This window comes from Capra hircus, chromosome 29, assembly GCF_001704415.2.
Source record: "Capra hircus breed San Clemente chromosome 29, ASM170441v1, whole genome shotgun sequence".
Classification (NCBI taxonomy): domain Eukaryota; kingdom Metazoa; phylum Chordata; class Mammalia; order Artiodactyla; family Bovidae; genus Capra; species Capra hircus.
In genome coordinates this window covers 50,533,608-50,602,436 of record NC_030836.1, presented here as the reverse complement: position 1 = coordinate 50,602,436, position 68,829 = coordinate 50,533,608, and the positions used below count along the sequence as shown (strand labels likewise).

The following is a 68,829-nucleotide window of genomic DNA, read 5'->3' as shown; positions in this document are numbered from 1 at the left end:
TAAATGGGCTCCGACCCCTGGGGGCCTGGCCGAGGACTCACAGGCCCCCCATTCCATGAGGGTGCGAGGCCTCAGGCCAGCCCCTCCGACGAGGAGGCTGGGTGGGCCCGGGACCTGCATGGACAGACGGCAGACCCCCTTCCTGGGAGGACCCCCTCTCTGGGCAGCTCCTTGGAGGGAGGGGCAGCTGCCTGGGAAGTCAGGGCCCCAGCCCTGGGGACTCCAGTCCAGCCCAAGGAGAGTCCTTGGCTGCCTCCTTAGAGCCACCCAACACCTTCCTCACCCTCCTCAGCCCATCAAGAATGTGCCCGCTGTCGGGGGGGTAAAAATAGAAGCTGACACTTGGCGGGGGAGGAGGGCGCCCCCGACCCCTCGGCCGCGGCCCCCCCTCGGGCTTCCTCCGCTATTCCTATTCTTGGTCAGGGGCCTCGGGGCACGGCCCCTGCCCGCCCGCACGCGCCCAGCCACCGAGCCCGGCCAATGGGCTGCCGGGCAAGATCGAGTGTCACTATAACTCGAGGGCGCGCGGCCGGCGGGCAGTGCCTGAGCCGGTCCTGTCCACAGGAAGCTCCTGCCTGTCTCTCCAGACCCAACCGCAGGTCAGTAGAACCACGGGCAGCCCTGGGCCTGGGCCGGCCTGCTGTGTGCTGGCGGCCTGGGGTCCCGGGACACAGACACCACGCCTTCCAGCCTCTCCACTCTAAGCACAGCATCTCAGAGACACCAGGAAGCCACCCCGGGGTCTCAGGGGTCTGGGATGTGGGCACTGCGGGGTCACGTTCGCTGAACATCGGATGTAGGAGAAGCTGTTTAAGACCCTAGCTCAGGATCTGGGGAGGGCCAAGATGAGGAGGAAGGGGGACCCCTGGAAGGCCCAGGGGTCGGTCCCCAGGCAGACAGCTAGAGAGAGCTGAGGATGTGGGGTGAAGAGGCAAGGAAGGGGCTTCGTCCAAGGCTTCAAGGCCACCCGCTGCAGTGGGACCGCTGCTGCCCACTTGGTCTTGGCCAGCGTTTCCTCGGAGGCTCAGGCTCCCGTCCCAGCAGCCACTGCCCCCAATGCCACCATCCGTAAAGATGAAGACGAGGGTGGGGCTTGTGTGATGCCCTACAGAACAGGTCTGTGCAAGGGGCGGCTGGGACCCCAGCAGCCTGGGAGTTGGTGTCCAGTGGTCAAGGCTTGGAGTGGACAGGACAGGGGCCGGGGCAGAGGGAGGCGCTGGCAGCCGGCATCTGTTCCACCCGCCTGCCTCGGCCTGGGCAGAGAAGCACGTGCTCCCAGGAGGCCCAGCCCGAGCTCCCCAGCCCCAGGCCCCCCCACCACCTTTGCTGTGCCCCCTGGGGCCGGGGCCCAGCCATCCTCCTGACGTCATGGGACGGGGCGCCCTCGCCAGGCAGCAACCTTTCTGGTGCCCTCAACCATTCTGGGAGGAGACGGCTGGGGAGCCACAGCCACACGGGACGGCAGGGGCCCGGGGGTCATGGAAGAGGGTCAGGGTCCCACGGCGAGCTAGCGGCAGGGCCTCCTGGCTCCCCGCCCACCCCCACCCCCCCCTTGTCACTTGGGAAGGAAGGAAGGAGGAGGGGTCCCCGAGGGGCAGTGACCTCAGAGGCTGTTTGCACAATGGCCCCTCTGAGGGCAGGCCGTGAAATGGACAGCTGGTTTCCTTCTCAGCTGTCGAAATGCCACCCTGCCCCCAAGCACACCCCACCCCAGGCGCCTCCCCGACGGTGGGGGGATGGGGGACACGGAGGAGCCACGGTGTCACCCCGAGGGCTTCACTGGGCAGAGGAGCAGGGACCCCGAGGAACCTCAGTTTCCCTGTTTGGAGGGTGGGCACCCTGCCCGGGGGTGCAGGATGGAGTTCTCCAGCCCAGAAGACAAGAGGGCGCAGAGGCCTGCAGGGGAGCTGACGGGGGGGGGGGGTGGTGGGCAGGCCAAGACCTGAGCTGGTAGATGTTCTCAGCCCCCCTCCCAACATCTTGGGTTTCTGGGCAGAGGTGTCTTGGCTAATCTGGGTGCCTATTTCTGGACGTCTCAGCTGCCACTGACTCCTTAAAAATAACCTACCCTGGACTCCAGCCGACCACCCCTCTCAAGGCGGTGACAGGCGTCAGGTGCCGCCAGGGGCAGAGGTGGGCAGAGCCGGGGCATGACGGCAGCCTGGGTGGGGTGGGGGCCCAGCACCCAGGGACAGGGTCCACGGGGGGCCGTGGGAGCTGTGTGCTGGGTGAAGCAAGAGGCTGTGACTCGAGGAGGCAGCAGAGCCCCAGGAAGGGAGAGCAGGCTGGGAAAGTGCTCGGCTTCCTGGAGGGGGTTAGCAGAGACCCATCCACTGGTTAATTTTGCATGGAGCTTAAATTGCTTTGGGAAAATTAACATTCTTGACAGAGGCTTCGGAAAACTGTTCCCACCTTAGCAATGCGATGTAAATGCATTTTTCAGTGATGAACTTGTGTTTTTCTTATACAAAGCTCCCGGGGGGGGGCCAGAACTATTGTCTTCAAGTGGGCTGCAGCGTGTTGCCATGAACTGTTTTTCAAAACCCTGGGCCAACATTCTGATGCAGCTGCCCCGAATGTTCCCAGGCCCCGGCTGCCTCAGGCCTGCACGGGGGCCAGCTCACGGAGAGACCGTCCCTGAGCGTGCTGGCCCCGAGCCGGCCGCACCTGGACGCACGCAGCCAGGCCCGGGCAAGAGCTTCTTTGCAGACGTTGACAAATTCAAGAGCATCTTTGGGGCCTGGGAAAGTAGGCTGAGGAGGAACGGGGCTGTTCGCTCAGTTCTCAGAGGGCGTATGGGCCTGGCAGGGGCGCCAGGCTGGGGAGGGGTGGCCGCGTGGACATTTAGAAACAAACCAGACACATCCCGGTGAGCTCAGGGCCCAGTCTGCTGGGGTGATGGGAGATGGAGGACGTGGATGCCTAGTACTCTTGTGATTTTGGAAAAAGGCTCTGCAGAGGGCCGTGAAGGACCCCAAGGAATCCCCGGGTGCCCCCATCAGAGAACGCAGCATCCTCACGGGAAATCATGAGTGGGAGCAGGGAGCATGGCTCATTCCCGAGGAGTGGGCCTTGTGGGGACGGCAGGCGGGAAGGCCAGGGAAGGTCCACAGTGCCCATTTTGAGGAGCCAAGCTCTGTAATTCAGAGGCTGCCTGGGAGCCCCCTCCCCTCCAGCCCCACCATCTAGACCCAAGAGCAGAGACTGCCAAGAGGGAGGTTTTGAGCAACCTCAGCAGGGCCTCGCAGAGGCCTGGAGCTGCCAGGAAGGGCCCCCCGCCCCAGCCCGCTCAGCCGCGTGCTTTCTGGATGATCCTCCTTGGGGAACGCTGCAGAGAGCATGTCGGCCCAGCCACCACCTCCCAGCTCCCGCCCAGCTCTGGGATTCCAGGCAGCAGGCCGGAGCCAGGCCCGGAAGGGGGGCGGAGGGGGATCGGATCTGGGGCGAAGAGGGCTGGGGGCCTGGGGCCTCTCAGGAAGCAAGGCAGCCTGCCGAGGAGGCCCTGTGCGGGTGCAGCCCGCCCAGGCTAGGGAGCTGGCCCTCAACCCCTGTGCAAGGATAGCCCCCCGCAGTCGGCTCACTGAGCCCACCCCCCACATTCCTGCAGCTCGAGGCCCAGGCAACTCCTCACTCGTGCCCTGTCTCCCCCCACCCCCTGCAGAAAGCACCCAGCCGCCATGTCGGACGAGGAAGTGTGAGTATCCGCCTGCTTCAAGCCCCCTGGACCTCGTGTGCTCAGAGGCCAGAGGAGGCCCCCCTCCCCACCAAGAACTGACCCCTCACCGCTCCCCTTCTCCCCACAGCGAGCACGTGGAGGGTAAGTGTGGACGCCAGACTCTCTCTGCATCAGCTCTAAACAGAAAGGTGGGACGGGGCTCTCCACCTGCGGCCAGCACCTTGCCCGGGGAGGCCCCGGAAACCGCGGGCATGTGGACGCCCCTCTCCAAGCAGGCCCGCACCCCTGCCCCTGCACCTCCTCTCAAAGGACAGACCCCCAGCCCAGCCCATGGACTCCCTGCCCCGTGACGCCCCACTTGCAGAGGGGAGACTGCACTCCCACTGCAGAACCAGGCCTGCGAGGCTCAGAGCCCTGCCCATGAGCCTCTGCGTCTTCGCGGCCCTCCCCCGCCAGCGGCCTCTGTGCAGGCTGGCCCCCGCTGCCCTCTAACCGCCTCCTCTCCTTTGTTCTACCCCCTTGCAGAAGAGTACGCGGAGGAAGGTAACGGAGGAGCCCCCCAGGCCCCCGCCCAGCTCACCCGTTAACCGTCCACCTCTGTGGTCATTAATCCCCACCTCCCGCACCCCTAACAGCCACCTCTGCCCTCCATTGAGAGGCGCTCATTAATCATCCATTAACACTTCTGTATTATTATGTATCACTTATACATAATAATCTCACGGTATCTCTGGTGTGTGAGGCTAGCTGGAATTTGGTCATGAAGACACTAATAGCAAGTCTGGAGTGCTGCCCACCTGCCTCACTCTGCCTGTCTTACCGTCTCTGTGTCTCTGTCTCTGTGTCTCTGTCTCTGTGTCTCTGTCTCTCTCTGTCTCTCTATCTCTGTCTCTCTCTATCTCTGTCTCTCTGTCTCTCTATCTCTCTCTGTCTCTGTCTCTCTGTCTCTGTCCCTGTCTCCCCCAGCTCTCCCCCTCTCCCTCCCTCTGGGAGTGGGGACCCCAGGTGAGTCAGGAGGCCCTTCCCGGGGGGTCGAGCCCCGGCAGGAGGGCAGCCCGGCCCTGGGAACGGTGTGCGGGGCAGTCCGCAGGCCTGACGGGCGCCCCGGGCCCTGCTCCGCCGCGGCCAGGCTCTCCCGAGCTCCGCTGGGCCGGCTCTCCTGTGGGGTGCTCTGGGAGCTAGGTTTTGAAAATATTTTGAAAACACTTGGCTACCCTAGCTACGTGAGCAACACTCTTCCTTTTTCTGCTGAAAAGGTGGAGAGACTTCTTTCTGAGAGGGAACCGCGGTCCTGGGCGGTGCCCTCCCAGGGGAAGTCGATGGGGTGCGTGGGCAGGTGCCCCGAGTAGGCTCCTCCAACGCCTGCCTCTGCTGCCCGCCGCTGGGCCCCCTGAGGACGCCAGCCCACACCTGTCCCCCAACACCTGTCCCCACCGCCGGTACCTTCAGGGTCCGGTTACTTAGTGGAACCCTCCGGAGCACAGACACCTCAGTCCAGCACCCGCTCCCCAAGGAAAGGGGAGGGCGGGACCCCCAGGACCCGAGCAGGCCGCGCTGCAGAGGCCTGCGGGCCCACGATGCCTGCCAGCCTCCCTGGTGCCTGGAGCGCCTGCTGCCCGCGGCCCCCCAGCCTGGGGCGCCTCCCTTCCCGGCCACGCCTCGCTTGGCCCCCTAACGATTGTCTTATTCCCTCTCTCCCTCCTGCTTCCTCTGGTTCCCACTGCAGAAGAGGCCCAGGAGGAAGGTAAGTGGGGTCCAAGACCCCAGCCCCCAGCCACCCTCCAGCCCTCTGTCCAGTGACCCCGACCCTCACGCGACCCCGCGTGCCCCACCCTCTAAGGGCGTGCAGTGCGCTCCTGGCCTAACCTCTCCTCTCTCCTTCTGCCCCTGCGCACCCAGCGTCCCCCCCGCCTGCAGAAGTCCCTGAGGTCCATGAGGAAGGTACGCGGACGCAGGACTTCTGGGCCCCATGTGGTGCCCGGGGCTGGCTGCGGCACAGTGGGCCGGGGAGGGGGCGTCAAGGTGCCAGCCAGCCAAGGGGCCCCCACATGTGGCCCCCACGTAACCCACTAACCACGGCCAATGCTTGACCAGAGCAGGCCGGCCCCCCGAGGGCCAGCACTGCCCTCCCAACATGGGCCCAGGCACCCCCTAGCCCAGGGAGGGCAGGTCAGTAGGGAGGCCGCTGGACCACATGAGACCTAGCTGTCCCTGAGGCCCGCCTCCTGCCCCGAGGTGGGCACCTGAGAGTCCCCGGCACCCGACCCCTCCACGGGGGGTCTCGGGGGAGCCCAGGGCGATGGGGGAACAGCCCCTGCGGTCTGTGCCCCCAACCAGGCCGAAGTGCCCCACACGGGCCCCCTCTAGCCTGCCCCAGGGAGCTCCCTCCCGGGTCAGGGGCAGGACTGGAGAGTGGGAGGGTCTGGAACCCTGGGGTTGGCACAGCAGTCAGGGCAGCTGAGAGCTGGTACCCAACACTCAGGCCCCTCCGTGGGCACAGAGAGAAAAGGCAGTGGGTGCCCCGGCCTCGGGCCGGTAGGAAGCTTCCCTTCCAGGCCCCAGGGGCCACCCTCCAGGCCACGGCCCTGCCCCCAAGGAAGTCCTCGGGGGCCTGAAGGAGGTGGGAAGTGGTGGTGGTGGGGTGCTGCCAAGCGAGGCAGGACCCCAGTGGCCCCTCAAGCAGGAGGGGTCCCCTGAGAGAAGCGAAGCCTGGCCTGCAGGCAGGGACAGGACCGGAGGGGGGGTGCTGCCCCGGCCAACATTGACCTTGTCTTGCTCACTCCCCGCACGCTCCCCATCCCCGGGCCTCGGCCACTGACCCTCCCGTGGCGACCGGCTGTTTCCATTAACTCGGGATCCTTTCTCCTTTGACCTCTGACCCGCGCGTTGCCTCTTGTTCCATGGCCCTCCTTAGTCCATGAAGTTCATGAACCAGGTATGTGCCATGACTTCAGTCCCGTGTGGGTGCGTGTGCACACGGGCCGTGTGTGGGTGTGAGCTGCAGCCTGGCCGACGAGGAACAAGAGGGGCCATGTAACTCACTCACCTGCTTGCCCGCCGCCCGCCCCCAGCCTCTGCCTGAGGTTCACAGTGGCTCTCTCTCCCCCTCCCCACCCCTCGGTGCTGCTTCTCCAGAGGAAGTCCAAGAAGGTACGCTTGCCGCCCCCCCGCGGCCCCTGCTGAGGCCTGAGCACCCTGGCACCTGCCTGACCCTCCCCGCTGCCATCCGGAAGGCTGGGCCCTGGGTGGGACGCTTAGGCCAGGGACGGTGAGGGTGGCTGTGGGTCAGACGGCTGACAGGCAGCGAGCATTCAGGACTGAGGGGGTGAGGCCCCGCCCGGGTCACCGCAGGAAGGTGGGGGTAGCCAGGCCCAAAGGGCCTGACAGGGGTGCTCGGAGGATGGTACTGGGGTCCACTGGGACGCCCTGGACCCACCAGGCTAGGTGGAGAAGGGCAGAGGGGGAGAGGCAGGGCCCCAGACAGCAAGGAAGGCAGAGCGCAGAAGTCGCGGGGGGAAGGGAAGTGTGGGAAGGCAAGCGGGGTGAAGCAGAAAGTCAGGCTGAGGCCGAGGCGGGGGCCCAGGGGCCTGGAAGTACTGGGGCCCCCTGGGTGGAGCTGTCGGGGCCCAAGTCAGAGGCCCCCGCCTTCACACGGCCCTCGTGGGGCTGCAGGGGGCCTCCTCTCGGGGCCTGCACCCAGAGCACGGGCTGCAAACTCTCTCCCCTCCCGGGACCTCAGCAGGACCCCCTGTAAGACAAGGGCCCGGCTGGGCCCAAGGGACACCCTGGAACCAGCCCTGGGGCTGACAGACCAACAGACAGGCAGGCTGGGGCTGCCAGGTCGCATCCCGATTGCCCGCCGCCTGGGAGCTTTGCTGCCTGGCCTTTGCCTCCCCTGTTCCTCGCCCTGCTCCCAGCCCCCTACCAGGTGCTGGGGGGTGGGGGGCAGTGACGTCAGGCCCACCTGGAAGCTGAGCAGCCCCAGTAGGCGCAGGAGGCTGTTTGTGCGAGTAGGGGCCAGTTGCTAAGCAACCTAGGGGTCCACGCGCTTAGGAAGGGGATGCCAGGGAGACCCTGACCACAACCCACCCGCCCCAGCCAGGCCCCCAAGTGGGGACACCGGCAGCTCAACATGGACGGCCCTGTCCTTGCCACCAAAGGCCCAGGAGCAGGGGCAGGCACCTGGCCCTCAGGGCTGAGCTGATGCAGGCTCCCGCACCTCTCGGGGCTCAGCCTCAGCGCGCTCGTCCTCTCGGCTTGGGACCTCAACTAGCCAGGCTTCCACAGGTCTGAGGTCCCAGGAGACATTATCAGCTTCCTTGTTCGAGAATCCCTGGGTTTCAACTCAATGGAATCCAGGAGTCAGGCCCCAGAGCTGCCTGCGCCTAGCCACTGTTGTTCAGTCACTTGGGCGTGCCCAACTCTGCTCACACTCAAGTCCGCGGAGCTGGTGATGCCATCCAACCACCTCATCCTCTGTCTCCCCTTTTCTTGCCCTCAATCTTGACCAGCATCAGGGTCTAGGTGTGTCATAGCTTTTCTTCCAAGGAGGCCACCTCCAGTGGAAAGGCTTAAGGAAGCCCGCAGCCAGCACCCACAGGCCCTTGGTGGCCCCTCCAGCTACCGCTGGCCTTCTGGGGCTGGGGGTCTCCCCGGGCATGCTGGTCCCGCAGTTAGCTCTCACAGACCTTCCCAGACAGAAGCCCTGCGGCCTTCAGCGGGGGTCACCGATGGGGTCCAGGCCAGCGCCTGCCCGGGGAAGCGGGGTTCAGGAGTGCCCCGACTGGCCCGCCCCCAGCCCGCGCCCGCGCCCGCCCCCAGCCCGCGCCCGCCCCAGCCCGCACCCGCCGCTCTCTCTTGCATGTGCGCTTCTGCCTGAAGACGCGGAGCACGAGGACTGGGAGGGCCAGGCAGGTAAGGCCAGGCCTCTGGCTGCACGCGGTGTCCGTGTGGAGTCTGGACAGACCCTGGCAGAGAGGCCCGACCGCCCGGGGTCCATCTCGAGGGCTCTCCGTGCCTCTGCTTGGCCGCCTGCCCACCTGCCCGTCCTGCCTGTCTGACGCCAGGGCCTCCGAGGGCCAGGCCTTGCTGCTTCAAGCTGCGTGGGCTGTGGGGCTTAGCTCTGTCCCGACCTGAGCTTCCGCCCCACACCGACACTAGGGGGTCAGCAGGGGCCCAGCAGGCACGTCAGGAGGTGGGCAGGAAGGTGCTTCCTCCACCTGGCCCACAGCCTCAGTCTTGTCTCTGCCCGAGGGTGTGGCACCCCTGCCTGAGGGTGTGGCACCCCTGCCCGAGGGTGTGGCACCCCCGGGCCCCTTCTCTCCTTCTTTTCTCCACCCGTCCTGCCCTGGGCCCTGCACCCATTCTCCTCCTCAGAGCCCACGGGGGCTCCTGCGTACAGGCCCTGGTGGGGGCAAGTCCCCGGCCTCTGGTGGGCAGGGAGGGTGGGTCCACGGGAGGGGGGGCCCTGGTCAGGCGTGTGGGGACCTGGGGGCTGAGTGAGCTGCCCTCTCACCTGGTCTCCCCATCTCCTCTCCTCCCCCCGCCGACGCCGCCCTGCTGATCAGAGGAGAAGCCGAGACCCAGGTGAGTGTGGGGCTGGGCCGGGCGACGGGGGCCTGTGAGGCCTGGGACTCGGACGGCCCGGTCCCGCGAGAGAGGCCGCGAAGCTCGCTGGGCCCTGGGGACCTGAATCCCCAAGGGGCCGCAGCCACTCGTCTGCTCCTGAATTTGGGGTCCTGGATCCCGGGTGAGGCTCGCCCGGGGAACGGGGTCACAGGGCAGCCGGTGCGCTCCTCCCAGGTGGGGCTTCACCCTGGGGTTGGGCAGGGATGGACTCTGGAGGTCCAGTCCATGCCCCGGACCCTGCAGGCTAGACAAGGATGGCTTCCTGCAGGAGGAGGCGCTGGGCAGAGGAAGAAAGGGGGCAGAAAGTTGGGGGAGTCGGGGCAGAGGGAGGGAGGCCCCATGGAGCCCCCATGGCCCTTTCCGGTGCCCACCCTCCTGGCCGTGCTGCCGCCCGCATCTCCCGGGGCCCTCGATGTGAGTGGTGGGGTGCTGGCAGGGAGGCTCTCGGCCTTGAAACCCGCCTGGGAGCAAAGCCTTGACCGGAGCCCCCATCCTCCCCTTCGTGGGGGCCTTGGGCCCCCGGGGGAAGTGTTGACCTCGTTCAAAGAGGCTTTCTCTTGCTCATTTGGCTCGCGCGCTAGTGGTTCAGAGGTTTCTTGTTTTAATCCAGCGTTCCTGATTTTCTGTTTCTGATAAGTACGTGCGAGCCCACGGCCCTCTGTACGTGATTCACCCCCCGTCCTCGGGGGACACGCGCCTCCTTTGCTCTGCAGGGGAAGGCGTGTCAGCGCCTCTGAGCGCAGGCCAAGAGCTCGCTCCCACTTAGGGGAGCCCTGCGGACTCTCCACAGAGGACTGGAAATATGCGAATGTGTAGCCAGCCCGTTTCCATCCGTTACACTTTATTTTTCAGCAATTTTAAAGAAAGCTGCCGGGTCACAAGATATTTTCTAGTTTTAAAAAAATGTTTGTGTTTTCATTATGAAAATAAAACACCTCATTAAAGAAAATTTGGAAAATACGTAAAAGTCCAATGAAAAAAAAAATCATCTATAACTCTCCCACCCCGCCAGCCAGACTGCGGAAAAGAGGAGAAAGAAATACAAAGGCTTATTTCTCCCTACTCTTTTTCCATGCATAGGACTCGGAAAAAAGGACTGAAACCCTGAGCTGTTTTTCAAACATCGTCTTGTCTATACAGCCTTGAATTCTGCTTTTCTAAAATGCAGCGCTGTCCCTAAGTATTTTTCCATGTTTTTACACAGTCTTCTTAAATATTTTGAATGGCCACATAATATTCCATCAATTGGACAAACCATAATTTTCCTAACCGTCCCTCTCTTGCAGGATATTAAGGCTTTCCCCAATATTTTACTCTCATAAATAACGCCGGGTGGAAAGCATTTTCTGTCTTTGGGCTTATTTGCCTAGGCCGCCTTCCCAGAATGGAATTACTGGGTCAAAGACTAGGAACGTTCTTAAGGCTTTTGATGTCCGCTGCCAAAAGGCTTCCACGAGGACCGCCAGCGCGGCCTCCACACCGCATGCCCGGGCCCGCGACGTGCCTGCACACGGAGCCTCTGACGGGTGGATGAGAAACGGCCTCTCTGGCTTGTTTTCGTTCACATTCCTCTGATGGCTCGGGAGCCTCTCCCTCATGTGTTGACTGGTGGTCTTTCTTCTCGGGGAGCTGCTAGCGTTCACCCTCTGCCCATTTATCTAACGGCGGGGGCGTCTCTATGTTTTCTTAATCATCGGTTTGCATAAGGATATAAGTCTTCTCTGTATTTGCTGAAAATATTTTTCTAGTCTGGTTTCTCCCCCCTTCCACGTTGTGCCTTTTTCCATAAGTTTTTCATTTGCATGGACTCCTCTGGCCATCTTTGCCTGAGTGGGGCCTTCTGAGCTCAGAAAATCGCTTCCCTCGCCAGCATGCCGATCCACGTTCAGTTCCACAATCTTCTTTTTTGAAGAAGCTCTTGCTTCTGCTGTTGATTTAACTCTTTGCTCCGTCCGAGATGTCTGGGGGGAGGGGGAGGGCCACGGCCACCCTGGCCGGAGGGATTCGAGAGGGATCTCGTCTCTTTTCCGCACGGCGTATGTTCTGCCCAGCACCCCCTCCTCTGGGTCCCCAGAAAGAGAGGTCAAAGGGTGACCAGAGCAGCGCAAACGGTCAGCCGAGATGGCCATTCCTGACCGCAGAGGCCGAAGACCCGGGAACGGTCTCTGGTGACCGCCTTGCCTTCTTTTGTTTGAGAAAGAGAGCAAGGTCACCCTTCTTGGGTGAGCAGGGGTGAAGCAGCCCTTGAGAGGCCTAGGAGTGGGCGAGGCAGAAGGACGCTAAGAGGTTATAAACTTCTAGAAGGGTCAAGCCACTCTGGGGACAGAGGGCTATACATTTGATAAGAACAACAGTCTCCTGGTGGGGACCCACTCACCATACTCATGAGCCACTCTCTCTTCTTCAGACTCACTGCTCCTAAGATCCCGGAAGGGGAGAAAGTCGACTTCGATGTAAGTTCACGGGACCCAGGCTTACACAGTCTCCCCAGACCCCCAGCCTCTGGCTTCAGGCTAAGCCTGAGAAGGTCACATCCTCTAGAGCAGCCAGAACTGGGGCTTCCTGGTTCCATGCAATCCTGCTGTGATTCATTCCCGGATCAGAGGGAACTCGTCCGGGAACACCACCTTTCTTCCCTCCTCCCCAGTCATCCATCTCCCCATTCCCCATCTCTCCCCATCCATCCAATCACCCACCCAACTATCTATCATCGATCTGTGCATCCCATCTGTCCATCCACTCCTCCAGCCACCCCCCCATCTACTCACCCACCCATCCATCTGTGTGTCCAACAGACTACCTCGTTCCCCAATTTCCCCTCCGTCCAACCCACTCAGGCATCTCTGGGCTTAACAATGAGGCCAAGTCAGAGGCAGTCCATCCCAGGGGTGCTCACTGACCTCAGGGCTCTGCACGGCCTGGACTCAGCCACAAGAAGGGTACCACTCTGACCCCGTGGCTGAGGGAGCAGGCAGCCCAAAGTTCGAGAGGAGGGCAGGTATGATGGGCCTGTCCCCGCAGGACATCCAGAAGAAGCGCCAGAACAAAGACCTCATGGAGCTCCAGGCTCTCATCGACAGCCACTTCGAGGCTCGGAAGAAGGAGGAGGAGGAGCTGGTCGCCCTCAAGGAGAGAATCGTGAGTGCAGTCCTGCAGCTCTGGGCGGAGGCCGGGCTGGTGGTTGTGGCCGGGGGTCCGGGGGAGGGCCAGGCCGGGCTGACCCGCTCCCCTCGGGCCACAGGAGAAACGCCGAGCAGAGAGAGCCGAGCAGCAGAGGATCCGGGCGGAGAAGGAGCGGGAACGCCAGAACAGACTGGCGGTGAGGTGGCCCCCCGCCCGGCCCGGCTCCCCGCCGGCCCCCACCCCAGCCCAGCCCGGCCCCCGCCCAGCCCCCCCGCCAGCCCCCAGGCTCCCGGGCCTCCCCATTTCTGACATTCCCCTTGACACTGGCCTAGGAACCCAGGCCATCAGCCAAGCTCCCCCCACCCTGCAGAAACCCTGCAAGAGGGCAGACTCGATGGGGACTGGGACCTTCCAGAAGGTTCCCAGCCCAAGCAGGTCCTCAACAGCCGCGCTGAGGTCTTGGTTGGGGAGGTCCTCGACAGCCGCGCTGAGGTCTTGGTTGGGGGTGGGGGTGTCCCTGCAGGAGGAGAAGGCACGGCGGGAGGAGGAAGACGCCAAGAGGAGGGCTGAGGACGATCTGAAGAAGAAGAAGGCGCTGTCCTCCATGGGGGCCAACTACAGCAGCTACCTGGCCAAGGTGAGTGCGGGCGCGGGGCCAAGCTGCCCACCGTGGCCTGGGCTGGCTCGACGCGCCCCTCCCATGTCCCCTCAGGCAGACCAGAAAAGAGGCAAGAAGCAGACGGCCCGGGAAACGAAGAAGAAGGTCCTGGCCGAGCGGAGGAAGCCCCTCAACATCGACCACCTCAGCGAGGACAAACTCAGGTGAGGCCCTGCCGGGATTGGGGGCAGCGCCCGGACCCTCCTGCCAGGGCTGACCCGCCAGCCGCTCACCCACGGCTGCCCCCCAGGGACAAGGCCAAGGAGCTCTGGGACACCCTGTACAAGCTGGAGACCGACAAGTTCGAGTATGGGGAGAAGCTGAAGCGCCAGAAATACGACGTGAGTGTTGTGTCCTTGGCCTCACCTGCTGGCGGGCACCCCGAGTCCCCGGACCCCGAGCAAGGCCCCTGCCCTGCGGGAGGCCCTGCCCAGGTTGGCCTCATGTCAGCCCGGTGCTCAGGGCTGGCAGGGGGTGCAGTGGGGCAGAGTGCCCTTGTTCCGGGGCGGGGGTCTAGAGACCCGGTGTCCTGAGCCCACCAGAGGGACACTGAGTTCCTCTGGGGTCGGGGTTCTGCCTCACCCAGCCTCCTCTGCAAACCCAAGTTCCAGCCAGGCCAACCCTGGGGACTCAGAGCTGGGGAGGGGGCCTGGCCGGTGCCTCCCCCACCCTGGGCTCACAGCTCAGGTCGGCAGCCCCGGGTAGACACCCTCCTTGGAGTCAGCACGGGCCTGGATACGGAGCCTGATGATAGGCCCACGACAGAGCCTTCCCTCCAGCCTCCGGTGTCCCCTGGGGAGGACCGCCCACTCTCAGGCCCCTCTCCCGCTGGCCCCTGAGACAGAGGGTGCGGGTGACCAGTGCTGGCAGCTGGGGGAGTCCTGCCTCCTTCCCGGAGCCCAGGGCCCTGGGGTGGGTCGCCTGGTCCTCATGCGCTTCAATTTCCCACCTCCCTCTGGGGAAGAACCCTCCCCCGGGGACCCGATGAGGGGGCACCGCGCTCTGTGCCAGTGCTCCCAGCTGGCTTGGAAACGGGCTTCAGAGGGCCCAGACTGGCCCCACTCACGCTGGGCCAGGAGAGCAGGCCCTGACACTCGCGTGCACAGTGGCCACCCGGGAGCTTGGAGAGCCCAGGGCCTTGGACCAGGCTGGTCCTGAGCACGCAGGGCACCGAAGCCTTGGCCGCCCACCCAGCCCCTAACCGTCTCGGTCTTTCTAGATCATGAACGTCCGGGCCAGAGTGGAGATGCTGGCCAAGTTGTAAGTCGCTGGGGCCCACCCTGGGCCAGGCTCTGGTGTTCATGCGGTGGGCCTTGCGCTTGGCGAAAACCTGGGTCGTTGCGGGTGTCGGTGGCAGCGGGCACGGAGATCCCGGAGGACGTCCCTGGGTCCTCCCGCCCGCCTCCTCCCCCTTGCCTGCCACCTGGGGGCTTCCGAGGCTGACCTGCTGCCCTTCGTCGGCAGCAGAGGCTGGCCCTTGCCTCCCTAGCCTCCCCCAGGCGGTCAGCAGGAGGGAGCAGCAGGGCCGGGGAGCGAGATGGCCGCGGGGCTCTGAGCAGCTCCGGCCACCAGGCGGGGGCCGTGCTTGTGAGCCCACCTCCGGCCCGTGCCCCTGCCCCGCATCCTGCAGAGGCGGGCAGGTAAGTGGCCAGCTCTGGGGCTGCGGTGTGTCATGGCGCAGGTGTTCAGCTCAGGCCACCACGAGTAAGTCAGAGGCACGAGTCTAAGCCCCTCCAGACCGGAGGAGCCGGGACAGTAAAAGCGCCGAGGCCCGCCAGGGCCGCCGAGGGGCCCGCGGGCAGGGGGCCACCATGCAGCCTGGCCCCGTGCGAACGCACAGGTGAGTCCCCTGTGTTGTTTGCAGATCACCAACCTCAGGAGCCGCATCGACCAGGCCCAGAAGCAGTGAGTAGCCCTGCCCGCCCCATGCTCTGCGCCAGGCACGCAGCCCCACGGGGTCGGCTGCCACTGCCCCCAGGGGCCCGGAGATGTCAGCCTCTGCCAGTGGCAGGCGGCCCCCAGCAGAGCAGTAACAAGATTAACTGGCTGGGCCTTTGGGCTGGCATGCTGGGCCCTGAACCCCGGACCTGCAGCCTCCTGTCTCCCCCATCCCCAGAGCCCAGGAGGATGGGTGGGGAGAGCCAGCAGGAGGCCCCCAGGGTGGCCTTCAGGGTGACCTTCGCAGGGACTCAGCAGACCCTGCACAGCCTGGCATGAGACCCCTGGTCTGGGGTCAATGAGGCCGCTGGGTCCACGGGACCCTTTGTAGCAGCTGCCAGGAAGGGCTGGAGGGCGTGGGCCCAGGTGCCTCCTGCTGAGGTTCAGTGCCCGAGACTGGAGGCTGAGCTGGGGCCGCCCTGATGGCTGCAGAGGGGTCTGGCAAAGGCTCACACCCTCTGCCCCGGGCTCTGTGGCGTGAGGCAGGGGTTCTTGCAGGTCACTTGGCTAGGTGTGTGTGTGAGCATGTGGCTTCTGCTGAGGGCCGTGGGCCGTGAGCAGTGCCAGGCCTTCCCCTGAAGCCTTGGGAGCCGCAGGGCCCATTCCAGCCTGAAGCTGCCCACGAAGAGTGCCGATGACTGACACCCCCCCACCCCGCCGCGGCCTGGCCCCCTGCCAGCTCCTGGCTGCCTGCTGCACACAGGGCTCAGACAGATGGGGTGGGCTCCTGAGGACCCCCATCGCCCGAGGTCCCATTCTCACCGGTGACTGAGGGGCTGAGATTCTAGAACAAGACGGAGGCCTCCCAGGTCCCGAGTCTGTCAGGCTGGACTGCTGGCCTGGAGTGAGGAACCAGAGCCGCCTGCTGCCCCTGCCCATCCTGGCCGGGGAGCGGGGGGCCCGGCTCTTTTCAGGCCAGAATTACTGGGAGGATGGTGGCTACCAGCAGGGACAGCTGCCTGGGCAGGCTCGGGTCTGCCTGACATAAGGCCCCGTGCCCCGAGTCCATCGGGTGGGGAAGGGAGGGAGAGGGGTCCAGCTCTTGCCAGCACCCCCTTAACCTCACTAACACCCCCACCACAAAGTCGCCCAGGCCCGGGTGGGCAGGCACAGGTGAGTCACTGCGGCTGGACCAGGGCTGGGGATGCCCCTGGGCTGCTAGGGCTGGGCCAGGCCAGGCCGAGCTTCCAGGGTCTGGGGTCTGCTGGGGGCTGGGGAAGGGGTCAGCTAGGGTCCCAGACGCCCTCATGCTCAAGACCAACTTGCTTCCCATTTACAGCAGCAAGAAGGCCGGGACCACACCCAAGGGCAAAGTTGGCGGGCGCTGGAAGTAGAGCGGCCGAGGAGGTTCCCAGAGGCAGAGACCCTCAGCCCGGGGGGTTCACACAGTGGCGTCCGGCCCCCAGGGGCCCCCTGCGTCTCTGTCCTCACTGTGTCCATGCTCTGGGGCCTGTGAATAAAGCGAGCAGGCTCCCCTCCACCACGTGTGTGCTGGCTCATCAGTGGGGCCCACGGGTGGGCAGGGTAATGCGGGGGCTGCTCTGCAGCTTGAGGACCCAAGGGACCCAGGTGCTGACCTCAGGTTCGGCTCAGGAGACCCCCGGCTGTGGTCGTCTATGCCCCAGAGAGCCCCAGGTGCCCACCGGCTCTGCCGGTGGCTACCGCTTGTGTCCGCGGACCATCACCCCGTCCCCACCCCGCGTGCGAGCCCACTCTGCTGGCCCCCGGCCCCCCCCCCCGGATCTGCTCTGAAGCCAGTTTGGGGCAGCAGAGCTTGGCTTTTGCAGAGTGTCCGGAAGGCAGGCCTGGGGCACAAACGTCCCCCAGAAACAGGGCAGAAGGGAGCCTGCAGCAGAGGACGTGCACGCGGCCCCAGGGAGGGGGGAGAGCACATCTCAGGGAACAGTCGTGGCAACACAGACCGTTCTTTCTATATTATATGGGAACAGAGTGCTCCCTGTGTAAGTCTGAAAGGCCTGACCAAGTAGAATTACGGAAAATATAAATCACAAAAATTGGATCAAGACATAGAGCCTTGCTCAGCCAAGTATTCACGGAGGAAGCAGCCGAGCCTGGATGGCCCCCCGGGAGGGCTCTGCAGAGCAGAGGGAAGTGGGGAGTATCCTGGCTCAGGCTGCTGTGGGGCGCCAGGCCCCTGACAACGAGCTCGCCCACCCGGATTGTACGTGACCATACACAGTGTGCACCCCAGCACACACACACACACACACACACACACACACACACGTCCACAGGCCCTCGGTCACCCCACCCCCGCACGCCAGGGCTACTTGCAGTCGATGTGAATACCCTGCGCCCGGCCGCTGCGCCCTCCTGCAGCGGGGGACTCGAGGGCGAGCACCTCCATGTGAGAAACAGTGGGGTCCCCCGAGCCCAGCACCGTCCCTTCACGTCGCACAGGAACGCCCTGGGGAAGGCAGGCAGCTCACGGGGGCGGGAAGTTCAGCTCACAGAATCGTGCAGGTTCAGAACAACATGAACTGAGCTGCAGATGGTGGGGCCGCTGGGGAGGAATAAGTCGGGGACGGGAGCGGGAGAGTTTCAAGCACGTCTCGGGGTCAGGAAGTCAGGAAGATGGAAGGCTTGGAGGTGGGTGTGAGAGCTCCGAACAGAAGAATTAGGCCTGACTGATGGACGCTGATGGGCCACCATCCCTCTGAAGGAGAGTGTGTGTGGGAAATATGGCAGGCGTAGGCTATAGATGAGGCTTTGCAGCAGCTTCAGGCTCCAAGGGATGTCTCAACGAGCAGCCAGCCCTCTGCAGCCCAGTCGGAACCGATGGCTGGCAGCTTATGAGCGTAGGTTTAGAAATGCAAAAATGCACTCTGAATAGTTGATGGATCCCAGAGGAGATGGGGAAGACACTTAGGAAGCACCTTAGAGCTCCATCACAGAACAGATCCCTGCTGATTTGGGACCTACACAGAGATGTCAGGCCCACCCACTTCCGTTAGAAAAAGGAGGGGAAGAGCCGTGTTTGCAGTAAGTTAAAGGGCTTCCCAGGTGGCTCAAATGGTACGGAACATGTTCACAATGCAGGGGACCTGGGTTTGATCCCTGGGTTGGGAAGATGCCCTGGAGAAGGGACCGGCAACCCACTCCAGTGTTCTTGCCTGGAGAATTCCATGAACAGAGGAACCTGGCGGGCCACAGTCCATGGGTCCGCAGAGGCAGACACGACTGAGCGACCAACACTGAGATGTCACCGTCAGGAAGTTAGCAAGGGAACGAGACACAAAACCCGGGGAGAAGAGAAGCCTGGGCGTGAGCACGGAAGACAGGAGACAGTCTAACAGAGGAGACTAGCGGGGAAAGCCAGCAAAGCAAGACGGGTTCTTCTGAAGGAGACTGATAGAATGTCCGCAATGGAAACCAAGAAGATCAGGCGGGAAGGGGAGAAGGCCCAGACCACACGGACATGGAGAGAGAGCACATGGCAGAGGCGGCAGAGACGAGTCTATGATGCCTTCTCTATGACACAATATTTGAGAATGAGATAAAATGGTCAGTTTCTAGGGGAAACTTATTTCACTGAAGCTTGAAACTTGAATAGGCTGATTTCACATTAAAAATGTTGAACCAGTGATGAAATCCCTCTCCACCAAAAGCTTTCGAAAGCTACACCACGACCAAGGGAGAATCCCCTCCAATGCAAACGTAATTTCACACTAGAAACCTGAGCAGTGTAATAATTTATGGCACACAAACATAAGCAGTCCAAAGGCTGGGAAAACATGGATGATACAGCGCCCGGTTCACGGTTTCTTAGTCAACCTAGAAGGCAATTTCCTTACCTTGAGGAAGGCGTCTTCCAAAATCCTACAGCAAATCATCCTAATAGTGAACGCCTGGAAGATCACCTTGAAGATCAAGAGTAAGGCAGGAATGCCAGCTCCTTATTTTCTTGCCTACTAATCCCTGGAAAGAAATGGTTGTTCATCACAATCAGATAACTGTCTATAAAGAAAACCAAGGAAAACTGCTATTTTAAGTTGTGGATGTGACTGGTGATGGAAGTAAAGTCCGATGCTATAAAGCGCAATATTGCATAGGAACCTGGAATGTTGTTAGCTCCATGAATCAAGGTAAATTGGAAGTGGTCAAACAGGAGATGACAAGAGTAAACATTGACATTTTAGGAATCAGTGAACTAAAATGGTCTGGGATGGGTGAATTTAATTTAGATGACCATTATATCTACTACTGTGGGCAAGAACCCCTTAGAAGAAACGGGGTAGCCCTCGTGGTCAACAAAAGAGTCCGAAATGCAGTACTTGGGTGCAGCCCCCCAAATGACAGCACGATCTCTGTTCATTTCCAAAGCAAACCATTCAATATCAGAGTAATCCAAGTCTATGCCCCAGCCACCAATGCTGAAGAAGCTGAACTTGAACCGTTCTATGAAGACATAGAAGACCTTCTAGGACTAACACCAAGAAAAGATGTCCCTTTCATCATAGGAAATCAAGAGATACCTGGAATAACAGGCAAGTTTGACCTTGGAGTACAGAGTGAAGCAGGGCAAAGGCCAACAGAGTTTTGCCAACAGAATGTACTGGTCATGTCAAACACCCCTTTCCAACAACACAACAGGAAACTACACATGGACATCACCAGATGGTCAACACCAAAATCACATTGATTTTATTCTTTGCAACCGAAGATGGAGAAGCTCTACACAATCAGCAGAAATGAGACTGGAAGCTGACTGTGGCTCATTTCAGATCATGAACTCCTTATGCAAAATCCAGACTTAAATTGAAGAAAGTAGGGAAAACCACTAGGCCATTCAGGTGTGACCTAAATCGAATCCCTTATGATTATAGAATGGAAGAGACAAACAGATTCAATTATCAGATTAGATCTAATAGAGTGCCTGAAGAACTATGGACAGAGGTTTGTGATATTACACAGCAGGCGGTGATCAAAGCCATCCCCAAGAAGAAGAAATGCAAAAAGGCAAAACGGTTGTCTGAGGAGGCCTTACAAATAGTTGAAAAAAGAAGAGAAGTGAAAGGCAAAGGAATTCTGAATGCACAGTTCCAAAGTATAGCAAGGAGAGATAAGAAAGCCTTCCTAAGCAATCATTGCGAAGAAATAGAGGAAAACAGTACCGTGAGAAAGACTAGAGAGCTCTTCAAGAAAATGCCAAGAGATGCCAAGGAAACGCTGCATACAGAGATGGGCTCCATAAAGGACAGAAACGGTGTGGACCTGACGGAAGCAGACTAAGAAGAGGTGGCGAGAATGCAGAGAAGTCCTATACGGGAAAGATCCTCACGACCCAGATAACCACGGTGGTGTGATCACTCACCTAGAGCCAGACATCCTGCAGTGTGAAGTCCAGTGAGCCTTAGGAAGCATCACTATGAACAAAGCTAGGGGAGGTGATGGAATTCCAGCTGAGCAATTTCACATCCTAAAAGATGATGCTGTGAAAGTGCTGCACTCAATATGCCAGCAAATTTGGAAAACTCAGCAGTGGCCACAAGACTGGAAAAGGTCAGTTTCCGTTCCAATCCCAAAGAAAGGCAATGCCAAAGAATGCCCAGACTACCACATAACTGCACTCATCTCGCACACTAGCAAAGTAATGCTTAAAATTCTCCAAGCCAGGCTTTAACAGTATGTGAATCATGAATTTCCAGATGTTCAAGCTGGATTTAAGGGGAAAAAAAGTCAGAGGAACAGGAAATCAAATTGCCAACATCCGTTGGATCATAGAAAAAGCAAGAGAGTGCCAGAAAGACATCTACTTCTGCTTCATTGACTACACTAAAGCCTTTGACTGTGTGGATCACAATAAACTGTGGAAAATACTTCAAGAGATGGGAATACTAGACCACCTCACCTGCCTCCTGAGGTCAAGAAGCAACAGCTAGAACTGGACATGGAACAACAGACTGGTTCCAAATAGGAAAAGGAGTACGTCAAGGCTGTATATTGTCACCCTGCTGATTTGACTTATATGCAGAGTACATCATGAGAAACGCCTGGCTGGAAGAAGCACAAGCTGGAATCAGGATTGCAGGAAGAAATACCAATAACCTCAGATATGCAGATGACACCACCCTTATGGCAGAAAGCGAAGAGGAACCAAAGAGCCTCTTGATGAAGGTGAAAGAGGAGAGTAAAAAAGCTGGCTCAAAATTCAACATTCAGGTAGCGAAGATCCCGGCCTCTGGTCCCATCACTTCATGGCAAATAGATGGGGAAACAAAGGAAACGGTAACAGGCTTTAATTTTTTGGGCTCCAAAATCACTGAATATGGTGACTGTAGCCATGAAATATAAAGACACTTGCTCCTTGGAAGAAAAGTTATGACAAACCTAGACAGCGTGATAAAAAGTAGAGTCATTACTTTGCCGACAAAGGTCCATATAGTCAAAGCTACGGTTTTTTCAGTAGTTGTGTATGGATGTGCTAACTGGGCCATAAAGAAGACTGAGCACTGAAGAATCGATGCTTTTGAACTGTGGCATGGGAGGAGACTCTTGACAGTCGCTTGGACTGAAAGACCAAACTAGTCAATCCTGAAGGGAATCAATCCTTAATATTCATTAGAAGGACTGATGCTGAAGCTGAAGCTCCAATACTTTGGCCACCTGATGTGAAGAACTGACTCATTGGAAAAGACCCCGATGCTGGGAAAGATTGAAGGCAGGAGGAGAGGGGGACGACAGAAGATAGATGCTTGGATGGCATCACTGATTCAACGGACATGAGTCTGAGCAAGCTCTGGGAGTTGGTGAAGGGCAGGGGAGCCTGGTGTGCTACAGTCCATGGGGTCGCAAAGAGTTGGACACAAATGCGTGACTGAGCAACAGCAAGTTTTAGAATTTAGGGTTAGGATGTGTGTCAGTGAGCACAGGAGAGAAAAATTGAAAGTTATTAACAGGAGGCAAGGTTCCCAGATGTCATTTAGAACAGAAATGTAAGAAACACAATAAGAATAAATCTAACAAAAGGCACACGAGATAGAGGGGTAATAAAACCCTTGGTTGGAAAGTATTGCAGATGGTCAGCATCCCTGGAAAGGTCACCCCTGCTCAACGAGAGGAAGATGCAGTATCTTTAAAATGTTCATTATCCCTAAATTAATCTGTGAATTCAGGGCAACTCACCCACATTCCAATATGGATTCCCAGATAAACTGACATTAATTCTAAAATTCCTGTGGAAGGAAATAGGGCCTGGCTATCAGAAGACTGAGGTGGGGGGAATCTTTCCTACCAGCCACCTTCCATGTAGAGCTGGGTCCTCTAAGCCGGTGGACTGGGTGTTCCTCAATGGACGCAGAAGTGTGGAGCCCCCGACGTGGGGAAACCTGACTCGGGGGCAGGTGTGGTAGCAGAAGGAACAGGGATGGGGTGGGCTGTGTGAGCTGAAGCGGGAAGACGCAACAGGCGATCTGTGAGTTTCAGTTTATGTGGGGTTTACTAAGGACTGGGAGATCCAACCAGTCCATTCTGAAGGAGATCAGCCCTGGGGTTTCTTTGGAGGGAATGATGCTGAAGCTAAAGCTCCAGTACTTTGGCCACCTCATGCGAAGAGTTGACTCACTGGAAAAGACTCTGATGCTGGGAGGGATTGGGGGCAGGAGGAGAAGGGGATGAAAGAGGATGAGATGGCTGGATGGCATCACGGACTCAATGGAAGCGAGTCTGAGTGAACTCCGGGAGATGGTGATGGACAGGGAGGCCTGGCGTGCTGCGATTCATGGGGTCGCAAAGAGTCGGACACGACTGAGCGACTGCACTGAACTGAACTGAAGGACTGGGCGCCCACGTGGCTCAGCAGTAACGAATCAGGCTGACATTGCAGGAGACGTGTGTTGGATCCCTGGGTCGGGAAGATCCCCTGGAGCAGAAATGGCTACCCCCTCCAGTATTCTTGCCTGGGAAATCCCAGGGGTGGAGGAGCCTTGCGGGCTACAGTCCGTGGGGCTGAGAGTCGGACACGACTGAACATGCACACACCTCGCACCGAAGGACGAGAGCCTGAGAAGCAGCCTTGCGGCGCTCTGAGGAGCTGGTCCCAGGAGCTGGGGGCTGGCGGTCAGCATAGCCGTGATTTTGTCGAAGAGTCCCTGCAGCTTCTGTCTTGGCAGAATGTTGCTGAAGGTCATGGGGAGCAGGTATCTGAGTTAATGACTTTAGTGCTTCTCCAAGTATGAGGAGACAAAAGAATCCAGGTTCATAAATTTTCTCCTGAAAACATCTAACTAACTGAGGGCCTGTTCTGCCCGTTTCCCCAGAGCACAGAGTGTCTCGTTCCCGGCCTCTGCGTTGAATTCCTTCCAGGGTGTGTTGTAGGTGGGACTGGGTGGTGGGCAACATTCTTCTCAGCTGAAACAGCTGCACACCCACTGGAAGCAAAACAAAATGCCAGCGCTGCCCTCCCTCCTGGTGGTTTGCGTTCAGTCACTACATCGCGTCCGACTCTCTGCGACCCCATGGACCTCAGCACGCCAGGCTCCCCGGTCCCTCACCGTCTCCCAGAGTTTGCTCAAAGTCGTGTCCACTGGGTCAGTGATGCCCAACCAACCATCTCATCCTCTGTCGCCCCCTTCTCCTTCTGCCCTCAGTCTTTCCCAGCGTCAGGGACTTTTCCGGTGAGTTGGCTCTTCTCATCAGGTGGCCAGAGTCCTGGAGCCTCAACATCAGTCCTTCCAATGAATACTTAGGACTGGTTTCCTTCAGGATTGACGGGCTTCAATCCTGGTCACTGAAAGCGCTACGTCTAATAAATAAGACATTTGAACTTTTAAGAAAAAAGTATAGGAGAATCATCAGGAAGCCCAACTGTCAAGGAAAATGTCTCAAACAGGCACAAACTCCACAAACCGTAAGACAAAAGAGCAATACATTCAACAAGAATAAGGTTTAAAAAGGTAAAACTTCTCTTCATTTAAAGATACCACAAGTGAAAACCCAAGGCGTCTCTTGGGAGGAGGTACTTGTAACACACACATCAGTGGTGAAGAATTAGTGTTCAGTGTATGCCGTAGGCCCTCTGCCTCTGGATTTAACCTGCCTCAGACTGAAAACACTCAGGAAAGAACATTCCAGGAAGTTCCCGAAAGCAAGGTCTGCACCTGCCGCGTGTCAGCAACTATCCATGCGCCATTTACTTCGCGCTGCTCACAGCCAGTCACACACGTGTACATTGTGTTGCTGTTGTTGCTGTGGTTCGGTCACTAAGCCATGTCTGACACTCTGCAACACCATGGACTGTAGCCTGCCAGGCTCCTGTGTCCCTGGGATTTCCCAGGCAAGAATGCTGGAGCGGGCTGCCATTTCCTTCTCCAGGGGATCTTCTCTCCCTTGGGTTCGATCCTGTGTCTTGCACATCTCCAGCCCTGGCAGGGGGGTCCTTTCCCACTGAGCCACCAGGAAGCCCTGCTCATTGTATTCGGTATTATAAATAATGCAGAGATGACCTGAAGAACATGGGGGCATGTAGGTAGGGTATGTGTAGACGTATCACTGTTTTATATAAGGGACTTAACCATCCCCAGATTTTGAGAGCTGTGGGGTCTCAGATCCAATCCCCCTCAGACACCGAGGACCGCTCTGCAAGAACTTGAGGACACCGTCAGGAAGGCAAGCAACTGCACAGAAAAGTGGGCCAAACGGAGTAGTCAGCCACAGAAAAGAGACCCTGAGTGATCACAGCAAGTGGGAAATCAAATACAGATGAACACAGATGTCAGCTCAGACCCACGAGATGAGCAGATGCCAGGGAGGGGAAGGAACGGATGAGGCCCATCGGGGCAGAGGGAGTGGTGGACGGACAGAGGCTCCTCTAACGTGATACCTGACGGAGGCAAAGGTCAGCACCGGCTGCAGACGAGCCGAGATGAAAAATCAGCGCACACAGAACACTCTGTCTCCGCGTCACACCTGCTGATGAGTTAGGGTGACAGAAATATGCGCGCAATCTGCCACGGGCGTGGAAAGGAATCCTGAGCCGAACGGAGGACTATAGCCCGGAAGGCAGCCTCTCGGACGACGCTGACGGACCGCTGCCTGGAAGCGTGTTTTTCAGCCCCGTTTTATGTCTTCTCAGAACAGAGAACATCAAACAAGTCAGGGGTACATTCCTTCAAGGTTTCGAGAAAAAACAGACCAGCACGCACGCAGTGAGTCAGGATGGCCTCGGCGCCTGGGAAGGCGGTCTTATCATCAAAGGAGCGCCCGCGTTGGCATCCCAGGAAAGGAAGTGTCTGTCTTTATCTGCAACATGGACATTCCTTACCTCTGGTCAATACGCCCTTTTCTTGAATGATTAAAGCAGATGCAGAAGGCCTGGGGGGTAGGCCACAAACAGGCCATTTTGACTGAGCATCAAGTTTAAACTGAATCGCGTATAAGCCGGAATAATTTCCCCCAACCCTGAATATGCCAAAACTACTTTCGTTATTGCTCTCCTTAGAAAGCATCAGTAACCAAAATATTTGTCCCTTGATGGCAGGAGGCTCACTGTCCACCCTGGGTCCATCCTGCCCCTTGCATTAGGCCTCCTTTGTTCGTTTGCATGAGTGTAGAGATTTGCTTAGCTATCCATGTAGGGTGGACACTAATCAGACTCAGTAAACAAGCGAAGAGTCCTGCTAATGGGGAAACATCTCACAGGCGATGCATTTTATCAGCCACGCTGAACGGTCGTATAAACATTAAGCAGTGGACTTGTGTTATGATCGGATTGACAGGAAAAGACTGATAAACACATGTTATGAAAATAATAATTATCTGTAAAGCAGACTGGGAAAACATTGCTCATGCCTGCAGAGAGCCAGCTAAGCAGCTCATTTGAGGGGTCAGTGTTTGTTCCATCTTGGGAAATTCCTTCTAGGCGAGTCTCAGCCGCTCCGGAGGCAAATGTAACAAGAAGCTTTCGCCGTAGCAGAGCATCCAAGGCAGCCCTGTTATCTACTGTGACCCGGGCGCGGGAGTGGAAGGATGTCTGCTTTGCCTCAGTGCTTTCTGCAGCCTCCTCAGCTATTTGGCCAGTGGTGCCTGATGGGTTTCCGACCCTCTGTTGACACGCATCCCTGTGCTCGGAATTCGTTTTTCTCAGGGGCTTTGCCACCAGAGTCTTGGTGCCCTGCTGACACAGATCTCTCGGCTCTCGGATGGGGAGAGAAAGGAGGATTGACTATTTCCCTGTGTATTGACAATGGGGAAACTTAATAAGCCAGCAACCATAAATCTGTTTGCCAGCTGTTGAGATATTTATGTGCCCATCCTTGGCAAGGTGGATCATTTCCAACACCACACGTGAAACAGAAACCTGGGGAATGAGCGCGATTCCTCCCCGAGAGCCCTCATTGACAGCCTCATTAATTGGGAGTTTTGTTAACACGGTGTTAAACCATGGGTCATTTCCTCGGCAATCTTTCCAGAAGCCATCTGTAATGGCGTTTGACAGGAGGAGTTGCTGGCTCCATTTACTTGTGTTTTCCTCTTGACAACATTTGTTAATTAAGAAAGGGTCAGAGTGGGGCTGGTGGTGTCCTAGGGAAGTTGTGCTTGGTCTCTTCAGAACAGAGGGAAATATCAGACGAGAGGAGGACACGTTCATATGCTGAAGAATTTGAACCTGCAAGGTCAGGCCAGAGGGAGGTTTGTCTAGCTGAGTGGTTATCTTAGGAACATCTGACATGTCAGTGATGGCTGCTATGAGGGGCCTACATCAATCTTGCGCTGACCGAGGAATTCGATGACAGGTCCGATGGTCAGTTACTCTGCTCACCCTAGGGGCACTTTGTGACAACTTTACCAAAGAATTTTCTTTCTGTCCTGAACACTGGGGCAAAAGTATCGCCAGAACACTAACTTTCTCCTTGGCTAGGGAGACAGACATTTGCGTGGCAGTTGAGCAGAACTAGCAGGGTGGGTCAGTCTTACGCTCCTGTCCTGGTGGCTGTTTCCAGGTGAGTTCGAGGCCGACAGTCCTCTCTGTGGACCAGCCTGATGCAGGAAATGCGAGCTCAGGAGTCAGTTCCCTTGAGTCTCGCTGTGTGTGAGCGAGTGAAGAGTGCAGACGAGGGTCCCCCCATCCAGGCTGGAGAGAAAGTCCTTCACGACCTCCTGGGGGCAGGGCATGCGGTGTCTGACCTTCATCCAACGTTAATTGGCTGCGATTAGCCTCAGAAAGCAGCTTAGAACATCCTTTTAAAAATTTACTCAAACTCTACAGTAATGTGACACCGTAACAAGGGGTCATTTAGGAAGTGAGTTTTCAGCAGAAAATACCAAACCTCAAAGACAACAGCACCAGAACCTAATATCCACAAAGGTATACTGTTGAAACACATTTTGTCTCTCTAAAATCACCCTTATTTCCATCAAGCATAGGCAGATTAAGGCTGTTTGCAAAAATAAGTCTGGTTTCAAGAAGCTTGGCCTGATTATTTGCCTAAGGTTCAGCGGGCACACAGGCTCTTTCTTTTTCATTGAGGTGCAGTTGATTTTCAATTTTACATTAGTTTCGGGTGTGTAACAGTGATTCACCATCTTCATTGATTACACTCCATTCGCAGTGACCACAAAATAGCGGCTGTATTTCCCTGCGCTGTGCAGTATAACCGTGTTGGTTATCTGCTTCGCACTTTTTTTTTCCCACTGCACTGTACAGCAAGTGGGCTCTCAGCTCCCTGACCAGGGCCAGGCCTGGGTGCCCTGCACGAGCAGCATGGAGCCTCAGCTCCTGGACTACCGGGGAACCCCGCCGATTCAGTGCGTGCTCAGCAGCCTGTGCCTCTGAACCCCACGCTTCCGTCTTGCTCCTTCTCCTTCCTTCTTCCCACTGAAAACCACTAATTTGTTCTTTCTATCTGTGAACCTGTTTCTGTTTTGCGATGTGCAGTCATTTGCTTTATTTTTAGGTCCCGCATAAAAATGATAGCATAGACCATTTGTCTTTGCCTGACTTATTTCATTAACCATGATATTCTCTCGGTTACTCCACATTGCTGAAAAATGGCAGGAGTTCATTTTTATGGCTGAGTAACATTCCACGGGGGCTGCCCTGGTGCCTCAGTGGTAAATAATCCACCTGCTGACGTAGGAGAGGTGGGTTCAATCCTTGGGTCAGGAAGAGCCCGCTGGAGAAGGAAATGGTAGCCCGCTGCAGGGTTCTTGCTTGGGAAACCCCTTGGAACGAGAAGCCTGGCAGGCTTCAGTCTATGGGGTCACAGAAGAGTTGGACATGACTTAGCAACTGAGCAACAACAGTAAAGTTTTCCACTGTGTATGTTATAGGGAGAGCATACGTGCACACCTCGTCTTCTTCAGACACTCACCCCTTGGTGAGCACTGGGGTAGCTCTCATATCGTAATCAAGGCTGTTACGAACGCTGGGGTGCACGTGTCTCTTCGATTTCGCGCCTTCACATTCTTTGGACATATACCCAGAAGCGGAACTGCCAAATTACATGGAAGTTCTATTTTCAGTTTTTAGGTGCCTCCATACTGTTCTCCATAGAGGCTGTACCCACTGACACTTCCACCAGCCAGGCCTCTCTTTTTGCCATGTCCTTGCCAACCATTGTCGCTGGGGGTCTTTTTGACGATGGCCACGGCGACGGGAGTGAGGCGACGTCTCACCACGGGTCTGACTTATGCTTCTCTGGTGACTGGTGACGTTAGCACCGTTTCATGTGCTGTTTGCCGACAGTGCGTCTTCTTTGGGCTTAAAGTGAAAGGCGCTCAGTCACGTCCGACTCTGCGACCCCATGGACTATACAGTCCATAGGATTCTCCAGGCCAGGATACTGGAGTGGGGAGCTGTTCCCTTCTCCAGGGGATCTTCCCAACCCAGGGATCGAACCCCAGCTCTCTCAAATTGCAGGAGGATTCTTTAGCAGCTGAGCCACCAGGGAAGCCCTCTTTGGGGTTATGGGCACTTTCAAATTTGGCTGTGTTGAAACTAACTCACAAAGAACCTCAAATTGGACTTTTCAAAGGCCTCCCGTGGCCAGGAAAGCTAGGCTGTCAGACTGCCAGAAGCACCTCGAGGTCTGGGTGGATTCCTGTCTTCTCACGGTCCAGAGTGTTTTGAGGTTGCTGTGCCTGCCAGGAAGTGGCCGTCGTTATTCACCTGGAAAGGCTGCTGGACACTCGAGAGTTTCCTGATGCTGAAGGGATCAGGTAGAGAGAAGAGATAAATGCTTCAGTTCTGTTTACAAAGGTGGTAATTTACAAAATTGCTTCCAGTCACAATAAGCTTAAGGGGAGAGGCTCTTTTACATCTGGAAAACAAAGATTAAAAGCCAGCAACATGTCAAACAAAAAGTCATAAAAATTGCAATCATGCTTATCAGGTCACTCAGTGCCATGTAATTAGTTTTCGTCCAGGTTCTCCGTTAGCTTTGTTGACCTTGCCTGATGACTGAGGGTGATAGGAACACAGGTAATTTCAAGAAGTTTGTGAGGTTTTTTTTGTTGTTTTTAAGACTCGTATGATTTGCCCAGTGAAGTGGGTGCCTTGATTACTGGAGACTGTGGAAGGGAAAGGCCAAGTGGAGCCCACATTCTTAAACGGTTTTTTGTCATCGTGAGGCCATAAGCCTTGCATCAAGGGAAGGCTTTACTCCATCAAATAAAAAATAGGGTTTGTCAGGGAGACGGGAGGAAGCAGGCGGCAGTCTTGGGTTTCCCACAGCCCCGACTGCTCAGCTAATTTACAGCCGTTGTTTACCCATCTTAATTTCTCTGATTTAGGAGCAGGCTATTGCCGTTTTACAAGGTCATCAGGATGGGAACCGTCTGACGGTGAGGGATGAATTTTGTGGATGCAGAGCGGACTTTGTCTGCGTGCGCCATAAACTTTACAGACCCTGTTTTTTTACCCTAATTCTTGGGTTCAGCCCCTTCAGTGGGAGCCTCAGTTTTTATGTCAGATAACATTTTATGTCAGGACACACAAGGCTTCCAGGAATTTCATGTAATTTCTGGAACACATAATGTATAATATATTTATATAGACATAACATAAAGAAGGCTTAATGTTGTTTTTTGTTTGATAATATTTCCCATGTAATTTAACATCCTAAATAAGCCTAATTAGTTTAATAGCTTTATTTTTTAAATTTATTTGTCTTTAATTAAAGGATATTTGCTTTACAACATTGTACTGCTTCCTGCCACACAAAAATCTCTCTTTAAAATTCTTCAGGACAACATCACACTCTTTGCCCTCAATTTATTTCCATTTTTCATACCTTATTTTACTGAAAACATGCATCTTATTATTTTCCTTCCCAGTTTCCTCCCTGTATGCTGAAATGTTTCCCTTTTTAAAGTAGCTTTTCAAAATTTTATTTATTTTTAACTGGGGGGTGATTGCTTTACAACGCTGTGCTGGTCTCTGCCACACATCGACATGAACCGGCCACGGGTACATGTGCGTCCCCTCCCTCCCCCCTCCCCCCATCCCACCCCTCCAGGCTGTCCCGGAGCACCGGGCCTGAGCTCCTCCGTCTCTCACACAGGGTGGTGCTCACGTCTCCAGGCTGCTCCGTCCGTGCGTCCCGCCCTCGCGTCCTCTGGGCCCACAAGTCTGCCCTCTACGTCTGCGTCTCCGCTGCTGCCTGAGAAGGGGTTCATCAGCACCGTCTTGCTGGACTCCGCGTACACGCGTTAATATACGATAGTTGCTTTTCTCCTGGCTTACTTCACTCTGTATAATAGGCTCTCGGTTCACCCACCTCATTAGAACCGACTCCCGTGTGTCCATCTGAACAGCCGAGTAGCGTCCCATCGTGTACACGAAGCACAGCCGCTTCGTCCATTCAGCTGCCGACGGGCATCCAGGTCTCAGCAGCTTTAATTGCATATATACTATAATTTGTAGCCCTTAAAAACACCTGAATCTTTAGCAAAAACCAAGAAGCAAGCAACTGTGAACTGTTTGTCATCTCAGCATCTCCTGGTGGGGAAACCTGTAAACCTATTCCATAACCTCTAGAAACGTCCATTCCCACTCAGCACGATTTATTTTCTCAATGTGGTATAAGACATGTGTCCAGGAAACCCAAACAGCTTTAGTTTCTCTGTTAAGAAGATACAGTAGGTAAACTTGGACTTGCTTAGCAAGTTTGTTTTAGTATTTTATCTCCATTGGAAGTGATCTGGCTATGTAATGAATTCCCGTCATTTAATTTAATTTAGCAAAACTAAAGTTTCAAATTACTACCAAAATCTGGAGAAACTGTTTTTAAGTAGACATACCACAAAACACAATGATCCTTTTTTCTCGATTTTTTTAATTTCTAAATTTTTGGTTGCACCCCACAGCACGTGGGATCTTACTTCCCTGAGCAGGGATCAAACCCACACCGCCTCCAATGGAGGCGCAGAGTCCTAAGCACTGGACCGCCAGGGAAGCCCCTCGGGCTTTGGAAATGAAGTGTGGCTGATCTACAACGTTACACCAATCTCTGCTGCACAGCAGACTGACTCAGTTATTCACACACAGAAATTCTTCTTCACCATGCTTTTCCATAACGGTTTATCACAGGATATTGAATACAGCCCCCTGTGCTAGACAGCAGGGCCTTGCTGTTCATCTGCTCTCTATATAACAGTCTTCATCCTCCACCTCCCTCCCCCTCGGCAACCAGCAGTCTGTTCTCTTAATTATACTTAACGTCGATGGCCCTAAGGACATGCCTGTGGTAATCAAACCCACAACTTACATTTATCTTAATTTATTGACGATCAATCCTATATCACATGATTCCTTCTAAAACCTTAGTTTTTTGTTATATTTAGAAATATTTACACGCTATATTTAAAGTATAAGCACTTGTGCGTGTGTGTGTGTTCAGTTCAGGCGCTCTTTGTGACCCCAAGGACTGTAGCCCGCCAGGCTCCTCAGTTCTTGGGGTTCTCCAGGCAAGAACACTGGAGCGGGTAGCCTTTCCCTTCTCCAGGGGATCTTCCCAACCTGGGGATCAAGCCCAGGTCGCCTGCATTGCAGGCAGATTCTTCACTGTCTGAACCACCAGTGGAGTCTACACTGCCAGTCAACTAAACAGAGCTCTTTCACAAATTAATTTCGGTGATATTAACCACAAGTAACAAAGAACCCTATTTATAAGTATACAAAGATGTACATATACCCAGATAGACACAGACAAAGATCTCATAGTTTTCCTGATTCAATTTTAAAAGTTTCCCCTTATTTTTTTTCAGTTTTAGGTTCTTCTAGTACAGAGTCGGACACGACTGAAGTGACTTAGCAGCAGCAGCTGAGCCAAGGCTATAGTCACAAGCAAGGGGGGTTGTGCATTTCAAGGGCGTGATAAGAGCTCTAACACCAAGCTTCCTCCCGGGAGCACTTCTGTTCTCTCAGGGTCAGAATCTTGAGAAAGGGATGTTTTACAGAGCTAGCCTTCTTTAACTATAAGTGCAAAAAAAAAAAAAAAATCCATTTTGAAATGTCCAAAGAGTCCCCATCCAGGCCATTTTCGGGCCGGACAAGGCCTTGCAAGGACGGGATTGATTCTAGGTGTAGAAGCCAGCCAGGGCCCCTGCGGGCACTGCCCATCTGATGGGAGCTGCGTAGGCTCTAAAAACACAATTCCCCACTTCTGTTTAAAGTTCCATTTTACTATAAAATGGGCCTCCCTGGTGGCTCAGATGGTAAGGCATCTGCCTGCAATGAGGGAGACGAGGGTCGGATCCGTGGGTCAGGAAGACCCCCTGGAGAAGGGCATGGCTACCCACTCCAGTGTTCTTGCCTGGAGAATGCTAGGGACAGAGGATCCTGGTGGGCCGCAGTCCATGGGGCCGCAAAGAGCCGGACACGACCTTGGGGACGAAGTGCACACCCAGCGAGCCCGCACGGCCTCTGCACCCGGGAAGGGCGTCCTGTTGAAGGAGGAACGGCACCGGTGTCCGGGAAGGGAGGTGCTTCATCTTTATTTTAACACAGACACGTTTTCCTTCTGGTCAGGACACCCTGTCCTTGACAGATCAAAACAGACGTCGAGCGGACGTCTGATAGGCAACCGACAGGCTGCTTTCCTCAGCATAAAATTCAAGCTAAATCAGAATGAGCGCCTTGCACCCTAGACGTGAACATTTCTCCCACTATTTTTCAAGTTAAAATGGTACCTGGAAACAGAAACCTGGTGGGCCTCATCTGAAGCTGGTGAGCAGTCTCAGCAGCATCACGAGTGAGCGCCCCGGGCCTCGGGCACCTGGCCGTGAAGAGCCCAGAGGCCCCAGCGCCACTGAAGCCGTATTCTGGACCCAAAGTTCAGCCTGGGTCTGACTGTGAAGAAACTGTCCAACCAATTTGATTGTGAGATCCTCTTCAAGAAAACTGGCCCAGACTCTTCACAGCCGTCACCGGCCCTACTGTGTAGCACAGGGCACTGTGTTCAATATCCTGTGATAAACGTAATGGAAGAGCACATTAAAAAAAAGAAAGAATGTGTATGTATGTGCAACCGAGTCACTTTGCTATACAGCAGCAACGGACTCAATTTTATAAATCAACTACACTCCCATGAAAATAAGCAATGCATGCTGGATGCTACAGAAAATAGAGAATCCACACAACGCCGTATACAATCTGTTGTTTCTAATCTCTCCACACTTGGGTTTACCATGAGCGTGGGTGGGGAAGTAATGAAGTATCATGTGAAGACAGCGGCTCCGTCGTGGCTACTTAAGGAGAGAATGGCTGTCTGGCAATGTCGTGTCCAACTGTAAACAAGCAGGAATGTTATGGCACTGGCGTCTGAAAAGTTAATAAAGTGACTGAGAAGAGCAACAACAAGAAAGTGATGACCTCCGCCAGACCGAGAGAGATGAAAGGGCCGGACAAGCGGGGTGCGTGGCCTTGATCGCGTCCGGAACGCTGGAGGCCCCGTGTCGGTGGTGTGATCCGGGGGCGTGATCCAGGAGGGGGGCCCTGGTCTCACAAGCCTCCTGTCTGCACCTCCCTTTCAAGGCCTGGGGAGAGAGGTGTTCGCTGAAGCGTGCTCGCTCATCCTGGGAGGGGGCGTTGGAGGATGAGGCCTGGGAGACTCATTTGTCCGCCCCTGGGCAGCCTGCAAAGGCCCAGTGGTTTCTGCTGAGTGCACACTCTTGTTGGTAATTACGGAAAATGAGAGCAGCTCCAACCCTCCACCAAGAGGAGGCACGCTGGGGAGTATCTGCGAGTGGAGCTGACACGGTTAAAACAACGACCCAGAGCTGCATGCGTGTCCTGGCAAAGGTTCCCAAACAGCGCTGGGAGCGCTGAGAAAGGCGCCAAAGGAAAAACACAGGGCAATGGGACTCCCCAAATGTGGTTCAATGCATGGAAATAAGTTCCATAGGCCTGCCTGTGAGGAATGCACCTCTCAGATGAACGGTCCCCTCTGCGGGGGAGGGCTTCTCTGGTGAGGGGTCACTCAGAGCCCCGGGACCCTTCCTCATGCCCTTTGTCTTTCTTAAGCCAAGTGGTGGGCGGCAGATGCGGGCTCTTCCTCCTTTTATTTATGTTTCTGGCAGGTCTTAAATAGTTCAGGATCGTTAAACATCGGGGGAAGGATCTTTGCTGAAAGTCAATCCTTATTTCTGAGAACAAAACACCACGCTCAATAAACTATAGAAAATTATAAATAAGCACTTCCTTTATCTGCCCTGGATGGTGGAGTCCAAGACAGGAACCGAGCAAGGATGCCTGCTTTTACCATTACTGCTCAGCCCCGCTCTATAAACTGAAGACAATGCAAAAGATGTTAGACGGAAATAAGATGTGCAACTTCTGGAAAGGAGGAGACCAAAATACCGCATTCCTAGGAGCCCCGAGAGGGCCAGCGGAAGAGCACTCAGAACGGATGAGAGTTCAGGAAAGGCGCCAGACGCAAAAGACACATTCTGCACCAACATTTTTATGATTTTCTAGCAACCACCAGTTAGAAGGTGAAGCAGAATTTTAAAAAATGCTCTTCTCAAACAAAAAGGAGAGGGGGTGCAAAGAACATAAAAAATACTTCGCAAAAACCTTCAAATGTTCAGGATCTGTAGGAAGAAAACAACAGGCTGTAATGAGAAATAAAAACATGGAGTCTGAAAAAGAAAGAGAGAGAAAACACACCACATGCTTGGGCAGGACGTGTGCAAACATCACATCTTCCCAAATTCATGTATAGGTTCGCCAGATTTCCAACCAAAATTCTGATAGGATTTATTTGGGGGTGAGGGGTGAGCCAGGGGTGGGGAGGGAGTTGGCAAGACAAACCTAAAATTCACATACAAGGGAAAATAGGCAGGAAGAGCCAAGAAAATTTTGAAAATTAAGAGCAGATTTCAGGAGCGAGGGCAGCCTATCCAGTGTGTGCGGAGGGCTCCCTGCAGACCAGCAGCCGGGCAGGGCCGCCTCGCCTTTGTCTCTGGAAATCCTCACAGGAGCCCCGGGAGGCAAACACTCCCATCACTTGCATTTTCCAGAAGAGCACACTGGAGCTCAGAGTGGGCTGAGCTGAGTGCCAAGGTCACACGACAGCAAGAAGTGCCGCCAGGCACAGGCAGTGGCATGGAGCCCCTCGTCTCCCGCAGGTCATGCAAGTTACTTCAATTTACAACATCTATCATCCTGATAACCACGAAACCCTAAGAATCTGGCAGCACCTCTATCAGAGGTTGCAGGATATTTAATCAGGAGGCTGAGAAAAATCAGAAATGTATTCAGGAAGTGAGAAAGGGTAATGAGATTTTTTTTTTTTTTTACTCCAGGACCAAATATACCAAATATCAAAAATACAAGCCAGGAGAGTTACAGAAGGTCAGTATGTGGAAGAAAATTAAAAAGTTTAAAATAAAACTATAGAGAAATATAGGTAGGTATTTATCTGCTTGCATCCTGGCAACAGTTTTCTAAGCTCACAAACAATGACAGTATCGTAGAAGAGACTTAGTAAAGTTCATTACTTAAAAGGTTTGTTTCTGTCTATCAAAAAATGCTCATCCAAATTAAAAGGCAGACATTTGCTTCTGGGCAAGATGGAGACACAGGGACCACATTTATCCTCCTGCCTGGAGCAACCCTCCAAACAAAGGAACAGCAAGAACTCATATACGTGCAGGAAACAACTCATTTTTCAGGACAGTAAACATCAGACAGCTATGAGCATCGGTCCCTAGGAGATGAGAAACAAAAGCCTCAGGCTTAGAATTGCTCAACTTGCTTCCTTGAGAGAGGAAGGGGAAACGGGGGAGCCCAGTGGGATCCTTGAACTGATGAGAAAGAGCTGAGGGTCCAGGGGGACCCAGGCAACGAAAGTTCATGGCATGGAGTGTTGGAGAGGAGTGCGTGCGCAGGGAGCCTTGGAGGCCTGCAGAGGGGCCCACTCACATATCCAGTCGGGTAAAGAGCAATACGTGCCTGGGAGGAAATTATTCAAGGCTTGGAAGAGAAACACCAGGAGGGGTGGAGGGGCCAACGTCCACTGCTCAGGCAGGGCTGGGAACAGGGTCCGTTCCCACCAACCAGACTCAGAAAATGGACACTTCACGGGGCCTTGGGCACTTGGAAAATTCCTGCATCACACGGGGAGCAGTTAACCCCGAATGGGGCGCTTCCCCAGGCCCACCTTACAAACCCCGAAAAGATCCAGACCAGAGAGGATCGTATCATGGCCAGGTGATTTAACCACTCCCCAGAGCAAAGCTCCAGAACATTCGTAGGAGTAGAAAGAGGTCCTGCACGAACGAGGGGGGAAACACGCAATGTCTGGCATCTGACCAAAAATTAGCGAACAGGCAAAGAAGCAGGAAAACAGAGAGCCATAAGGAGGAAAGCCGATCAGTCAAGAGCAACTGCGGGGAGCCAACACTGCAGAGCCCTTAAAGCACCCGGCAAACAGCAACAGAGATAGAAAGGGCAGAGAAGGGGAGGAGACGGGACACAGAAAACTCCTGGCTGATGCAGTAGAGGTGAGAGGCGAAGAAAGAGACAGGACCCGGGTGAGAAACGACGCACGTGTTTCCCTCCACGGTCACGCACATTATGCGTAACTGGTCTAAACGCCCCAGTTAAGAGGCAGAGATGGTCACACTGGGGTTAAAAAAGGAAGAATCCTCCTATGTACTGCCTACAAGAAGCACGGTTTAAATATAAAGCATGGTTTTAATATAAAGACACACGAAGGTTACAAGGAATTACAGACCTTTGAAATAAGCATAAAGCTAAACAGGCTATAACTGGCGGGATAAATATGCAGAGTTACACTCCGCGATTTCAGGACCCCTCTATCAATAATTAAGTGGAAATTAATGATTAATTGTTAAGTGCAGAAAAATCAGCAAGAAGTTAGGAGGCTAGGGCAGTACTTGACTTGATTGACATTTATAGAGCATGCATTCAAACAGACATTCTTTCCAAGTGCGCACGGAACACTTACCAGTATAGATCATGTTCCGGGCCATTAAACAAGGCTTAATAAGTTGAGGAGGACTCAAGTTACATAAATTATATTCTTTGACCATAATGGAATTAAGTTTTAAATCAATAACAGGAAAAAGTCTTTGGGAAATTCTCAAACATTTGGAATTTAAATAACACACTTCTAAATAGTCCTTGAGTCAAGGAAAAATCAAAAAGGAAATTAGGAAGGATTCTCAACAGAATAAAAATGAAAACAGAGCGCATGGGAACTTATGCAAAACGGCGAGAGCAGGAGTCGGGGTGAAGTTTCAACGTTCAAATCAGTGACCCCAGCTTCTACCTTAAGAAAAATAGGAAAAGAAATGCAAATCAGCCCAAAGTAAGCCTGAGAAAGGAAATGATACAGACCAGGAAGAAGCTGATGAAATAGAAACCAGAAGAACAATAGAAAAAGCAGGAAAACCAACCCCAAACTTTGTTTTTTGAGAAGACCAATAAAAACTGATAAACCAGATCAGGAAATGAAAAAAAGTGAAAGATGGAGTGCCGGGTATCAGGAACGAGGAGGCAGCATCAATACCGAGTGTGAACGCCGCTCAGCTGCGTCTGACTCTCTGCGACCCCATGGACTATACAGTCCATGGAATTCTCCAGACCAGAATACTGGAGGGGGTAGCCCTTCCGTTCTCCAGGGGATCTTCCCAACCCAGGGACTGAACCCAGGTCTCCCAAATTGCAGGCAGACTCTTTCCCAGCTGAGCCAGCAGGGAAGCCCAAGAAGACTGGAGTGGGTGGCCTGTCCCTTCTCCAGCGGATCTTCCCGCCCCAGGAGTCGAACCGGGGTCTCCTGCATTGCAGGTGGGTTCTTTACCAACTGAGTTACCAGGGGAGCCCAACAGAGATTGTACAGCTATTAAAAGGATAACCAAGGAATATTATGCACAACTTTATGACAATGAACTTCACAAGTGAGATGAAAATGTCTTTCAAAACAAAATAGCAAAGACCAATCAGACAAAGATAATCTGAACAGCCGTGTCTATTAAAGGATTGAAAGTGTAACTTAAAACCTTCCTGCAAATAAAACTCCAGACCCAGATGGTTTCGCTGGTGGGCTATACCAAATGGCTAAAGAAAAAATAACAGCAACTACATCAATCCTGAAGGAAATCAACTCTGAATATTCACTGGAAGGACTGATGCTGAAGCTGAAGCTCCAATACTTTGGCCACCTGATGCGAAGAGCTGACTCCTTGGAAAAGACCCTGATGCTGGGGAAGATTGAGGGCAGGAGGAGAAGGGGACGACAGAGGATGAGATGGTTGGATGGCATCACCGACTCGATGGACATGGGTTTGAGCGTGGAAGGGAAGCCTGGCGTGCTGCAGTCCATGGGGGCACAAAGAGTCGGGCACGACTGAGCGACTGAACAACAACAAAGTACGAATTCTACAAAAAAATGTTGACTCATCTATGGGGCCAGCGTTACCTTGGTAACCAAAACCAAAGATGGTGCAAGAAGAGAAAATCACAGACCACCATTCCTCATAAACATAGACACAAAAGCCCTAAGCAAAATGAACAAATAGAACCCAATATGTATAATGTTGATCATACGTCAAGGCCAAGTGTGTTTTATCCCAGCAACGCAGGGCTGGGACAACCTGTAAAAATCAGTCAGTAATTCACCATTTTAACAAACTGAAAAACAAAAGCCATCTAATCATTTCAGTAGGTGCAGAAAAAGCATTTGACAAAATTCAACACTCAATCCTGATTTCTTTAAAGAAAAAATAAAGCTCTCAGCAAACTTAGGAACAGAGGAAAACTTCCTTTGCCCAACGAGGGCGTCTAAATGTTTTCTCACTTAAGCCAGGAGCAAGACAAGGCTGTCTGCTCTACTTGAGGTTCTTGCTGGTGCAATCAAGCAAGAAGAAAAAGCGACGTAGCTTGAAGAGCAGGAAGGAGAAACTGCTTTATTCAGGGACAACTTGATTATCCACAGGTGCAGAGGCAATTCAGTGCAGAAGTAACAGCCTTTCCAACACACCGGATATCCACAAGCAAATGAAGGAGAAAAAGGAGGAGGAGGACTTGGATTTATACCTCACACTACATCCGAAAATTAGCTCAAAGTGGACAAATCACAGACCTGAATGTGAAACTAGAACCATAAAACCTCAGGGGAGAATCGCTGTGCATTCAGACAATGCCAAGGTCTCTTACATGCGGTATGGAAAGCATGATCCCTAAAAAAAAAAAAAAAAAAAAAAATGGGTAAGTTGAAATGCATCAAGACATTTTAAACTTTGCCCTTCAAAAGACAATGAAAAGATAAGCCGCCGACGGGGAAAATCCTTTGCACAGCACACATGTCATAAAGGGCTGATCCAGAATATATAAAGAACTGTCAAAACAGAACAACGAACCAACTTTTGAAAATGGGGAAAACGCAGCCTTAGAAGTGACGCTCCACCAAACATGATAATTGGACGGCAAATCAGGATACAGAAAGGTGCCCGACACCATCAGTTACTGGGAAAATTCAAAATGGAGTCACAGGACACCACTCTAGCAGAGAAGCTAAAATCAAAAAGACTGACCATCCAAATGGCCAGCAAGGAGGGGCCCACGTCTCTGTTGGAAGCATAAACCAATATGGTTTGGCAGCGCCTCTTTTTCTGTAAAAGTTAAGCGTACATGTGATCTTGTAATCCTACTTGTAGGCATTTCCCCACGAGAAAAGGAAATGTTTGTCCTCACAAAGACTTTCACATGAATGTAAATAGCAGCTTTATTTTTAATTGACAAAAACTGGAAACAAGCCAAATGTCCATCAGCAGATGAACGGATAAACAAAATTCTTTTTGTGTCCATACGATGGCAATCAGAAGGAATGTCCCACTGATGCATGAAAAGGCACGGATGAACCTCAAAATAGTCATGTTGAGAGACAGAGGTCAGGCAAGAAAGAGTACATGCTACGTACTTCCATTTATAGAAAACCCTAGAAGATGGATACACACACAGCCACTGGTTATTTGAGAACTGGGGGTGGGGTACGGCATGGAGGGGTTGGGGGGAGAGGTGGCAGGGGCCAGAGGACACTCTTAGAGGCGATGGACGTGCCTGCCATCCTGACGGGGGTGATGGTCTCACGGGGTCTGCACAGGTCAGAACCTGTCTCGGGATGTGTTTTAGAATGGGCAGTGCACTGTACTAATATGCCAACTACACCTCAAAGAGCTGTCTTTGAAAAACTAAACGGCAAATGACAAAAGGGGGAAAATGTCTGGGGTAAAATGTGACAGACGGGGGGTACTGTTGTTGCTCGGTCACTAAGTCGTGTCTGACCCTTTGCGACCCCATGGGCTGTAGCCCGCCAGGTGCCTCTATCTGCGGGATTTCTCAGGCAAGAATACGCGGGTGGGTGGCCATTTCCTTCTCCAGGGGATCTTTCCAATCCAGGGGTCATACCTGTGTCTCTACACTGGCAGGCAGGTTCTTTGCCACTGAGCCACCAGGAAGCCCAGAGGGGGTAATACAATTAATACCTTAAATGCACTTGGAAATCCATAAGGAAAACATTAACACCCTAATTAGTTTGCTAGGTGGCCATGACCAGGCCCACAGCCTGGGCAGCTTAGCCAGCGGACATTCGTCGCCGTTCTCCTGGAGGCTGAAACCCGAGACCCAGGTGTGGGCAGGGCTGGGTCCCCGAGGACCCCCTGCTCTGCCTGCAGACGGCCGCGCTCCCCCGAGTCTTCACGGGGCCGTCCCATTGCGTCTGTCTGTGTCCTGACCTCTTCTCACAAGGACCCAGGTCCCCCTGGAGCAGGCCCACCCTAGTGACTGCCTCGTCACCTGATTGCTTCTGCAAAGGCCCCGCTCCTAGCACAGCTGCGTCCTGAGGTGCTGGGGGTCAGGACCTCCAGAGACGAGCCCATCACAGAGCCTCAGAGGGGACCGTGAGCAAATGACAGGCCGGTGACAGGGTCAGAAACACAGGTGACCCAGCAACACGCCAGAAAGGTGTGCAAACCAAGTGTGAGTGCAGACAACTGGGGCGTCGAGTGTCCCTCGGCCCCCACCCCTGCGCCCTCCCTGCTGAGGGCCCCGGTGCTTGTGTGCAGACCCCAGCAAGAGGCAACCCCTCTACCCTCCAGGAAGCCAGACACGTGGTCCCACAACAGTGCCAGGAACTCCTGGGGACAGACCTGCGGGGCTCAGTGGACCTCCTCCAGCCAGGCCACACCAGTACCTCTAAACATGGATGGCAGACACCTGAGGAAAAAAAATTCAAGTTTTAAGGCAAGGCAAGGAAAATTTTAACACGACATTCTTTTTCCCCCTGCCCTTTGGCCTCCCCGCTCCCCTCTGGCGGGCATTCTGCGTCTGCATTATGCATTAACCAGACCTCCCCAAGGAAAGGAATACCTGCTCAACCATAAAAATCTATTTTTCTTGTCTTGACGTCAACCATGTAACTCTTTAGAAGATAACATTCCTTTCTCGGTCCTGTAAGGGGTCACGATGACCCACCGCTGGCCTTGGACGTGCAGACATCTTTGGTGGACTTTATGAGCAGCATATCATTTCCCTTAAAGATAGCAACTGGTACATAACAGGATGGCCAGATGATCGGGGGAGATACGGGGCCACACCAATAGACATTCTGAGCTTAAAGCCACGCTCATGACCTCACTAACGCCCCTCGTTATATTACGCGTATTCCGCCTATTTTACAAGACGATTGTTTCTTTGATCAAAAACAATGTGACTGAGCCTCGGATAAAACCAATGATGATTACAGACGACTTGAAAGGGTTGACCAGCAGACAGTTCCGTCAGATCAATCGCTGTAATCGTGTAAAATTCCAGGGGCAGGAAGAAGCAGCCCGTGGCAGAGTCAGACTGGGGGTCCCGAGGCCTGGGGCGACTGTTGCCAGGGTCTGGTCCAGTCACGTAGCCCGAGCCACCCGTCACGGAAATCCTCGCCACGGAACAGGCTGGTCACGCGGCGCCCTTGGAGTCTGGACTGAAGTGAAGACGGAAGGGGAAGGGACCGTAAAATAAGGAATGTTGCCCACCATCCAGTTCTACAGGAATGAAGTCATCACCCACCCCCGGCGCTGGCCAGCGACACGCCCTGCAGGAGCTGAGGACAAAGGGCAGGATGAGGCGCGCTGGGAAAACTGGCAGGACTGGCCCACAGACCGCGCTCCAGGAGAACACGCCGTAAGCCCAGCTTCCTGCGCCTCCTCACGCCTAGAAAGGCGCGAGAACCATTACAGACATCTCCCACGAGACGTGTGCTCGACTGCACGTACCCTCTGTCAGAGGGCACCGTCCTCCCCCTCCCTCTTCAGAACGGCTCTCCGAACTTTCTGGAACATTCGGAGTCTCCCAGGTTACAAGAGCAGGCGGTGATGCTGAGGTTCCTAAGACCCACATGTCTGGCGCTGCCCCCAGCCCCAGCCCACGCCTCCCTCCCCTGGCGTCCCAGCAGTGGGGTCCAGACAGCGTCACCGGTGAGAGCGCCTGCTGCCTTGCTCCCCAGTCCTGAAACCCCCGAGAGCCGTGAAGCGGACGTGGGGGCCTTGCCATTTATGTTCACAGAGAGTCCCTCTTCTGTGCTGCTGGAGTGATGTTCCCGGGGAAGCTTTGGGAAAAGACCCAAGGAAGGGGGCTGATGGCAGGAGAGCCTGCCCTGAGTCGGGAGGGACTCCAGGACCCCCACCGCCTTGAGGAGGGGAGACAGGCCGGAGGGTGAGTGCACAGTCAGTGGCCAATGACTTACTCAGTTGTATTCTGTGATGAAGCCCCCCCGACCCCAGGAGGGGGAGACCTGCTCAGCTTCTGGGCCTGTGAACCTGGGGAGACCTGAGGGCCCGGGGCTCGCCCCCCACCCAGCCCTCTGCCTCTGTCACGTGGCTGGGGGCCTTCGCACGCGGCCTCTGCGTGCCCTGGGAATGCGGCTCCTCCAGAGGCTCTCTGACGGCCTCCTGTAAAGCCACAGCCCCTCCCACCTCTGCCCCTGCTGCCCGCACCTTCCCTGGCAGGTCCAGTGTGCCTCACTCTTTCATCTGTTCAGGCACTGTGGGCCTCAGCAGCAGCCCCAAGGCACTTCCAGGCTTGTCTTACCTTCCTCCCCACAACTCCCCACTTGGAGCCCTCCGGGGACGCCCACTACTCTCAGGAAGAAGCCCCCACTCCCCAGTCTGGCTTGCAACACACAGCAGGGAGGCTACCCCCCGGGAGGGCTTCTGCCCACCCCCATCCTTACCCACCCGTGGGGGGCGCCTCCTCCCCAGGGCCACTGCTGGGTCTCCTTGGCACCAAGTTCGGGGTGGGGGGGAACCCATGTCAGGATGTCAGATCTAACACATGAAAATGTTTGCCTAAAATAAAAGAACTTTGTCCCTACACGTCTGCAAGGCCCGAACCGAAACACTGGCACCAGCAGAGGCTGCCTCATGGCTGGTGGGAGCGCGAGGCGGCCTCAGCACACACACCACACGGTTCAGCCACGATGACCCTTGGTTCCTAACCCCAAAGAGCTGAAAACTTCAGTCCCTGCAAAAACCTGCTCCTGGATGAGTCCGCAGCTTATTCACCATGGCCAACATGGGGAAGCCATCAGGATGCCCCTCAGTGGGGGAGTGGGTACCTTTCCGCACTACATCAGATCATGGCCTATCAGGTCAGTTCTGTTCAGCCGCTCAGTCGTGTCTGACTCTTTGCGACCCCATGGACTGCAGCACGCCAGGCCTCCCTGTCCATCACCAACTCACGGAGTTTACTCAGACTCACGTCCATCGAGTCGGCGATGCCATCCAGCCATCGCATCCTCGGTCGTCTGATGTAGTATCATTCAGTTCTAAAGGAAAGGCATGAAGAAGCCGTGAAGAGACGCAGAGGAGATGTAGATGCCGAGAGAGAGAAGCCAGTCTGCCAAGGCTACCAAGCGTGTGGCCCTAACTAGGGGACAGTCTGGCAAAGCAGACCCACGGCTGCGGAGACAGCAGGATGGCCCACGGCTGCGGGGGTCAGGAGCGGGGCGGACAGGAGCCGCTCCGCGGGTTTTCTGGGCAACAACTCTCCCCGAAGGTGCTGTCATGTGGACACAGGTCACTGAGCATCTGGCAAAACCTGCAGAATGCCCACCAAGAGCGGATCTCCAAGCCCACGATGGCCTTCAGCTAGCAACAATACATCAGCGTTGCTCCATCGGCTGCCACGTGCGTGTGATGCTAGTGTAAGTGTTGATGCTATGGGAGGCTAAGGGGCAGGAGAAGCTGAGTGTATGGGAATCCTCTGTACTTTCTCAGCAATTTCCCTATAAACTTAAAATCATTCTTTAAAGAGTCTATTAAAAAACAATAAAGACAGTTGTTTATCTGAGCTTTGAATTTAATTGGCATCCTCTCCTCTGTTTGGCAGACTCAGCCCCCGAAGCTGTGTGCTGCTTGGGAAGGGGGGGAGGTGACGACCCAGGCCGGGGGGAGTGTAGGGGGGAGTGGGGTGGGAGGCCACCCGCGGGCTTCCTGGGCTGTGGGGGTTGAGACCCACTCACCTCACACTCACAGATCCTAGGCCGGAAGGGGAAGGATCCAGCTGGCAGACAATCAGAGAAGGGGTCTAGTGTTGTGGGGTCCGCACCGTTGAGACCCCATTGAGGACCTCCACGCTCTCAGCCTCACTGATCAGAGCATCGCCTACCAAGGACCAGCAGGACACCGACCCACGCTGTCTCCCATCCGTGTGTTGCAGCCACGTTAGGAGCAACATGGAGACCTCTGGGTTGGCATGTGGCCGCTGAGTCAAAGCTTTACAAATGAAACAGAAAGTTCCCCGGCTCCTGCCCTCTCCTCACCTCCAGGGCCCTGCCACGGTCACCGTCAGCCTCGCTGGGCCCTGGCTGCGGCCAGACATTGCCTGGCCTTCCCCTGCCCTCCCCAGCAGGCACACCACCCCCCACTCACAGCTGACCCCCCCAACAGCCACGCCCCACCATCGGTTTCTTCATCCTAGACAAGCCCACTTAGGGCCTCCCCCACCAAGCATGACAGTGAGGGGTGCCCTCCAGCCCCTTCCCGCCCTGGGGCCCCCAGGAGCAGCCCCTGCGCCCTCCCAGGCTGCCCTGCTCTTGCCTCCTTGCCGTCCCGCCCCCAGCCTGGGGCCCTGCTCCCCCGGGTCTACTGTTGTGTGTACATGGGGGTGGGGGGAGCAACGGAGGGTCTCTGATCCCGCTCTGTGATGGGACCCCAGTGAGGGCTGTGCCAAGGCTGAAAGCAGGGCGGGCCAGCTGCGGCCTGGAGAAGCCAATGGCCTCAGGGAGGCTAGGGGGACAGGCATGGCTGCGGGGTCCCTGGGTGGTGTCTCAGGGCATGAGGAGTTGGCCAGAAGGACTGGGGTAGGGCAGTAGAGGGAGGTAGCTCCCGGGGCCAGGTGGAGAGAGGTGGTGGTTTAGCCGCTCAGTTGTGTCCAGCTGTTACCACCCCGTGGACTGTAGCCCACCAGGCTCCTCTGTCCATGGGATTCTCCCGGCAAGAACACTGGAGTGGTTGCCATTTTCTTCTCCAAGGGATCTTCCCAGCTGCGGGGTTGAACCAAGGCCTCCTGCGTCGGCAGGCAGATCCTTTACTGACTGGGGCCTCCCACGAATTCACACCTTCCCCGCTTCCCCAGTCTCCCACCTGGGCCACCAGCTGGAAGGGTGGTGGGTGGCCCGCAGTGTCCCTGGGCACTAGGCTGGAGTCACGGGGCATCCGCAGGGGTGTCCGTGGTGGTCCACTGGTGCGCTGGGCTCCGGAGCGGAGGGAGGGCGTGTGGGGCTGGTGGCACTAGGATGTGCTGCCGGGCACAGGTAGGGCGCTGAGTGTGCAGGGTTCGGGGCCCAGGTGGGGCCCAGGTGGGGCCCAGGTGTGCGGGCGGCGCGCGTCCTCCCGGGCGCCAGGGGGCGCTGCGCCGGGGGGCGGGCCCAGGTAGGGCCCGCCCCTCCTTCCGGCCGCGGCCCCGGAAGCGGGCGATGGCGCGGAACGTGCTGTGAGTGGGGGGTCCTGGCGCGCGGGGTCGGGGGCGTGGCCGCCCCCAGGGTGGGCTCGCGGCGCCGGGCCGCGGGGTCGGGACTCGGGGCCCCGGCGGGACGCGCGGCGTCTGGGCTCCCGTGGGGGCGGGGCGGGGGTCGTTGCGGGGCCCGCGGGGCCCGGGCCTCCCCCGAGGTCGAGCCTGGCCTTCGGCGAAGCTGGGCGGGAGGCCGGTGCCGCGCCGGCCTCGGGCCCCGCGGGCTGCGCGCGCCCCCCGCCCCGGCAGCTCCCCGGGGGCCCGGACCGTGGCCCCTGCAGTGCCCGCGGCCGGTCACCAGGGGGAAGAGGCGAGCCCGGTGGCCACTCGCCGGCCCGGCCCCCACGAGGACAGGGCGAGGCTCGGCCGTGGGCGGGCACGCCGGCCCGCCCGCCCTGCGCCCGACGCTCTGCCGTCGGGAGGTGCTGCTGCTGGTGTCCCGGCAGCTGCCACGTGCGTCGGGGTCACCAGGAGACCCCAGTAGACGTCAGCTGGCACTCAGCTCATCACTGGCCTGCCCGCGGGCGTCCCAGCCTGTGTCAGGGCCCTCAGGCCCTGCCACCCTCAGGATGCCCCACCCAGGACCTCGGCCCCTGGCCCCGTCCTCCTCCCCAGAGTTGTAAGGCCCAGAGGCATCGTGGGACTTGGCTTCACGAGCTTCCCTTCTCTCCTGCTTGCTGCTCCCCCAGATCAGAGGTCATGTGCCCTGCTGCAAATTGGTCACCAGGACCCAGGGGCATCGTCAGCCCCTGTCCCCACCCTCACTGAAACACCTCCCCTGGGCTCCCAGTGGACCCCTGACGCCTCACAGGCCCTGCCGACCTTGGGCCCCCCACCTCCTTGGACCAATGAGCCCCGAGGCCTGGTTGGGTCCGGTTGGCAGTGTGGCCCTCCTCGCCCACCAGACCCATGGGGGCGTAGGTCCAGCTGGAGTGGGTGGGTTGGAGCCGCAGGTGGTGGCTGCCCATACATTCTGGATGTCTCTGCCCCCCTTTGGGGGTTTGAGGGGTGAAGGAGGTGGGCAGTGAGCGTGTAACTGGTGACCTGCACGCTGCCTTTCTGAGCCCCTGATCTTGGTTTCCCTGTTTGCTCACCCTTTATCGTTTGATCTTCACTCTTGCCAAGGATGAGCTGGCGCTTCCAGCACAGGGGGGGCGGGGGGTGGGGGGCGGGAGTGGAGGTGGCCCCGTCCTTGTCCTCTCAGCGGCACTGAGCCAGTGCAGATTAAGCTGGTTCTGACTGATCCCACCTCACCTAAGCGGAAGGGAGCTGGAGGCCCGTTCCGGGGGGACAGCCACGCAGGGGCCGAGTGCCTGTGCAGCCGGCACTTTGAACAAACACATGACTCTGAGCCTGTTGACAGGGCAGGGTGGGCACGTCGTCCGCTCGTGAATCATTCACTGATTCTTTCCAAAGGCCGACCTTGAGGGTCAGCAGGCCACACTGCCCTGGGGACGGGACTGGCTGCCCCATACCGCGTGAGGGAAGAGCTGACCTGAGGGTGACTGCCCCCTTGGCTCCTCAGCCCTGTGGGCGTGATGACCTGTGGACCCTGTCGGGGCATCCCGGGAGCCTCGTGTTCTGGGCGTTTGACATGACCCCTCTCCCCACCCCCCGCCCTTGCAGGTACCCTCTGTACCAGCTGGGCAACCCCCAGCTCCGGGTCTTCCGCACCAACTTCTTCATCCAGCTGGTGCGGCCCGGCACGGCCCAGCCCGAGGATACTGTGCAGTTCCGGATCCCGATGGAGTAAGCCTCCCCCGCCCCAGAGGGATTCAGGCCGAGAGGCCCACGGCCCTGGAGGTGCCACTGGGCCCCACTCACAGCAGGGTTCTTCCCACCACAAAGAAACTACTGGCAGCCCTGCACCAAGGCCTGGTGTGTGCAGAGCCTCGGCTGAGGGCGCCTTGGGCTCCTCGCCACCCCGGGGAAGTCCAGCCTGAGAGACCCAGCTCCTTTCCTTGCTTCGGCCTGGCTACCCTTCCCAGGAGGCTGGGCTCTGACCCTGGCTCCCAAAGCCTCCGCCCTTGGGTGGGTCCTTCACAGAGGCCCCCGTTGCTGAGGAGACACAGATTCTCCGCACCCCATACTCGAGCCTCCATGGGAGCTGAGGGTCATGCCGTCTGCCTCAGAGGCCAGGGCAGGAGAGGCTGGGCCCTGTCAGGGACAGAGGGGACAGCATCACCACCACCCTGGCCATCCTTTCTGGGAGATGCCTGCAGGGGGGTGGGGGGGCTCGCTGTGGACAGGGTGGCAGCTGTGGAGTGGGCAGCTCCCAGCAGCCAGAGGGCACGCGCAGACCACCCCTCCCCTCTGCTCGCCAGCTCGGCCCCCAGGCAGGGCAACAGGACAGAGCCCTGGGGGCCGGTCCCCGTCGCCCCCATGTCGCTGCGCCCAGATGCCACTGCAGGGTCAGCGGGGCCCGGCCCCGGCCTCCCCAGCGGCTCCCACCCGGTGTCTGCACTCAGCTGCTCGTGCCGCCCGGCAGGCTCCTTCCTTCTCCACCCTGTTCAGAGCCCCCCTTTTTCCCTCCTGCCCCAGGATGAGCAGAGTGGACCTCAGGAACTACCTCGAGCGCATCTACAACGTGCCAGTGGCCGCCGTGCGGACGAGGGTGCAGCATGGTGGGTCGTGGGGCCGGGCTTCCTCCCCGAGCTCAGCAGGCCAGGCCGCCAGCCTCACTGGCCTGGCCCCTGTCAGCCCCTCTAGCACGTGGTCCTTTGCATGTGAGGAAACAGGCCCGCCTCGGGGGAGAGGGGCCCTCCTTCCCAGGGCTGGGACTTGGAGGCCTGGTTCCCGCCGACTCCTCAGAGCAGGGCCCCCGCCTGACGCCCCCACACTGGCGTCGGTCAGCAAAGTGCTCATGTTACTCTGCTGGGCTTTTCTCATTCCTTCCTGTTGACTCCTGCTCCCCAGCCCCTGCTTGCCTAGTTGTAAATATGACGACCCTCTGTCAAAGGGAGGTCAGGCTGCAAGAGCCTCCAGGACACCAGGGGAAAGCTGGCTCTCTGGTTGTCTTAGGCCCATTTGGGTTTGCACTGAGCAGAGGCTGGTGCCCGCCAGGTGTGCGCCTGCCGCCCTTAGACGTGGGTGCCCACGTGTGTCCCTCTTTCTAGAAAGCGGGTTCCTGGGTTATGGGGCTGAGAGCTGCATGCTGGGAGTGAAGGCTTCTGTCTCTCCTGCTTCCGGCAGGTTCCAACAGGAGGAGGGATCACAGGAATGTCAGGATAAAGCAGCCAGACTATAAGGTGGCCTACGTGCAGCTGGTGAGCGCTCGCCCTGCCTGCCCTGGCGTGGGCGGAACCCGGGGCCCAGGCCAGCCCTTGGTTCTGACCCGCACGGAGCCCCTGGAGGAGCTGGGGTGCAGTTGAGCTGGGGTGGAAGGGGCCGGGCAGGCTCTGGGGAACTTCTTGAGGGCCTGCTGAGGGCAGAAGCAGGCTCCCTGGCCTGGGCGTCGGTTCAGACAGTAACCAGCGTCCAGGCCGGGGAGCAGTTGGTGCCTGGGGACTGCAGGGGCCTCCGTCTCTGGGGCAGACCACCGGGGGAGTCCTGGGTCCTGACTGGCCCCCTCTCCCCTGGACTGGACTGTGGGCTCCTGCTCCCCCTTCGACCCCGGCCAGGTTCTCTTCACACGGCCTCCTGCCTGGCAGGGGCTATGGGAACGGGGTCCAGCACCCTGCTGAGCCTTTGCTGACTGAAACCCCCAGCTGGTGAGACTGAGACCCACATTTCCAAAACCCCTGTCCGCCCTTCCTGCCGTCCTGAGCTTCCCGGACAGAGAGCCCCTGGAGTCAGGGTCTGCAGCCTGGCTGCCGGCACCGAGGCACATGGGCTCCAGGTGGGGCCCCTCTGATGGGGCAGGTGACCTTGGACCCGCGCACGGAGGGTTTGAAACCCTGGCGGGGGTAGGGTGGGGGCAGGGGTCTGCCAGCTCCTTCAGTTTCCCTGTAAACAGCCTGACCGGGCGGGTGCCAGCGGGCTGGCCGCTAGGTGGCAGTGGTGTTATTATGGAAACACCTCCACCCAGGGCCCTGTTTCGGGCCTTAGGAGGCAGTTTGGTGGAAGACCCAGTTAGCATGGCAGCTTTTCTGGAAAACAGTCACAGTTGTTCTAAACGGGGGCCCCCGTAATTATTTGGCCTAATATTTGCTGTGCATAAAATCAGCCGGTCCAGGCCAGGAGAGCAGCCGTTGGCCTCATAAAGACGCCTGTGTCCTCTGCGCTCAGCCGGGCCATCTGTCTTTGTCACGGCAGCCGGTTGACACCCCGTATGTCGGCATTCGCCACGAGGCCCTTGAGCGGGGGCTATAGTTACAAGTGGCTTTTGAGTCATCCAAGCCCCGGCGTTTCCCGGCCCCACCTCGCTCTGGAAGCCGCGTACCTGCAGCTGCCACCCGGCCGCCTTTCTTCCCTGTGAAATCCCAACGCGTCCCCACCGGGCACGCTTCCCTCTGCTCCAAAATTAAATTCGTAACGGACTCCCTCCCTGCTGACTCCAGCAGATCTCTGCCTGGAAACCGGCCGGGAGGTTGGGCCCTCACCCCCTGAAGGGCTCCCTTCTCTGTCCCCCACGGGTCCTTGGAGGCCTCCCTCCCAGCCCCTCATCAGAGCTGACGGTGGAGCACACCGAGCGTTGGCCAGAAGGACAAGTGAAGTCCCCAGATTCGTGTAGGGTTGGCTGCTTTGAGAAAGCTGGTTTCAGATTGAGGGTCCCAGAGTTCCCCCCACAACCCAATAAACGTCTTTCTGGTGGAGAGTTGGGGAGCTGGCGAGCCTGGGTCACCCCACAGCAAGGAGCCTCGGCCCCCAGCTGCAGCCTGCCAGGGACAGAGGCTGCGTGTTCTTGGAGACCCCTGTTTCGTAAAGAAATCTGGATTCGGCCCCCACCCCCTCCTGTACTTTCTGCTCATCAGCTTCACAAGGGTGGAGAGAGTTATTTCTGAAAGCACACGGTGACCTTCTCTAGGCAGGGAGCCCCGTCGCGGGGAGAGACGGTGGGGGACTCTCTCCATGGCGCCCTGCGTCCCTCCCAGGCTGTTGCGGATTGCCGTCTTTGTATTTATAGTTAAAAATGTCACGTTGGGTTCCCCACCTCAGAAAACTAGCAGAATCACCTCGGTATATTAAACATGAATCCCCCATTCTGGGCAAGCAGCCCTGCCTGTAAGCTATTGCCCTTTGGTGTTTTAAAGAAGAAGAAAGAGAGTCTTGAAGTGTGTGAGCGACCCTCCTGCAGGCGGGCTACCGCGCGTACAGGCATGGCCTTTCATGGCTCGGGGCCTGCGCTCGCCGCGTGAGCGGGCTTTGTGAACACCCCACTCTCGGGCCCGGCGCTGTGGGCTGCTACAGATCACGCTTGGCCGCCTGCCCGAGTCCAAACTTCCTCACGAAACAAGGGTCTCCAAAAACCAAGCTCACTTCACTGATTTTCCTTATTAAAATTTTCCAGATCCGGGTACCGGCCCCCATCCCTCTCTGCCCGTCCAGAGGTGGGCGGCATGGCCCTGGGAACATCACCGGGGTCCCCTCCAGTCTTTGGAGCAGCTTTGCCACGTGCCGTGTGCGGAGGTGGCCCCTCACCTCCCACCATTAGGGTCCCCTCCTCTCCCTGGCTCCCTGACGGGCTGGGCTGGTGTACCCTGGCCGTGTGTTGGGGGTCCAGGCTGGGACTTAGCTGGCCCTCCTGCATTCTGAACTTTCAGTGAAAGACGTAAAACCAGTTAATTTGCAAAGCCGGTCTTGATTTATAGACTGCTCACATGTACATTTCATTGTATGTCACATGCCTTTTGTTTGCCAAGCTGAGCGGGAGGGGTCTTTAATGGGGGTGAAGGCCTGTAGGTGCTTCAGATGGGAAGTGTTCCGGGGAGGCAGCAGACACGAGTTGTGCCCGTTTCCCTTGCCCTTCTGCCTGCAGTCTGGCCTGGCAGCTCCTGCCAGGAGTAGGGGCTTCGCTGGGCTCGCCCAGTGCAGACACTCCTCCAAGAGCTGGCCTCAGTGAGAAGGGCCCTGTCACGGCAGTGGCCTCCGCTGCCGAAGGCCGAGGCCCAGCCTGCGTACCTGTCCTCTGGCTGTGCGTCTGTCCTGCAGGTGTGGGGCGGGCAGTTCAGTCTCCCCGCGGACGGGACCTCCCCGCGGGGGTCCTGGGCTCAGCCTGTCTGTTTTCTCCCCAGGCACACGGGCAGACCTTCACGTTCCCAGATCTGTTTCCCAAGGGAAAGCAGCCCGGAGGCAGCTCTGTGGACGAGGACCTCCAGGACCAGGTGCTGGAGGAGCAGCGGCGGCGCCAGAGCCCTGACCCACGGCGAGGGGGCGTCCCCGGCTGGTTCGGCCTGTGACGGGAGCCAGCCATCATGCTCGAATAAAGTGCTGCTCGTGGCGACGGTCCGGGCCTGCGTGCTCCGTGCTCTGCCCCCGCCCCGCGCAGGGGCCCGCCGTGTGTGCCGGCCTGTGGGCCTGAGACGAGCCAGGCCAGCCCTGAACCGCGCCCCCCCCAACCCCCAGCAGCAGGGAGGCCGCCTGCCCTGGGCCCTGAAGTCACCCTGAGCCACTCCATTTAAAAGCCTGTGTTCGTGCAGTTTGTGGGGGGATTAGAAAGTGAGTGTTGAGGGCAGGGTCTGGGTGACGGGAGGGAGCCCGCCTGGCTGGGGGTCCCGTGGGGCACAGTCAGGGGGCTTGGTGTGGAGGGTAGGGGGGTCCAGAGGAAGCAGAGCTGAGTCCAGAGTGAGGCGGGTCCCCGGCAGGAAGCAGACCCCGCTGGGAAGGTGGCTGCGGCCTCCCAGATGGGAAGTGGCCAGCAGTTGGGTGGCCAGCACCCGGGGGCGGGTGGGAAAGGAGGGGGTCTGGGGACCGCGGGGCAGGGGGCGGAGGTGGCGTGGGACTCCAGGAGCCTGGTGCCCAGGAGCTGCCCATGGCCTGGTGTCTCCTGGAACCAGGCTCCCGCTGGAAGCCTCCTCGAGCGCCCCGGCGGGGTCAGCTGGGCCCACCTCTGAGTATCCACGGGCCTGGGGGTCTGGGAGACGAGTGGGAAGGCGTCGTGGGTGCTCTGGGAATCAGGTGGTGTTCTCGGGTGAGGGGCTGGGCACAAGCCACAAGGGCTCGGGGACCACCCCCTGTGTGGCCTCCCGGGTCCCCAAAGCCCGTCCTGGAGTTGGGCCGTTTCCTCTGTGGGGGAGACAGTGGGGAGCCAGCCCGTCGGCCTCCCCCTCCCCGAGGGACCCCAGAGGCGTCACGTGGGCCTTTGAAGCTCCCCTCGCCTGAGGGTGAAGGTCCGGGCAAACTGCAGCCTTCAGCGTTGATTTAAAGTGATGGGGAAGGTCGGGAGGGAGGCCGAGCGCGGAGGCAATGGTATTTTCCTGAGAGAAATAATTCATGGGGCCCCGCGGCCCCGAGGACCCCGACTCAAGGCCAGGGGAGGGAGCCCATCCTTCATCCGCTGCACGTCCAGAGCCGGCCGCCCCCGGATGCGGGCCCCCAGAGCCCCCCCCCCCACCCAGCTGCCGCGCTCGCGGGGGGCCCCCACGTCCCCCAGGGCCCTGCATTGGCGGGTCACGGCCATGGAGGAGGGGGCCGCCCCCCACCCCCAGTCTCCTCGGCACCCCCAGGATGCGAGGGGTGGCGTGGCCACGGGCCGGCGGGGACAGAGGCAGGCGGGAGGGAGGCAGGCAGGCAGGGCGCTGGTGGCCAGGCAGGGGTGGGGGTTGCCTTGCAGGCCGCGCGGGAACAGGAAGCCGGTGGGCCTTCAGCTGGGGGGCTGCCCGCCCCACCCCCACCCCACCCCCCCACCCCCGTCATGGAGCCTGGAGAAGGGACTGTGTGACCCCCCCGCCCCTCGCCGGCTGCAGGCTGGAGGCTGACCGAGACAGCCGGCGCCTCGGGAGGCCCTGCCCCGGGATGTGGGCCCCGCGCTGCCTTCTCTGAGACCCCGGCTCCCACTTCCTCCCACAGCTGGGAGATGCCGATGCTGCAGACTGCTGGGCCCCGCAGCTTGTTCCCTTCTGCTCCCCACACACGGGGCCTGCAGGGGGGGTCTCAGGAGCCCTGGGCTGGGCCTGCTGAGGCCTCTGCTGGTCAGCCTTCTCGGGGGCTGGGCACAGGAGGGCCTGGTGTAGTGGGCTTGGACTCCCTTCCCTGTGTGGGGACAGCCCTGCTGGGAGCACCCTGGGCCGACACTCGGGGAGAGCCCATCACGCTGCCCCACAAGACCCCACCTACTGTGTGCGGGGCTGTGAGACCCAGGGTCCAGCAGGGAGAGCCCATGAAGGGAGGGGCTGGGGGCAGGGGGCCGGGGCAGCCACTTCCTTGGCGCCTCGGGCAGTGCCGGGCCCTGCCTGGAGCTGGCGGGCCTCTGCGGCTGAGTTATGGCTGCAGCAAGCCCGGCCCATGGCCCCCAGGATGCATCCCAGACCCCCACCCCCACCCCCAGCAGCTCCAGGTGAGGCCTGCCCGCCAGGCAGGGCCGCCAGGATGGAGCGGAAACCCATCCGGCGGCAGCCCCTCCGCCAGTGTCTGGTTTTCCTCTCCCAGGGCCGGGGTCCCCCAGGGGCCGCCCCACGCTGTCCTCACCCCACACACGTGGTGGGAGTCACCTGCTGCAGGTGCCCGCCGCCTGGCCGGCCCCTCACCACTCCTGCCGCCGGGACCCCCGCCTGAGTCTGAGGAAGCCTGCCTGTCGGAGGCTCCATCCACTGTGCTCTGGGTGGGCTCCCCGGCCGCCCCGATGGGGGGCCCAGGACAGGGGCACAGCCGTTGCCCTTGCCTGCCCCCCACTCCGCGCCGCACCCCCCCCCCCCGCCCCCTGCCAAGCTTTAAAACACAGAGGGGACTGAAGACATCAGATCAGGGGCCTTGGTGGGGCTCTGGCGGGGTCCCCCCTCCCGACTTCCGTGTAATTCTGAGCTCCATGCACAAAGGCCTGAGTGTGTGTGTGCTCCCCGGCCGGTCAGCCGCCCAGTCCTGCACGTCGGCTCGGCCACCCAGGAGAGCCCGGCTTAGGGTCCGGGTGGGCCCCGCCTCCTCGGCCCCCAGCCACCGTTTTCACTGTGGGTGGCAGCTGCGGCTCCTGCCCCCTGGCTGCGAAGACCAGGCCTCCCCCTCCTCACGTCGCGCAAGAAGGAAGAGCCCGCCAGGGTGGTTCTTTTGTGCTCCCAAGCAGCTTTATGGAGGTGCAGTTCAGTCCTACAATCCTCCCCCCCAACGGAGTGTTCAGGCGGGGCTGTCTCCATAGCTGACATCGCTTTGAACAGTTTGGGGTCTCCCACAGAGCGACCCGGCACCCCGCCCCGGCCCCCTGCCAACACGAGTCTGTTTCCCGTCTCTGGACCGGCCTGTCTGGACGTGGCATGGCCGTGGAGTCACGGGGGGTGTGATCTCCTGTGTCTGGTTTCTGTCACTCACCGTCACGCCCTGCAGGTCCACCCAGGCCGGGTGGTATCAGGGCTTCCTTCCTCTTTGAGCTTGAGTGACACTCCGCTGGGCGCGGGAGTGGACTTCACATGTCCTGTTTGCCCATGGGCGCTCAGCGTGCGTGTTCTCGCTGCTCGAGGGGTGGGAGCTTAGCCTGGAATGTTTCACAGCAGGCCAGGCCTGTCTCACCACCACCCAGGTTATTTATCAGCCTCTGAAAGTCCCTGAAGGCTATGGGGAGAGGGGCTGGGTCCGTGGCCGGCTGCAGAGGCCTGGGTGGGGATGTCACCCCAGCCTGCCCCTCGGGGGCCTGGGAGCTCCATTGGGGCCAGAAGCAGGGTCGGGGGACTGGCCTGGGGAGGGGGTTTCCCGCCAGCCCTGGGACGGCATTCTGGGCCCCGCTCCTTGCGTGCGATGCCGCACCCCGGGTGCAGGCCACACTTGGCTCCGGCCCTCAGAAGGCCTGTCAGCCCCGCGTGTGTTCCAGTCCTTTCTCCTGCCTCAGCCTCATGACCCACGCTGAGTCCTGTCCTGACAAAGGGCCCACCTTCCCCCGGAGCCACGCTGGCTCTCCCTGCGTGTCCTGCCATCCTCGCGGTGCCCCCACCCAGGGCAGTCCCCTCCACTTCCCCCCGCGCCCCCACCCCGCCTGCCCGGCTTGTCTGGGGGCGCTCAGCTCCCTGGGAGAAACAGCACGGTGTCCCAGAGCCTGGGTCTCCTTCCCAGCGTCCCACCCGCCCTGGCCAGGGGGAGCCTTGCCCCACGTGTGTGGCCAGACAGCCTGAGGCAGACGCAAGGGCCCCAGGGCCGCCGGCTCCCTGCTTGGCGCGCACGGCGCTCCTCGGTGCCTGTGGCCGCCCCGGCGCCCGCTGCCCCGGCCACTTCGTCTCTTCTCCGGCTTTTCCTGCTCAGAATGATCAACGCTTTTTGCACTGCGCCCACATCTGGCTTTGATTGGCCCCCACCTCCTCGGGCGGGGCTGGACCCCTGAGTCTGCGGAGGAGGGGAGGCAAGCCGGCCCACTCTCCTCTCTGGGGCACCGGGGAGACCCCATTCTTCCCCCCCCCATATCTGCACCCTGCCTGGGCCCAGCTCTGCGGGCGCGTCGCCGGTTCCACCTCTGCAGGGCTGGGGCCAGAGCGCCCCTCACACCCAGACCCTCCCCACCCTGAGGCCCCCGTGGCCTCCAAGGGGGGTCCTCAGACCCAGCCTGTGTCTCGCTTTGCCGGGGTCCTCCCTTTCCCCTGGGTGGGTGCTCCTGTCTCCATGAAGGCGCTCCTGAGAGTGTCCTCGAGGAGAGTTCCGGTTTGGGGCGCCCAGCAGGCTACTCTGCAGGCTGAAGTCAGCCCCCCTTTCCTCTGGCCGGCCCGTCTGGGTGACCTGACCCTAAGTCCTCCCGGCCTGAGTCCCAGGAGCCGCTCGCCCCCCGAGCCTCTGCCCCGAGCTGGCCCTCCTGATGCTGAAGCTGGCGGAGGGGAGGGCACAGGCTCTGACACAGAGATGCTGCTGTTTGAACGGGAGAACACGGAAGCACCCGCAAGCTCGTGGAATCGGCACCGACCGTGTCGGGGGGTCTGTGTCCCCCACCCCGCTCCTGACACACATGTGGAGCAGCTTTCTGGACGACCGCCTCGCTGGGCCTCCTTCAGCCCCGTGACACGCCGCGTGGCCACAGACCCTAGCGACAAGCCTCTGGGCCACGGGCAGAGGGGCGGCGGGACGGTGCCCACCTGTAGGGCCCTCGCGTCCCCTCGGAGGCAGGCGCTGCGGCCCCACAGCGCCCCTGACAGGCCACGCCGGAGCCCTGAGGGCCGGGGCGGCTCACGCTGCTGCTGGGCTCTCTCTGGACTTCACTGGCCGCCAGAACCCTAAATACCTTTTAGGAAAACCGGCCTCAGCCCCAAACCGTGGGATATCTGATTTGTAGCCCTAATAAAACCCCACGCCTGTGGTCAGAGGGGGAGCCGTGTGAGTCCGGAGGTAGAGAGGCCACGTGTCACGTGGGTGTGTGTGCACTTGTGTGAGCAAGAGTTCGAGTGAGGGGTACCGTGGGGGGCGGGCCCTCAGCTCCGGGCCCCACTGAGGCTTGCCGTGGGTGCCGGGGCGGGCGGCCCCTCGATCTGGCACTGCAGGGCCTCGGGGCCCAGGCGTCCACCCGCCCCTCCGAGCTGCTGGCCTTGCTGCCGGGAAGCCCGGGCTGCAGCCTTGTCCTTCTCCGGCGCCCTTCTCCACCCGGGTGCGTGTCCCCCTGCAGACCCCTCCCCACCCCAGGGCTCTGTCCCCATGGCTGCCCGTCACCATACCCTGGGTCCCTGCCAGGTGTAGCGCCCTGGGGGCGTGGCTCCCGCACATGGCCACGGAGTGGCGGGGTGGGCACAGCAGAGGCCCCAGAAGGTCAGTGGAGCTGTGGGAGGGCCCACAGGGCATCCAGGCCTGGGACAGTGAGGGAGAGGCTGTGCCGGAAGTGGGCACCTGGTCACCGCTCGGTGTGGTGGCCCCGAATCAGACATGGCCCTGGAAGAGCCACCGGTCCTGCTGGTCTAAGAAGCACCCTTCACGCTGGCCGGTGAGCCCCACGGAGCCTTGGCTGCTGGCCCCTCTGGAGCAGCTCCAAAGACTGCTCCTCCAGACTGCAGGCAATCTAAGCCGTGCGCAGAGTGTCCCTGGGGGTAACCCCAGCCGCACACGCTACCCCCTGCTGCCCGGCCAGCCCAGGGCACTCCCAGCACCCCAGCTGCCCTGCCCTGTGGTCCGGGGGCCGCCTGGTGCCCTGCCTGGCCTCAGTGGACTCTGCTGCTGTTGGTTCTGCCTCCACCTAAGGAGACCCTCTGTCCCCGGGTTCCTTCCTGCTGTCTCCCTTGGCCCCAGGCGTCCCTCAGCTCTGGGCTCGTGAATTTCCCCTCCCACCGCCCTGCCAAGCTTCCCCCCGGGCCTTGAGGGGCTTCAGGAAAGACCCCACAGCCCTCACCTCCTGAGGTGCAGGTGTGTGGCTGAGTGTGTTGGGGGCAATGTCACTTGTCCCCAGAGACCACAACTGGTGTGCCCCCCATGCCACCAAGGTCTCCCCTGGATCAGGGGCTGCACGCTGCACGACCACACTGGGCTTGTCATGTGTCCCCAAGAAGAGACAGCCACAAGGTGTCTCCTAAAAATAACGGTCGGGCACGGGGCCCTCGGGGCCGGTCCTGAAGGAGGCCAGTGGGATTAAGACCAGCTGCCGCTCCCGTCCCCAGCCTGTCCTCACCTCCCGAGCGTCCCCGGCTTCCCCGTCCCCCGGCCTCACCCCGGCTAAATCCTCCTTGGCCCCTTGGCTGGTACAAAACAGGAAAACTGTGCGTTCCGAGCCTCCTCTGGGGCTTAGAGGGTAAGGGGAGCCACAGCTGTGAGGAGAGTGGTGAGCGACGCCCTTTATCTGAGAATATCGAGTTGCCGCCGGGATGCTAGGCCCGCGTGCCAGCCCGTCCGGCTCCTGCTGAAATTCAAATAGCTTCGGGAGGTGGGTCGCAGCTGTCCACGTCAGTCAAGATGACCCCAGCCGGAACGGGTCCCAGCTCCCCTGAACGCAGGCTTTGCCAGGGTGCTGCGAGGACCCCAGGAGAGGCCCCCCGGAGGGGAGTGGAAAGTGACCACACCGGCCATCCCCAAGCCCTGGTGGCAGGCCTGGCCTCCATTCCCAGGGCCGGCCGACGTCCTCCCGGTCTCCCCCCTCCACCTGGAGACCCTATGCGGGCCAGAGTGCTGGGCGCCGCCCTGGGCAGAGCCCTGACCACTGACTGTGAGGCGGGCTTGAGACCAAGGCCACGGGGGACCGCAGGGTGCGGGGGGCAGGAGGGAGGCAGGATGGGAAGTGTCCCAGGGACAGAGGGGTAGGGAACCAAGAAGGCCCTCACAGCAGGAAGCTGGGACCCAGAGCAACAAGGAAGAGGCTGCAGGCCGCCCGGTGACCCCGGGGCAGGAGGGGGCCAGGCGCCAGCCGGGCGTGCTGGGCCTGGCATGCGGGCCACATGCCTGCCCACGGGGCTCATGGAACATTCTTGCAGGGGGCCGGGGCCCGAGGTGTGTGCATCCCGGGGGGGGCGGGGGGCGCCGGGCGCTATAACGGGAGGGACACACACACTTAGTCACCTCTGAGGTATGGCTCCCCGGCCGCACCCCGTGTCGTTGCCGTGGCAACCCCGGGAGGGGCTGCAAACAGCCCCAAACAGAGTGGCCCCCTGACTCCTGGTCGTCCCCTCGAGGGGTGGGACACTCGGAGAGACACTGCCAAGTTTGGGAGAAGGAGCTTGCAGGCTGGCCTCGCTCCAGCCCTGTCCTGGGATGTGTGCCCCCCATCCCAGCCCTGCCCCGCCTGGCCCGGAGCCCGGAGCCATTCGGGGGCCAGGGCACCAGGGCTGAGGGGCTGGAGCCAGGTGGCCAGGCCCCCCAGGTTCAGGGCACCCCAGAATGTTGGGGCTTGTCTCTTTGTCAAGAGAGGGGCCTGGCTTGCTTTAAACTCAGATTCCAGGGGCTTTGGGGCCCGTGGCTCATGGACAAGACCCCTCCCAGCACTCTGCCTCTCCTTCTGTTAAAACAGGGGTGCAGCGACGCCCCCGCTGCAGGTCCCCCTGCTGCTCAGGCTCTCAGGGTCCTGGGCCATCCGAGCACACCTGGCGTAGGGGCATGGGCAGCGAGGGGTCACAGGATGGAGTCCCAGGGCGGCCGCCTGGCAGGGCAGCAGTGTCACACCCTGAGTCCAGTCAGGGCCAGCATTCAGCCTGGGGGCCCTGCACCCGAAGAGAGGCCCCTTCCTACCGCCCCCTCCCCAGGAATGCGGCCCGGGGCTTGGCATGCACAGGCCCAAGGAGCACCCACCCGCCTTTCTGGGGTGCCGGCCTGGCCCAAGCAGTGACCTGGGCATTGATTGGCCAAGGGCTGAAGAGGAGGCTTTGACCGCCAGGGCCAGGGCAGGGACCACTGGGGACCACCTAGAGGGGTCCTATCTGTAAAGCGGGGAGTGTACCAATGGTCTGGGCATTCCAGACCATTGCCCCACAACAGGCAGCCCAGAGCCCCCGCACCCGCGGCACCCAGGCTGGGCCCCCGGAGGGCTGACGGCCTGGACGGACCCAGAACCAAGGCTCGGGTGGGAGACGGTGTCGCTCAACTGAGTGTGCGTCATGCCCCCCACGGGCGGCGCTGTCGGCCAGGAGGGAGCCAGGCCCTACTCGGAAAGGTCGTGTGCGGTGACGGCTGCACTGCCCTTCTCGGCCCAGCTGTCGGCAACCTGAACCCTGCGCGAGGCTAAATCAGGGTCTGACGCAGGGGCCGAGGCATCACGGGACGTCCGAGCCTCCGTGGCCACAGGCGCGTCCAGCAGGGCAGCCAGCAGCCACGCGCGTTTCCCATCGTGCTCAAGCGTGCCCGCCATGTGGACGCCTGGCCCACCGAGGGCCCGGGCTCAGCCCCTTCCCTAGCCGCAGCCAGCCCCCAGCCCCTGCCTTCCGGCCCACCTCGGCGCTCTGGGTTAAGGGCTCAGGTTCAGCCCTCCTTGCACGGCTGCGTCTTATCTCTGGGAAAGAGATTATGGTGTTTCTGACATTAAATTTTCATGCTGAAGTTTTCAGCATGTAGTTTGAAAAGTTTTGTTTTTTTTTTCCCCAAATAACACCTGGAGGGGAGGACAAGAAGGATGTTGAGTCTGCTCAAATACGACTTTGAACCTGGGGGTGGGAGGGACTTGCCATCCGTCAAGTCTCGCTCCATGCCGCGGCTGCCCCCTCCCCCTCCCCAAACTTGAGTTATGGATTCCGGCCACACAAACCTCCTCGCTGGGGCTCGGCTCTGGCCAGAACCCCTGCAGCCCCCCGAGTCCTGCCAGCTGCCGGTCCCTGGGACTCGGGGTGGGTGCCCGGGGTGGCGTGAGGTCACAGGGCTTTAGCATCGCGCACTGTTCTCCATCCCGGGCGCCAGCCCCAGGCGGCTGCGCTCGGGTTTGTGGTGGGTGTAGGCAGCCAGCTGTTCTGTACACCCCTGCCCCCGGCCTCAGGAGAGGCATGCTGACGAAGCTTCGGGCTGGAGACCGCGCTGTCCCCCGGTGGTCCTGGGGTCCCCGCTGCGGAAAGTGTTCCTGCCCAACTGTGTCTTCGGGAGGCTGAAGGGCCTACTTGGGAAACCTAGTCTCAAACTCGTGGGTTGGGTCGTTTCGATCTGGGGATTTCCGAACGTCGGGTCCACTAGAGGTCACCCACTGACCCCGGCCTGCCTCATTATGTCCCAGCCGGACGGCTGTGACACCTGATGGGATCCAGAAGCCCCAGGGCGGGCGGCGGGTGGGAGGCGGGGGTGGGGCAGCCAGCCAGGGTGGGCTGGGGGCTGCAGGCTCAACGTCGGCCAGGCCCGCGTCCTCGGCCTGTGGGCCTGCTCCTGCTCGATATGCGGCCCTGTGCCTTCCGGGCCCCTGCCCGCTCCCCCGAGGGTGAGGGGTGGCCTCAGGCGCACCTCCTCCCCCAAGAGCCTCCTTCCAGCCCCACCGAGCCCCGCGCACCTCTCCTGGTGAGATGGAGCAGCCCCCATCCCGCCCAGCCTGCCGCCCCGGGTCCACCAGCTGCCCCTCTGCAGGCGGGGTCCCTCTCGGGCCTTCCCTCCTGCCCCTCACAGCCTGTTCCTCAGGGAATGGAATTATGAGGCTTGATTCGAGACCCCCTTCCCTCTTGGGACCTCCGCGCAGACATGGCCAGCACACAGAAGAGGTCTCCCCGAGGTCCAGCGCGCTGCCCTCACCTCATCTCCAGACGAGCCCGCCCACCTGTGGTCCCAGCCCTCCCCTCTTTCTCCCTCGGGGTCCTTGGCGGACCCGCCCCCGGCCCTGTGGCTCTCGGCCCTTCTCGACTTCCTGTCCTGTTGCTGCCCACTCTCACCGCAGTGACCCATTGAGAGTGACCACCGGGGCATGCTCGGGCCCTTCACGTGCCCGCCAGGCCTCCTCCTGCAGGAAGACCCTGGGGGTTTGCCTCTGGGCTACTCTGCAAGCCCCCCCAGCGCCCCCACCCTGCCTTGGGGCCGAGCCCTGCCCTTCAGCTCCCGTCTTCCAGGCGCCAGTAAGCCCTGAGGTCAAGCCTTCCTCCGTCAGGAGGGGGCCCCGTGAGAACTGGGGGCAGAGGACCGGCAGGAGGGGGGGCACGTGGGAAGGTGCCCTCAGGGCCGGCAGGGCCTCCGGCTCCATCCGCTTCCTTCCTCCTCCCTCGGCTCCCAGGGGAAAGGTGCTCAGAGCAGGGTCTCGGAGGAGGCCTGAGTGAGGGACCCGCCCGGGATGTCTGACGCACGGTGGACGTTTAACCCTCTCCCTGGTGACGCGGACAGCCCGGCCCGGAGTGACCAGGCATGCCCGCCCTGGGCACAGAGCCGGCAGGGCTGGTGGCCCCGGTGCCCTGGAAATGGGAGACGGGGCAGCAGTGCCCAGGGCCGGGCAGCCGCCTCCTTCCTGTCCCCTCCGGGCCCGGCCTGTGGGCTCAGAGCTCCGTGCTCGCTGCAAACCCTGCACGCAGCAAACGGCCCAGCCATCTTTCCCGGGAGCCCTCCCGCCACGCTTCTCTGGGGCCTTTTGTCTCTCCTTGCCCCTCCTGGCCACCCCAAGACCCTCCCCAACTCCTGGGGGGAGCAAAGTGTCCAGGGCACCCTCTTCCTCACCGCACCCACCCCCCTACCCGCTGGCCGGGCTGCAGAGAGAGGCAGGCGAGCCCTGGCAGGAGGGCACCCGGACCCGCCTGGAGCCCCGCAGGCGGCCGTGGCCCCGGGGAACAGGATCCGGACGAAGGCCAGCACATCTCTTGGGATGGGAAGCCCTGTTTGAGTAAGGCCTTGGCCGTGCTGGCTGGGGGACTGTGTTATTTCTGGATCCCCTGTGCCCTCACCTTTCCAGGGACCCCAAGTCCAGTCCCACAGAGGTTCTGAGGTTCATGAGCGCTTCAGCGAGGCCCCAGGGTCACGCAGCAAGGTGAGCGGCAGCGTACCCTCACCCAGCGCCGGAAGGTGGCGGCCTCAGCCAAACTCACGAGGTCCCCGCAGCCGCTGGGGCTCAGCTGCCCCTCAGACCAAGATGCTCAGGCCCCAGTGCGGTGACCACTCACTTGCCCAGGCCAGACACGGCCCCGCCAGGTGAGACCCGCCCCTGTCCCAGAACAAGCTGCAGCCGCCCCTGGCTGAGGGTCTTCATCGAGCGGCTCCACAGAGAAAGCCCCTGGCCCCTGTGGCTTATGCCCCATCCCCGCCCACCGGCATGGCGTCCTTGGGCGTCAGTCAGCAAGCTCGACCCCCAGGCCACCCCCGTCACGGCCCAGAGTCTCACTGCATCTGCCTCGCCTGCTGCCCTCCTGCTGCTCTGGGAGGCAGAGCAGGAGGGGGTGAGAGTTTCGGGGTGACCCGGAGCACCTCTGGGGAGAGGAGGGAGCCGGGAGGCCAGACAGAGACTAAACTGCGCATGAGAGAGAGCTCGGGAAGGGCAGAGGGCATTCAGTGGGGACAAGGGGACGTGGAGGAGAGGAGGGAGGATCTGGGGGAGAGACAGCTCGGGGCCTTGGGGAAGGGGACAGACACGAGCTGGGAAGAGGCAGAGGGCTTGGGGGGAGGGAGTGGAGCCCCGTGGCCGGAGGGAAGAGCATCCTGATGGCCACTCCGGGGGAGCGGATGGGGTGGGCACAGGGTGGGCAGCGTCCGTCCATCCGAAGAGCAGCATCTTCCTTCTTGCTGAGGAAGCGAGATGGGAGCCATTTTGTGCAGCCTTGTGTAGCTGTGGGGGCCCTTGGTGCCCCTCTCCCCCGCCATCCACATGGGCAGCGGGGGTCCCGTCTAGCGGCAGACACAAAGCTGGAAGAGATGTGTGTATCTCGGAGGTTGTCAGTGGAGGCGGGGGACATACGAGGGCTGGGGGTCCCTGGCCACATTCTGCCCTGATGGCAGCCCCATCGGAGGCTGGGGCATCCCTGGGCAACATGAGGGTTGGGGCGGGGAAGGAGGGGTTATGGACAGACAGCGGTCTCCAGAGCTGCCCCATGTTCCCTCCCAGGCTGAGGGCAGGGTGCTGGGGACTGGGGTCCAGATGAAGGGGGCCTCATCCCAGGAGCCAAGTGGTGTCGAGTCGCTCAATCAGAAGAGACACCGAGGAGACTCCTAGAGACCCAGAGCTGCCCCTTCACCCTTGCCCCTTTCCCAGGACCCTCCACTTGACCAGGGTGGCCCCAGCCCCGCCCTCAGGGCCAGCAGGGACCCCCGCCATGCCACGCCACGGGCCCCTTCTCTCTGGGCCTCTGTTCTCTCACCTGAGGGGACAGTCTGTCTCCATGGAGCTGGGGCTGGACGCTGTCTGAAGAAAGCCCACAAAACGCACAGCACTGTGGTGTTCAAGGCCCAAGTCGGGCACGGGTGGGGGGCGGGCAGGATGAAGGTGGAGGGTGTTCAGCTGGCACTAATGATTTGCTTAAATCAGAGCTCCCAGCCCAGTGGGGTTGGAGGCTCAGGAAATAGGGTGAGGGGCACAGGGACCTCTCCCTGATGACGTCTGCTTATCCCCAAAGCTGGTTAGACTCCACGCAAGGCCCGTGGCGGCGGCCTACTTCTCCAGTGGGAGCAGGGTGTGAGAGGGTGGAACGGACCAGCCTTCTGGGACCAGGGAGCCTCTGGAGGACCAGCTGTACTCTCTACCTTATGGAAGCCAGGCTGGGGAAAGGGACAGGCTGACACTGCGTGGGACTGGGGACACTTCCTGATTTGGGGTGGGGCTGAGCTCCCCCAGGGGCCACGGCTGGACACTTGGGTGCCAGGGTCCCAGCTGGGGGCTGGCAGAGGGGCAGCTGCCTCCATGTGGGACTCTGGGACTCTCTTTCAGGGAGTGGTGGCCAAGGGGAGGCATCACCCCCTCTAGAGCAGGCACCCCAGCACCCCCGGGTACATCCTTAGAGCCCACAGAGGCCCTCACTTGGCCCTCCTGTGCCAGGCTGGACTTGAGGCTCTTCAAGGACTAGCTCCAGCCTGCATATCTGGGAACTGACCTGTCCCAAGCTGGACAGCCGAGATGAGGCGGTGGCCGTGCTGGGCTCCAGCCCAAGGTGGTCTCCGGGTTGGTGCTGGGGGATGGGGGAAGAGGGTTGCTTTTCATGGTTTGGCCGAGGGGACGGCAGAGATGTCCTCCGTCCCAACCCAAGTGCCTTCTTCACGCATGGGCATGGCAGCCAGGCACGCCGGTCTCCATCACAGGCCCATCCTTGACCATCTCACCAAGACCTGGGGACCCACAGTGCCTGCTCCCCCACTGGCCGGCTGGGAAATGGCCCACGGTGCAGGGCGCATGCCAGGACGGCCGGGGATTGGTCACTGCCTGAATGTCCGCGGACGGATGCCCGGGCGCCCTTGGGCAGCCTTCCCCTCGGACAGGCTGTCCAGGCCGGGAAACCCTAAGCCAAAGGGATTAAGAAGAAAGGACAGGATCGGCCGTTCCTTTGGCTGTGCCTGTTTGAGCCTCGTTTAGTGTATATTTGCTCAGTGGGTGCAAACACCGAGGTGGCGATGCCAGGAGCCCGGCCGCGCTCCTATCTGTCTACTTAGCGGGCTCGGAGGCCGCCACGCCCCCACCATGTCATGCCACGCCCCCATTACGCCACGCCCCTTACCGCGCCACGCCCCCACTCACCATGCCACGCCCCCCACCACACCACGCCCCACCCCACCACCACGCCACGCCCCCACCCACCATGCCATGCCCCCACCATGGCATGGCATGACCCAACACACCACATCCTCACCACACCTCGCCCCGCCCTGCCACACCTCGCGCCCTGTCTCGCCGCACTCCCTGCCATGCCACAGCCTCACCGCCACGCCACGCCCCCTGTCACGCCCACCGGCCCCCACGGCGCAGTCTTGCGCATTCCTGCAGTCAGCCAGGAGGGCTCCTTTGGAGGGATGGGATGCGTGGGGACCCTCTGCGTGCACCCCTGAGCCAGTTCCCAGGACCCCGCTTGGCCGCCGCTCCGTCCCCAGCCCTGAGGGTCCTTCCTCCCGGGTATATCCGCTCCCCGTGGGTGCCGGAGCTGCCAGCCTCTTGCCCTGGGCCACACTGGGGGACGCCCTCCCCAGACCCCGGCCCTTTCCCACCTGGGACCCAGGCGTCTCCTGTCAGCTGAAGTTCACCTCGAGGCGGGTCTGGGCACTCGGAGCTCTTGCGGCTGCAGAGCTGGGGTTTTGGGCTGCCTGATTGGGGGCCCCAGGGTCCCCCCGAACTGTCCTGGCTCCCTCCCCAGCTGGAGGCTTCCTGGAGTGAGACAAGATGGGGGAGAGCCAGGAGGGTCCTGCCCAGGGTGAGGCAGGCAGGTAGGGCACTGTGGCCCCTCCTGCCCTCCCACCTGTCAGAAACAGGACGTTGATGGTGGCCTAAACTGCCGAATACAGCAGGTCCCTTGGGAGATGGGGGTGGGCTACCAAAGGGACCCCCAAGGGACAAGCCAGGGTCTGAGCTCACCACCCCCAGAACACACCCCTCCAGCCCATGCTGGTCTGTCCCCTGCTGGGCGCGGCCTCCCACACAGGACCCTCCTGGGGCTTTGGGATGGGCCTGATTTTGTTTCACTCCGTGACAGAATGGCCGCAGTGTGGGCTTGGAGGGGTGTGGGCGGGGCTGGCCGTTCCCCGGCCCACTCTCAGACCTGACCACTTACGAGTAATGAGGTCCAGGTGGCCCCTTGCGCGCCTGGATCCCCTCTGGCTGCAGGGCCCACCTCCTGCCCCGGAAGAGCTAATGACAGCCAGAGGCTGCAGGGCAAGACCCCCCTTTGCTGGCAGGGCCGTGTGGCTGACCCTCTGGCTGGCAGGTGGGCAGCCGGGCCCCAGCCTCATCCGGCAGTGGGTCGCTTGGCCCCTGCCTCCAGACGTGGGCCCCTGGTCTATCCCCCTGGGGTCCTGCCACCATGACCCAGCCTGGGGACTAGGGGAGACTAGTTGACATTGCTGTCTCACGTGGCCCCTGAGGAGGTGACACCGACCGGCCTCCCTGCCCGTCTGCCTCCCAGGGTGAGGTTCCAGCCAGCCAGATGAGGCAAGGCGCTTCTGCTTACAAAGAGGAAGAGCGCAGAGTGGTGGTGCTGGCTGCCCAGACACGGGAGGGTGCCCGCTGCCGCCCCACCCCTGACACACGAGCCCGACGCGGCCTCTGTTACGTATATTTCACCCCAATAAAGCAAAGACCGCTCACGGGGCTGTGACACAAATGCGCCCCGGACTGTCTGTAGGCACCACTCTCCCCAGGGGCATCACCGCTGGGCCTCAAGGGGTGTCCCACCGGCCTGGCCCTGGGGCCGCTGCACCCGCTCCACCCGACCCCATGGGGATAGTCTCCTCTCATGCCGCCTGCTCAGGGTGGCCCAGCCCGGGCCCAGGCCAGCAGCTGCCGCTGATGCGTGGGATGTGGGACACACGCGGGGCTCCCTCTGCACGTCCCCCAGGAAATGGAGGATTTGTCCTCCAGGAAAGTAGCGGGGTGCACTGACTAGGTCGGCAGGGTGTATGTGGAAAGAGTCTAGGTTGAGGGGGGACACTCTGAGAAGTTCAGAAAAGCAGGAGTCTGGGTTAGGGGGGGCACTCTGAGAAGTTCAGAATGGCAGGAGGAGAGGGTTCCCCGTCCGAACAAGGGTGAGGGGGTCACAGGACACAGATTTCAGGTGGCCCAGTGCAGGCCGAAGCCAGCCCAGGAGGACACCAGGCCACACTGCCTCAGGGTTCTGTCCAGTAGTCAGGAGACAGAATTCTGATTTTTATTACAGGAAGAATTAGAAAATGGCTGCTGAAGAGGGTCTAGTTGGAGCTGTGAGGTGGAGGAGCTGGGAGCTGAGCGAGGGGAGGCCGGCCTGCCCAGGGGAGGCTCAGGGTCCAGGCCCATGTAGGGGCCGCCGCCTG

At 59.1% G+C, this 68,829-nt stretch overlaps 2 protein-coding genes and 1 long non-coding RNA gene across 5 annotated transcripts; 2 read left to right on the top strand and 1 right to left on the bottom strand.

The window, feature by feature from the left end:
• Nucleotides 3,804-16,359, top strand: TNNT3 (troponin T3, fast skeletal type; the record flags this gene model as incomplete). The annotated part of the gene is given in 15 exon segments (NM_001314210.1): nt 3,804-3,817; nt 4,202-4,219; nt 5,403-5,420; nt 5,576-5,617; nt 6,591-6,611; nt 6,812-6,826; nt 9,244-9,262; nt 11,712-11,757; nt 12,326-12,442; nt 12,546-12,623; nt 12,951-13,064; nt 13,140-13,249; nt 13,336-13,426; nt 14,950-14,990; nt 16,303-16,359. Coding segments are annotated over 15 exon segments (799 nt in total), but the record flags the coding sequence as incomplete, so codon positions are not given.
• On the bottom strand, nt 30,505-45,382 carry LOC102176306. 3 transcript variants are annotated; one of them, XR_001297478.2, is made up of 8 exons: nt 45,017-45,382; nt 44,254-44,320; nt 41,878-42,478; nt 41,658-41,724; nt 39,593-39,689; nt 33,174-33,450; nt 30,761-30,876; nt 30,505-30,643 (listed from the first exon to the last, which is right to left on the bottom strand). It is a non-coding gene; the product is annotated as an uncharacterized LOC102176306 (long non-coding RNA). The 3 variants fall into 3 exon arrangements; XR_001297477.2 differs by having other exon boundaries at nt 30,505-30,876; XR_311226.3 differs by lacking the exon at nt 39,593-39,689 and having other exon boundaries at nt 30,505-30,876.
• On the top strand, nt 46,408-52,893 carry MRPL23 (mitochondrial ribosomal protein L23). The gene is made up of 5 exons (XM_018043526.1): nt 46,408-46,488; nt 48,133-48,255; nt 49,048-49,130; nt 49,699-49,772; nt 52,680-52,893. Exons 1-5 carry the CDS (start codon nt 46,472-46,474, stop codon nt 52,842-52,844), a joined length of 462 nt encoding a protein of 153 aa, XP_017899015.1. The 5' UTR covers nt 46,408-46,471; the 3' UTR covers nt 52,845-52,893.

Bases quoted from the DNA above. Each gene is read 5' to 3' on its own strand.
- MRPL23 (XM_018043526.1), top strand. The intron at 48,256-49,047 runs GTAAGCCTCCCC...CTCCTGCCCCAG, and splicing joins CAGTTCCGGATCCCGATGGA to GATGAGCAGAGTGGACCTCA. The intron at 49,773-52,679 runs GTGAGCGCTCGC...TTTTCTCCCCAG, and splicing joins AGGTGGCCTACGTGCAGCTG to GCACACGGGCAGACCTTCAC.